Here is a 72,089-nt window from a genome sequence, read left to right as displayed (position 1 = left end):
TGTGTTTGTTTGTGTGTGTGTTTGTGTTTGTATGTGTTTGTTTGTGTGTGTTTGGTTGTGTGTGTGTGTGTTTCTGTGTGTGTGTGTTTGTGTGTGCGTGTTTGTGTGCTTGTGTGTGTGTGTGTTTGTGTGTGTGTGTGTGTGTTTGTGTGTTTGCGTTTGTGTGTGTTTGTTTGTGTTTATCTGTTTTTGTGTTTTTGTTTTTGTTTGTGTTTTTTTGTGTGTGTTTTTGTGTGTGTGTGTTTGTGTGTGTGTGTGTTTTTGAGTTTGTGTTAGTGTTTTTGTGTTTGTGTGTGTGTTTGTGTGCTTGTATGTGTGTGTGTGTTTGTTTTTGTTTTTTTGTGTTTGTGTTAGTTTGTTTGTGTGTGTGTGTGTGTATTTGTGTTTGTGTGTGTGTGGATTTGTGTGTAAGAATGTAACTGTGACAAGGTAAAGCACAACAAAACACTACTGAAATATTCCAACTCTTCCATTTCAACGAAATAAATCCAAAATGAACTTTGAAAGATCAAGAGAATGTAACTGTGACGAGGTAAAGCACAACAAAACACATTTCAACGAAAAAAATCCACAATGAACTTTGAAAAATCAAGAGAATGTAACTGTGACACGGTAAACCACGACAAAACACTACTGAAATATTCCAACTCTTGCATTTCAACAAAAGAAATTCAAGATGAACTTTGAAAAATCAAGAGAATGTCACTGTGACAAGGTAAACCACGATAAAACACTACTGAAATATTCCAACTCTTGCATTTCACGAAAAAAATTCAAAATGAACTTTTGAAAAATCAAGAGAATGTAACTGTGACAAGGTAAACCACGACAAAAACACTACTGAAATATTCCAACTCTTGCATTTCAACGTAAGAAATCCAAAATGAACTTTGAAAGATAAAAAATGTAGCTGTGACAAGGTAAACCACGATAAGGCACAACTAAAATATTCCAACTCTTGCATTTCAACGAAAGAAATTCAAAATGAACTTTGAAAAATCAAGAGAATGTAACTGTGAGAAGTTAAAGCACAACAAAACACTACTGAAATATTCCAACTCTTGCATTTAAACGAAAGAAATACCAAATGAAATTTGAAAAATTAAGAAAATGTAACTGTCACAAGATAAACTACAACAATCCACTACTGAAATATTCCAACTCTTGCATGTCAATTAAAGAAATACATAATGAACTTTGAAAAATCAAGAGAATGTAACTGTGACAAGGTAAAGTACAACAAAATACTACTGAAATATTCCAACTCTTGCATTTCAACGAAAGAAATTCAAAATGAACTTTTGAAAAATTAAGAGAATGTAACTTTGACAAGGTAAAGCACAACAAAACACTTCTCAACGAAAGAAATCCACAATGAACTTTGAAAAATCAAGAAAATGTAAAAGTGACAAGGCAAACTACAACAAAACACTACTGAAATATTCCAACTCTTGCATTTCAAGGAAAGAAATCCAAAATGAACTTTGAAAAGTCAATAGAATGTAACAGTGATATGGTAAACCACAACAAAACACTACTGAAATATCCCAACTCTTGCATTTCAAGGAAAGAAATACAAAATGAACTTTGAAAAATCAAGAAAATGTAACTTTGACAAGTTAAACCATGACAAGACACTACTGAAATATTCCAACTTTTGCCTTTCAATGAAAGAAATTCAAAATGAACTTTGAAAAAACAAGAGAATGTAACTGTGACAAGGTAAACCACGATACAAAACTACTGAAATATTCCAACTCTTGCATTTCAATGAAAGAAAACCAAAATTAACTTTGAAAAATGAAGAGAATGTAACTGTGACATGGTATATTTACCCTCCTCAAACCGAGCAAATTTTGTCGATTGGTTTTCTTTCTGAACCCGTATTCTCTGTGCAAACAGTTTGTATCAATCAAGCATTGATCTTTCTGTGTATCAAATCTTACCAACTAAAAATGAAGCTGTAATGACACTTGGATTTGTGATGATTGGGAATCTATTGGTCGACAAAACACCACTGAAATATTCCAACTTATACATTTCAATGAAAGAAATTCAAAATGAACTTTGAAAAATCAAGAGAATGTAACTGTGACAAGGTAAACCCCGGCAAAACACTACTGAAATATTCCAGCTCTTGCATTTCGAGGAAAGAAATCCAAAATGAACTTTTAAAAATCAAGAGAATGTAACTGTGCCAAGGTAAACGACGACAAAACACTACTGAAATATTCAAACTCTTGCATTTCAAGGAAAGAAATCCAAAATGAAATTTGAAAGATCAAGAGAATTTAACTGTGAAAAGGTAAACCACGATAAAACACTACTGAAATATTCCAACTCTTGCATTTCACGAAAGAAATTCAAAATGAACTTTGAAAAATTAAGAGCATGTAACAGTGACATGGTAAACCACAACAAAACACTACTGAAATATTCCAACTCTTGCATTTCAATGAAAGAAATCAAAAATGAACTTTGAAAAATCAAGAGAATGTAACTGTGACAAGGTAAACCACGACAAAACACTAGTGAAATATCCCAACTCTTGCATTTCAAGGAAAGAAATCCAAAATGAACTTTGAAAAATCAAGAGAATGTAACTGTGACAAGGTAAACCACAACAAAACACTACTGAAAAATTCCAACTCTTGCATTTCAACGTAAGAAATTCAAAAAGAACTTTGAAAAATCAAGAGAATGTAACTGTGACATGGTAAACCATGACAAAACACTACTGAAATATTCCAGCTCTTGCATTTCAAGGAAAGAAATCCAAAATGAACTTTGAAAAGTGAAGAGAATGTAACTGTGACATGGTATATTTACCCTCCTCAAACCGAGCAAATTTTGTCGATTGGTTTTCTTTCTGAACCCGTATTCTCTGTGCAAACAGTTTGTATCAATCAAGCATTGATCTTTCTGTGTATCAAATCTTACCAACTAAAAATGAAGCTGTAATGACACTTGGATTTGTGATGATTGGGAATCTATTGGTCGACAAAACACCACTGAAATATTCCAACTTATACATTTCAATGAAAGAAATTCAAAATGAACTTTGAAAAATCAAGAGAATGTAACTGTGACAAGGTAAACCCCGGCAAAACACTACTGAAATATTCCAGCTCTTGCATTTCGAGGAAAGAAATCCAAAATTAAATTTTAAAAATCAAGAGAATGTAACTGTGCCAAGGTAAACGACGACAAAACACTACTGAAATATTCAAACTCTTGCATTTCAAGGAAAGAAATCCAAAATGAACTTTGAAAGATCAAGAGAATGTAGCTGTGAAAAGGTAAACCACGATAAAACACTACTGAAATATTCCAACTCTTGCATTTCACGAAAGAAATTCAAAATGAACTTTGAAAAATTAAGAGCATGTAACAGTGACATGGTAAACCACGACAAAACACTACTGAAATATTCCAACTCTTGCATTTCACGAAAGAATTTCAAAATGAACTTTGAAAAATCAATAGAATGTAACTGTGACAAGGTAAAGCACAACAAAACACTACTGAAATATTCCAACTCTTGCATTTCAACGAAAGAAATCCAAAATGAACTTTAAAAAATCAAGAGAATGTAACTGTGACAATGTAAGTCACAAAAATATACTACTGAAATAGTCCAACTCCTGCATTTCACAGAAAGAAATGCAAAGTGAACTTTGAAAAATCAAGAGAATGTAAAAATAAAAAATGAACTTTGAGATATCCATAAAATATAAATGTGACAAGGTAAACCACGACAAAACACTACTAAAATACTCCAACTCTTGCATTTCAAGGAAAGAAATCCAAAATGAACTTTCAAAAATCAAGATAATGTAACAGTGACATGGTAAGCCACGACAAAACACTATTGAAATATTCCAACTCTTGCAATTCAAGGAAATAAATCCAAAATGAACTTTGAAAAATCAAGTGAATGTAACTGTGACAAGGTAAACCACGATAAAACACTATTGAACTATTCAAACTCTTGAATTTAACGAAAGAAATTCAAATTTAACTTTGAAAAATCAAGAGAATGTAACTGTGATATGGTAAACCACGACAAAACCCTACTGAAATATTCCAACTCTTGCATTTCACGAAAGAAATTCAAAATGAACTTTGAGAAATCAAGAGAATGTAAAAATCTAAAATGAACTTTGAAAAATCAAGAGAATGTAACTGTGACAAGGTAAACCATGACAAAACACTACTAAAATATTCCAACTCTTGCATTTCAATGAAATAAATCCACAATGAACTTTGAAAAATCAAGAGAATGTAACTGTGACACGGTAAACCACGACAAAACACTACTGAAATATTTCAACTCTTGCATTTCAACGAAAGAAATTCAAGATGAACTTTGAAAAATAAAGAGAATGTCACTGTGACAAGGTAAACCACGACAAAACACTACTGAAATATTCCAACTCTTGCATTTCACGAAAAAATTCAAAATGAACTTTGAAAAATCAAGAGAATGTAACTGTGACAAGGTAAACCACTACAAAAACACTACTGAAATATTCCAACTCTTGCATTTCAACGTAAGAAATCCAAAATGAACTTTGAAAAATCAAGAGAATGTAACTGTGACAAGGTAAACCACGACAAGACACAACTGAAATATTCCAACTCTTGCATTTAAACGAAAGAAATTCAAAATGAACTTTTGAAAAATTAAGAGAATGTATCTGTGACAAGGTAAACCACAACAAGACACTACTGAAATATTCCAACTCTTGCATTTCAACGAAAGAAATTAAAAATGAACTTTGAAAAATCAAGAGAATGTAACTGTGACAAGGTAAACCATACCAAAACACTACTGAAATATTCCAACTCTTGCATTTCAACGAAAGAAATTCAAAATGAACTTTTGAAAAATTAAAAGAATGTAACTGTGACAGGGTAAACCACAAATAAAACTACTGAAATATTCCAACTCTTGTATTTCCAGAAAAGAAACCCGAAAATGAAATTTGAAAGATCAAGAGAATGTAACTGTGACAAGGTAAACCACAACAAAACACTACTGAAATATTCCAACTCTTGAATTTCAAGTAAACAAATCCAAAATGAACTTCGAAAAATCAAGAGAATGTAACTGTGACAAGGTAAACCACGGTAAAACACTTGAAATATTCCAACTCTTGTATATCTTGAAAGAAATTCAAAATTATCTTTGAAAAATCAAGAGAATGTAATTGTGACAAGGTAAACAATAGCAAAACATTACTGAAATATTCCAACTCTTGCATTTCAACGAAAGAAATCCAAAAATGAACTTTGAAAAATCAAGAGAATGTAACTGTGACAAGGTAAACCACGGCAAAACACTACTGAAATAATCCATCTCTTGCATTTCAAGGAAAGAAATCTAAAACGAACTTTGAAAAATCAAGAGAATGTAACTGAGACAAGGTAAACCACGACAAAACACTACTGAAATATTCCAACTCTTGCATTTCACGAAAGAAATTCAAAATGAACTTTGAAAAATCAAGAGAATGTAACTGTGAAAAGGTAAAGCACAACAAAACACTACTGAAATATTCCAACTCTTGCATTTCAACGAAAGAAATTCAAAATGAACTTTTGAAAAATCAAGAGAATGTAACTGTGACAAGGTAAAGCACAACAAAACACTACTGAAATATTCCAACTCTTGCATTTCAAGGAAAAAAATCCAAAATGAACTTTGAAAAATCAAGAGAATGTAACTGTGACAAGGTAAACCACGATAAAACACTATTTAAATATTCCAACTCTTGCATTTCATGAAAGAAATTTAAAATGAACTGAAAAATCAAGAGAATGTAACTGTGACATGGTAAACCACGACAAAACACTACTGAAATATTCCAACTCTTTCATTTCACGAAAGAAATTCAAAATGAACTTTGAAAAATCAAGAGAATGTAAAAATCCAAAATGAACCTTGAAAAATCAAGATAATGTAACTGTGACAAGGTAAACCATGACAAAACATTACTGAAATATTCCAATTCTATCATTTAAACGAAAGTAATCCAAAACTTAACATTGAAAAATAATGAGAATGTAACTTTGACAAGGTAAAATACGACAAAACACAACTGATACGTTCAAACTTTTACGTTTCAAGAAAATAAATCGAAGATGAACTTTGAATAATCAAGAGAATATAACTGTGACAAGGTAAACGACTACAAAACACTACTGAAATATTCCAACTCTTGCATTTCAAGGAATTAAATCCAAAATGAACTTCGAAAAAATCAAGAGAATGTAACTGTGACATGGTAAACCACGATAAAACACTACTGAAATATTCCAACTCTTGCATTTCACGAAAGAAATTCAAAATAAACTTTGAAAAATCAAGAGAATGTAACTGTGACAAGGTAAAGCACAACAAAAGACTACTGAAATATTCCAACTCTTGCATTTCAACGAAAGAAGTCGAAACTGAACTTTGAAAAATCAAGAGAATGTAACTGTGACAAGGTAAGGCACAACAAAACGCTACTGAAATATTCCAATTCTTGCATTTCAACAAAAGAAATTCAAAATGAACTTTGAAAAATTAAGAAAATGTAATTGTGACAAGGTAAACCACGACAAAACACTACTGAAATATTCTAATTCTTGTATTTCAATGAAATGAATTCAAAATGAGCTTTGAAAAATCAAGAGACTGTAAAAATCCAAAATGAACTTTGAAAAATCAAGAGAATGTAACTGTGACAAGGTAAACCACGACAAAACACTACCGAAATCTTCCAACTCTTGCATTTCAAGGAAAGAAATCCAAAATGAACTTTGAAAATCAAAAGAATTTAACTGTGACAAGGAAAAACACAACAAAACACTACTGAAATATTCCAACTCTTGCATTTCAATGAAAGAAATTCAAAATGAACTTTGAAAAATCAAGAGAATGTAACTGTGAGAAGGTAAACCACGACAAAACACTACTGAATTTAAGTATGTTTCATCTCATTCGAAGACATGTAAAAAAAAGTTGAAAAAAATATATCATGTTAAGAAAAAAAAAAAAAAAAAAAAAAAAAAAAAAACTGTCAGAAAAAAAAGTGGTCACTACAAATATTATTTTTTCTAATAGTAAAAGTTGCGACACACATATCTATATCATTCCCATTTTGAAGTTGGAAAATATTAAATATGAATTTTATGTGTTTTAAGTGTGTTTCATGACATTCTAAGAGATTTAAAAAAAAGGAGAGGGAGGAGGGGGGTCGAGGGAGGGGGCGGGTTGGAGGTAGGGGGGGGGGGTTGGAGGGAGGGGGTGGACGATTGTGGCATAGGGGGGGGGGGAACTTTGGGCCGGAATAAAAAATAGGTATGATTTACCTCATGTGCTAAGCTCGCAAGCCATTTAAATACAGTGTTTACATACTTTTTTCATGATTTGATATTGCTCTTTAGCGACCTCTGGAGATCCAAGTTCAAAAAATATTTAACAATCTGGTAACTATAATGGGGTCTGTATAAATCACCCGATAAATTATATTAGAATTAATTTCTTTACCCACTAAGAATATAAAAGAATAACTTACTTCTTGCGTGTAGCTTTCGTCAATATTCCTTTTGTTTGAATGCATCATTATAGCTCGAATGGCAATTCTGAACTGAGAAAATAACAAATTGTCAGAGTTTTTATATCCGTGTTCAAGGTTAAACATAAATCAACCACACCTAACAAATTAAATTCCAGAAAGAATTTCACAACTTCATACAAAGGAAACGAATCACTAGCATGAAAGCACGCACGACTTTTAACAGAAACAACAGCATGAATTTTCATGGTGGTTGAATCCTGGTCATTGTACTGTCTGCTTGTATGCAGGTAGTACTGTGCGCTTGAAAGCATTATAGATATATGGTGGGACTGTGCGCTTGAAACTTTTATAGCTATATGGTGAGACACCCCGCTTGTAAATATTATAGCTATATGGTGGGACACTCTGCTCGAATATATTATAGCTACATTGGCTACCTCTCTGCTCGGAAGCATTATAACTACATTGGCTACCTGTCCTCTTCCTTATATTATACACAGTAGTTTCCTACCTGCCTCGTACCTATCGTTATAGCTATATTGGCTACCTGCCCTCTTCCTTATATTATACACAGTAGTTTCCTACCTGCCTCGTACCAATCGTTATAGCTACATTGGCCACCTGCCCTCTTCCTTATATTATACACAGTAGTTTCCTACCTGCCTCGTACCTATCGTTATATCAATACTACTGGTATAACTGAACCCCCGTGCAACTGAACCACCGTACTCAGTTTTTCAGTATTCTAGAAATATTGGGCAATATCATCTGGCAGAACACATGTTAGACTCGTTACATGTTCAATCTTGTTGGAATTGTTTGTATTTTAAAGCCATGTTATAAATCTCTGTCAAGATGATTCATAAAAATGCTCTCTTTTGTTGTCACAAAAACAAAGAAAATTGGAAGTCACAAACTATTAAGCCAGATTAATTTCTCCTTTTTTATGTCTGTTAATGGGGAATCCCTCCGCCCTGTCACTGTCTACGGGTCTAGGCATTTACTCCCTAGAAAATACCCCCCCCCCCCGTTTCTTGTTTAATTAGCTTCCTCCGAAGTTTATACGACCATGAGGCGGAGGTGGGGATGAGGCAGGGGCACTCCCCCTCCTATACGGAATAAATTCTATTCTTTTTTGGAGTTTAATGTTACACTTTACTTTCGCAATAACATCGTAGACCAGTCATATTCCCAGGAATCAAGAGGGATTAAATATCAACTTCCAATTTTCATATGTTTTTTAAAGTTTTTTTGTCTCCCCCGTCCGAAAAACACCCCCCCCCACCCCAATAAAATTCTTGAATATGGCCCCGGGGAACCCTCCCCTTGTCTCTTTCTTAGAAATAATTCTGTATTTACCTGAAGGCTCAATGAGAGTAGGGATGTTTTGATTTTAAAATGCAACCTTTGAGGAATCTCCCTCCCTCCCTAACTAGCCAAAATATTTCTAAAGTCTATACAAATTTCACTGTTTTGAGTAAATTCCCTGTTATTTTACAATCCTAAACATTTGCATATAAGGACCTTAAATCTACAATGGGGTTCTATGATTGTTTAGTAGCTAGAGATGGAGGGAGATGCCTCAAAGGGAGTATTTTAACATCAAAACATCCCAACTCTCATTGAGCCTTCAGATAAATACAGAATTAGTTCTAATGGAAAGAAAAGGGGAGGTAGAAATTGATATATAATCCCCAGACCCGTATCCAGGACTTTCGTTTTTTCGGGGGGTGGAGGGGGGGGGGCAAAAACTTTAGAAAACGCATTTTGATATTTAATCCCTCTTGATTTCTGGGAATATTTCTAGTCAACGCTGTTATTTGCGATGGGAACCCCCCGTTAACAGACACATAAAAAAGAAGAAATAAATCGGTCTTTAATGGTTTGTGACGTCCGATTTTCTTTGTTTTTGTGACAACAAAACAAAGCTTTTTTATGAATAATTTTGACATGGATTTACATCAAGACTATAAAAAACAAACAATTCCAATAAGGTTGAACATGTAGAGATTCTAACTTGTGTTTTACCCAATGATATTGCCTAATAATTGTAGAATAGTGAAAAACTGAGTACGGTGGTTCACTTGTACGAGGGTTCAGTTACACGAGGGATCAGTTATACGGGATTCAGTTCTACGAGGGTTCAGTTGCACGGAGGTTCAGTTGCACGGGGGATCAGTTATACGGGATTCAGTTGCATGGTTGTTTGGTTGCTTGGGGCTCAGTTTCACGCACACCAAAAATATGACCCTCATATTTCCATAAGGTCAACAAATTATAATATATCCCTTAGAAAACTGATGTTGCCTAAAACAGCACCTACCAGCTGATCATGACAAGGGCTACTAGCAGCCTTCAGACGATTGGACAAATGCGTCATATAGAAAGGCACCTCGTATACTAGAGAAATTTAGTGGTTATTATGGACGTATTTTGTGCGGAATTATGTAACTCCTTACAAATTTAAGGCTTAAAGGCAGTTACAAAAAATATAAACTATTACAACATTCCAAACCAGTTTTCGTCGCGCACATACTTAACAAACAGTGTTTCGTAATAGAATTACGTAAAGCTAAAGAACAAAAAAAAAGGTGTCGGCATTGCCTAAACTTTTTTTGTGGGATTTAAGACGGAAAGTGACAGTAATGTCTGACTATTACCTTTGTAAATATTGTTAAGAATCCATGTTTATTTCCGAGGACAACTCTTTTTATTCAAGGGTATGTCAACTAAAGGGGAGGAGCTTTTGAGCTCAGTGAAGCCAAAACTGATCTATCAAAGCATCTTCTCACTGTAACTTTCCTTCCCTTTTTTGCCTCCTGTCTAGCCTTGTCATTTACATTGATCCATTTGATCAAAAAGGTCTATGAAATCAAATCAAAGTTTTGCTGAAATGGAGTGAAAGGTAATCCTATATAAAATATAAGAAAATAATCATTACCCTAGGCAAAAGTTCCTGGGGCCTACCTTATATCCTTTTCCATATTAAGATGCAAAGAGAGTACAAAAGGACAGTCGTCTCTCAAGTTCTCTTGCCGTAGCTCCATAATCAGCTGTACCCTCCGTAGGGGTGGGTGCTGCGGTGAGTTATTAGTAGTAGTGGTAGTAGCAGTAGTACAGTGAAGGGCTTTCCCGCCTATTGTTTGGCCATGGAACAGATTATTTTGTGGAATACGCTGCCGAGATTGGATATATTGCAGCCAGTAATCATTTCCAGAATCATGGCAAGAGGGACGGAGTCAATCCTTCCAGACCTACGAAGCGCCAACTGTGACTCAAGAAAATATTCCACGAGGAGCAACATGAGGCACAAAAAAACAAAAATAATAATATCGGGTAGTGTACAGCTGTATGTACCTATAAGTGTATTGGATTAACAACGCTTCTTGACTATTAAGGTCCTTGCGTTGGCCCAGCAGTCTGTTGCAGTGTACAGCTGTTTTTGTGGAACTTCTGGTTTTAAACTCAAATGGTTTATACAAATCTGTTCTTTTGTCCCTGGATTACTATTCAAGTGCCAATTAATTTATCAGGCTAAGGTATAAAAACATTTCTTGCTCTTAACCTTATCAGCACTAAGGCTTTAAAATATCAAAAGTCGTCCGTAGGGTTTTAAACCCAGTCCTACCTGAAATATACGAGATATTACATATTAGCCCATTTGCTATATTGGAGTTAATATTATAAGCTGGTTTGGAGCTAATACTTTCTGGCCATTTATGTGCATTTCAAAAAGGGTGCATTTTAATACCAAAACGTCCCAACTCTCATTGAGCCTTCAGATAAATACAGAATTATTTCTAAGAAAGAGACAAGGGGAGGGTTCCCGAGGGCCGTATTCATGAATTTTGTTTGGGGGGGGGGGTTATTTTTTGGAGGGGGAGACGAAAATAAACTTTAAAGAACACATGAAAAATGTGAAGTTGATATTTAATCCCTCTTGATTTCTTAGAATATGTCTGGTCTACGCTGTTATTATTAAAGTTAAGGGTAACAATAAACCCCAAAAAGAACAGAATTTATTCCGTATAGGAGGGGGGGGTACCCTTGCCTCATCCCCACCTCCGCCTCATTGTCGTAGAAACTTCGGAGGAAGCTCATTAGATAAGAAACGGGGGGGGGGGTATTTTCTAGGGAGTAAATGCCTTGACCCGTAGACAGTGACAGGACGAAGGTATCCCCCATTAACAGACATAAAAAAGGAGAAATAAATCTGGCTTTAATAGTTTGTGACTTCCGATTTTCTTTGTTTTTGTGACAACAAAAGAGAGCTTTTTTATGAATCATCTTGAGAGACATTTATAACATGGCTTTAAAAGACAAACAATTCCAACAAGATTGAACATGTAAAGAGTCTAACATGTGTTCTACCTGATGATATTGCCTAATATTTCCAGAATACCGAAAAACTGAGTACGGTGGTTCAATTGCACGAGGGTTCAGTTATACGAGGGTTCAGTTGCACGGGTTTCAGTTTCAAGGGGGTTCGGCTTCACGGGGGTTCAGTTACACGAGGGTTCAGTTGCTTGAGGTTCAGTTACGTGGTGGCTCGGTTGCAATGGAAACCCTTACACTAGCCAGAAGCCACTAGTCTTCGTCGCTGGTGGTCTGTAAGGAGTCTTTGACTGCACCTATTAATACCTGTTTTGTTTTTAGGAAATTAAGCGGTAGCATTGTCATGATGGAAAAATCCATTTTCCTTCGTTTTTGGCATGTTTTCCTTCTGCTCTGAAATATTTTTTTTAACACCTTTTCTCAGAACTACTCTGTTTTGGCAATAACGAATACTATATTTGGGTAGTAGGCAAATTGCATAACTTAGTGCTTACAAACGTTTCTCTGGAGACTATGGAGGGTCCTCAAAGGCATAGTTATTGAACCTTTCAACTATTCTGAAACAGATAGCTATCTCAAAATTTTGATCAGATAACTTTGGGGGAAAGGGGGCCGATCTTTTTGGTCACAGAGCGCTAGAACTTTTGATTTTAGATCAAACGAGCCCTCTCCCGATCTTCTAGGATAACTAGTTCGGCACGACCACCCCTGGGGAAAAACAAACAAACTAACGCGCTTCCGTGATCTTTCTTCTGGCCAAAAACACAAAATTCCACAAAGTTATTAAATAAGAGCTTTAAACCTCTTCAGCAGGGTTCTCTTATATGCTGAATCTGACAGTGTGATTTTCAACAAGATCACTTGAAATTCTGGTGGTATTTTCTCCCTTTTTTGAAAATTGAGTATCTCTTGTTTGATGTATCTCTTGTTACCAAAACTGTGTTTTTTAGAAGTTCGGTTACTATTGAGCCGCGTCGCTCCTTACTTATAGTTCGTTTCCGCAAGTTGTTTAAAACACGTTAATTTTTGTGCATGAGATGTCGGTAGGCCCAGCGTTCCTTCAGTGGTGTTAATTCACCGAAAAATCTGGGAGGGGGTAAAATGTATTTTTCCAAATCTCGGGGGGTGAAGATTAGTCCATTCTTTTAATTTTTCCAATAAAGTTAACGGAAAAAGAACATTTTTCAATGGAAACATCTTAGAAAAAGAGGAATCGAGTGAAAAATCAGCAAAAAATAAACTAAAAACACACGGTATCAAACAGCCCAAGGACTGCCAGTAAGCCATTACGCCATTAAGATTGCAAACTACATTAATGGCAACAGTCATTAAGATTGTTTGATGCTTTGAGAGTCTTTCCAAACTTCTTTGAAAATCAGGCAAGTTCCTCAGGATCAACCCGTTCGTGGTAAGGAGCGACGTGGTAAGGTAAGAAGTGACCGAGCTCTAAAAATTAACCAAATCTCTAAAAACTAAATTTTATATCAATTGAAACATCAAATGAATTGGCTTATTATGCTGATTCCAGATATATAAGATTCATTAAGTTTAATGTTACCCATCAAAAGCTACAAACCTAAGAAAATCTACCTAATTTTCAAAGAAAAAGGAGGTGGGGCTAAAAGTCAGGGAATCTTAATCGAAATCACACCATAAGATTCAGTGTATCAGAGAGCCCTATCATAGGCACCGGCAGGGGGGCAGGGGGCCATGCCCCCCGGGAAATTTGGGACTATAAAGTAATTATAAGGAAACCAAAGGAAAGAGAGCAGAATAGGGAAAAACCATGGAAAAAATGTGTGTTGCCCCATTGTTGGCTGCCTGCCAATAGATTTTGACCATTAATAAGTAAAATATAAACATTTTTCTATATGATTGGGTTGGAGTAGCAAAAAAAAAAAAATCAAATTCTTCATACTAATGAATGGTAAGCTAAATAACGATCCTTGTCAATAACGAAAGTATAAAAGCCTAACTATTAGGTTTCGGTTTTAGGTTTTATTTCATCAAATAAATAAAAAATCAAGCGAATAAAACAATCGCGCCCATTGACATTACACAGAGTTATTTTGCATTTCGAACACATCGTGCGAATCTTCATAATACATGGTGAGTTATTGCAATGATTCTGCTTGTTGGTCTTTCCTGGCCAATGAGCCCTCTGGTCAAAATGAGGCTCCGTTCGGGGCGCACACAATTCGTGTTCCTTTTCTTAGACGGCTCACTAAGACCTTCTTCTGTTTCGTCAGAATCCAAGTCACATGAAGTCCTTCGCCTGCCTCGCTTCTTGCCTGGAACAGCAGCGTAGGTGAGAGCCTGTGCAACATCAAGACGAAAGGAAAGTTGGTCAAGACGGCTTTTGTTGCTGATTTTCATTTGATCACAGTCACTCGTGTTTTCTAGCCATGAGTTATAAACAGCAAGATCCACCATGTGGAAAATCATTCTGAGGGTCCACTTTTTTGATCGGATGAATGTTCTGTAACAAGACAAAAGCTGGCCTATTTTGTCAACTCCACCCATACTTCTGTTGTACTCCTTAACAATCTCTGGTCGTGCGCTTTCTATCTCTTTCTTTGCAGCCTTGACCATCTGTTTACTTTGCTGACCTCACCTCCACCCACATATGTTGAAGCTAGCTGCACGCTGCTGTTATCCAACCAGCGTACCAAGACAAATTCATCTTGACCCCCAAGTACTTCAGAAAAGCTGCCCCTTCCTGTTCTCTTCAGGTCTTTCTCAGTTTTGAGTGGCACACTTCGGATCCTAACCACCCGGATAGTACCCATGCAAAATACTCCTTTTTCTTTCAAATCTAGAAGAAGGTTGATTGAAGTAAAGAAATTGTCACAATACACTTTTGTGTATGGCAGGGATTGATCGCATTCAATAGCTGGAGGACTATACCAGCTCCCAGACCATATTTTCAGAAGTTACTGTTCTCTTCAGGCATTTCCTGTTCTCTTCAGCTGCCCCTTCCTGTTCTCTTCAGACCTTTCTCGGTTTCGAGTGGCACACTTTAGATCCTATCTGTCCAGATAGTATCCGTGCAAAGTACTCCTTTTTCTTTCAACTCTTAAAGAAGTTCGATTGAAGCAAGGAAATTGTCATAGTACACTTTTGTGTATGGCTAAGGATTGATCGCACTCGTCAGCTGTAGGACTATACCAGCTCCGAGACCATATTTTCAGAAGTCTTCCAAGATTTGTGTATTCTTCCCTTGGTAAACTTCAAAATTTAGCACGGTACCGCCCAAAGTACATAAGAGAAAGACCTTGATGCCTTATGGACAAACTTTACCTCTTATATATTATTTTATTTCAAGATTGCCTGTATACGGTACCATCTGCTTGTCCACTGACAGGTTTTCTGTTTGTGGTAGTTGACGCACTCGTGTCAAAACCATATCAATTGCTGGTCGAACTTTCCAAAACGGTCGTTCGGATTCCTATCATTCAAGTTGTCAACAAAATGGAGTGAGGTCTTGAAACGCTGGAACCCACTTACATTCGTGACGTCAACAATTAAGGGTACCCTAATGACTGGGTACCAAAGCCTCATGTATTTTAGAAACTTGATCAAATCCATTGCAACATGCATTCCAACGAGTCTCTTGGTCTCTTCTCGAGTGGTACCAATGCTCACTCCATTTTTCTGTATGGAGTACAAGTTTGTGTAGTTGGCATACCTCTCATAAAATTCTTCGGGAAAATATTTATCAAAGTAAACAATCGGGTCAAGGTCTTCGTCATCATCAGAGGCTGTTGTAGGAGGGTTCCACTTGCCACTATTGGTGGGAAAGGGCTTCTTATGTTAACAGAAGTTCCTTTTTCCGTTTTTTCCCCGTCTCTGCAGCAGGCTGTCGTGTCTCAACATCTAAGATATCAAAATCTTGGGTGTCTTCTTCTTCAGGAGTTTCGTCACCGTCAGTAGGCACGTATGCTTCCTCCTCCTCACTATTAGATAGGTCCTCCATTTCAGACTGCTCACTATCAATCTCGTCAAAGATATTCCGGATTTGACCCTCATTTTGGATGCACCGACTTCTTCTAGAGGGTCCTAAAAAAAGGAACAATTAGACAAGGACGAGAAAGAGCAATAAGCACCAGCTGGTATCACACTAATCACAGTTAGTATTATATCTTCTGTTACACATTGTCCTCAGCTGAGGACACGAAAAATAAGACTGCAGAGTCCTTCGAAACTTGTTTGATATCTACATTCTTCATTTTTTTTAACGACATGAAGATATATTCTTGAGCCGTCTAGATGTCCCACAGATCGTTCCTTGTTGCTTTGTCTCTTTCCAGTGAAAAACATCAGCTTATGCACACTGTCCTCAAATGAGAACACTCAACTTTTATAACAGCACTCCCTAACCAAAAAAAGTCGCCGTCATTCGAAAAAGTTTTTTCTATTACTGTAAAACATTCAATTATTCATGCTAAAAAATCCAAATGCCCCAAATTCATCCTTACTGAGCTATAGAATTCCAACTCTTACCTGGTTCAGGACTTTTCTTCCATCTGACATGATAAATCCAAAAAAAATCTCCAAAATTCTGTCTATGCCTAGATTAAAGTGAAAAAAATATGGTATGCAGGACTGACTTGTGCAAAACTACAGATATCACCCTGAAAGCGTTACGAGCTACCTTCCGATACAAGTTAAATGGAGAGTTTGACATACTCCGATGAGGACGCTATGCGTGAAGGAGATTGAGCCGAGTCACTCCGTGCTTACAGTTCATTACCACAATCTGTTTGATTTGCTTTAAATTTACACGGTGATGTTCCTGCGGCTCTTAAAACTAGACTGTCTCTTGTCTCTAACCATTCTTCATATTACCTTTGTAATTATGAAAATATTCGAATTTCATTCTGTACATCAATCAGATCAGATTCAAACCTCCTGACTGCTTGTTGGTCTGCCAGGAACACTTTACCTGAGTTGTCTAGAAAGTGTTATTCGTTTGGTACCATCAAAAGAATTTTTGATCTGGTTAATTTATCTAATTTTTTTCGTTTCTTTTTTCTTTAACATCCATAGACGGTTGATGTCTCTGGTCCAAACTTGAATTATGTTCCATTTTGTTTATTCGACATAGCAATTTGCACCTTCCGTTTGATTTTCATTGACTAGTCCATGGGAGGTGGCTGATTGACATTTTCATTTTAATGTGTGTATGTGCTTTTTTCACTTTTGTTCTTTCACTCTGCATTCCCAGCCAGAGCTTTTGGTATTTGATGCTTGATGCAGAATGTTTTGTTGTATTAATAAATCTTATCTTATAACATTTGCAGTAACAGCAGTAGTAATAGTTTACACATAAGACCTTTTGGTCAGATCAACATTCCCCGCAACTTCCGGAAAGTTACAACTTGATACTCTAATCTGTTCCTAAGATATTGCTGACTCATCCTTTTGGCAACTTGCATTCACGTAGTGTATTTTGTTTAGTTTCAAATTCCCTGAAGGTCTCAACTTAATAGCCTAAACTGTTCCTGAGATACTGCTGATGTGCCTTTTTGACAACCTACATGCAAATGGGGTTTTGATTTAATTCAACATCACCCTCATCATTCCCCTATAGTTTCATCCTCATAACCTTATCCTTCGTAGTTGCAGCAGCAATAATAGTAAGCACAGTGCATTTTGATTAGTCCAACCCCCCCCCTCCACGTTTTCGGAAACTTCCTGAAATATTGCTGATTCGCTCTTTTGACAACATGCATGACCGTAGTAACATTCTTCTCAACCCTTCCTGAAAGTTTCACTTTAATACCCTTAGGCTTTGAAATAGTAGTAGCAATACTACAAGTGGTATGAGTATAGCGCTTTTGGTTAGTACAACATCCCACCCAAAATGCCTTGAAAGTTTCACCTTTATAACCTTAGTAGTAGCAGTAGTATACATATAGTACCTTTAGATTAGTTCAATATCCCCTCAACATACGCTGGAATTGTCAACTTTATACTCTAAGCTGTTCCTGAGATATAGCGGACACGATCTTTTGACAATCTACATGCAGTATTTTGATTAAGCTCAACATTCAATGAACGTTTCACCTAAAAACCCTTAGCCTCAGTTGGAGGCTAATTTTATTTTAATTATAGCCTCATATATGTCCGCTATATCTCAGGAACAGCTTAGAGTATAAAGTTGACAATTCCAGCGTATGTTGAGGGGATATTGAACTAATCTAAAGGTACTATATGTATACTACTGCTACTACTAAGGTTAATTATAGCCTCACTTTTTAATTTTACTAATTTTAATTATAGCCTCAGTTGGAGGGGATATTTTTTCAATATCCCCTCAACATACGCTGGAATTGTCAACTTTATACTCTAAGCTGTTCCTGAGATATAGCGGACACGATCTTTTGACAATCTACATGCAGTATTTTGATTAAGCTCAACATTCAATGAACGTTTCACCTAAAAACCCTTAGCCTCAGTTGGAACAGTAGCAGTAGTATGCGCGTAGCGCCTTTTGGTTTGTTCAACATCCCCCTCAACATGGCCTGAAAGCTTCAACTTAATACCCTTAGTTTTTGGAGAATCAGGATACCTCCCCTTCAATGTAAAAAATCCTATTTGTATGCAATTGGCAGCTTGCATAACTTACAGGAGGAAGAGTTCGATAATCTTTCACATGTTTCTGTATTGCTTAGCTTGTTAAATTGCAGTTCACCATATCGGCTGATGTATTCTATAGTTTCTTCTTCATGGTATTCTGATCTTAAAATCTGCATTGCTTCTAGAACTTTTTAGTAATGAAACAGTCAAAAAAAGGTTTAAGACAAGGAGGAATATTATCACCTACAATTTTTAATTTATGTTTGTGAGACTTGTTTTCGCTCCTTTATAAACTTATTTATTTAGCTGTTGAAATTAGCTATTTGGCACATGCGGATGACATTATTTAACTCAGCCAGTCTAGAGCTTTGTCAGTCTGTTATTTGAAAATTATTTATATACAACTATTGGTAACATTCTACTTTAGCTACTTTTGTCTATCTTGGAAAGGGGTTTAGGTTAGGAAAATGAAACTTTAAGGGATGGGTCTACAGGCTAAAGTATATCCCGGGAATGTATTTTGAAGTACCTACCTCCACTCCTCTCTCTAGAGGGTCCTGAAATTTGCCTATATGACAGGTCTATACCTATTGAAATTTTGACAAAACAATATTTTACCTTGATTTTCAGTTATCAGTTTCTTTTTGTCTGGTTTTAATTCTGAAAATGCAATTCCTGTTATTTGAAAAGAATTTTAAGCCATAGCCTATCAATGTTTTTTTTTTCATAATTTAGGAAATGTATTTACATATCTTTAAAACCTTATAAATTGGGATTGAGCAAAGTTGTAAAGCTGAAAACAATTTCGTTGTACTTCATTTAAGCAGAAGATCTATTTTGCAAGGTATCACTTTTATAACATATAGATTTTTAAAGGTCATCTAAGGTCAGGACCCTCTAGAGGGAGGAGTGGAAGTAGGTACTTCAAAATACCTGCCCATGACATACTTTAGCCTGTAGACCCATCCCTGAATGTTTCATTTTCCTAACCTAACCCCTATCCAAGGTAGCCAAAAGTAGCTAAAGTAGAATTTTACCCAACTATTTTACTCCTTAATTTTGCATTTATGAGGGAAATAAAAGTATAATAATAATTTTCTGTTATTTGGGTGTCTTTTCATACCAAACATAAACATAGGGATTTCTGTAACTTTATTTTTATTTAAGCCGACCCACGCAGTTTGCAATAACAGAATGTTGACCAAAATTCGAATTGGTAGCTCTACTTCAGTTTTTCAAGTTAGAAAACGAATCTTTTGAGAGGAAAAAAAAAGATTTAACTAAAAAGTTTTAATTCGATAAAAAAGGCAATAGAAAGCACCGAATAAAAATAACATTTGAACAAATATTAAACATTTACGCCCTTCGTCTCGAGCTTGTCAAAAACTTATCCACCGGTAATGATGTTAATCCATCGTTCAAAACTTTTTGCACGAAATCGTTGAGAATCTTTGAGATTTCAGGTCGCACTTCATCCAACACATCTTCCGAGTTGTCATTCAAAAAGTTGTTCACAGTATCACCTACAATATACAAAGTGAGTAAATGTGAAGTAATGGTGACACCAACAAGGACTAAACAGAAAAGAAGAAAGAAACCCATATCCTACCCAGCCTATCTCTGGGCGTCACTTACCTTTCTCCAGGGATGTGTTCCTGAGAAGTAAACAAAAATTGAATAAAGAGGATTTTAAAATATACGGGGTGCTAAATACCACGCAAAAGCGATAAAATGATGTCCATACTGTGCGAAGGCGCGATCAAAAGTAACATTAAAATCTGGAATGTCTAAACAGGGTCTCATTTACACCTTATAATAATTTTTCATATGTAGCAAAACCAATAAGAGAAAATTGATTTCATGTAAGTTAAAGGAAACGCAATTGAAATATCTACAAAATTCACAAGTTCTAAAACTGAAGGGCACTCCTCCCACCTTTTGCTTTTCTTTTCTAAGTTTCCTCAATCAAATTAAACAATCAACTAACTTAATTTTGTCAATAGCACGGGTTTAGGAAAAAGCCAAAATTCAAGCTATAAAAACTTTCTTGTTTTATTGCAACATTTATACATGCCAGCCTGAAGCTATGTAAAAGAAAACAATGGATGATTCAAATCTATTTCTTTGTGGTTGGGATGGACGAACACTTTATGACATTACAACAAATACCAATTCATGAGTGAAATCTTGGGAAAATACACCTTATATATTTATCGAACCTGATTAAAGGTAAACAAAAAGGCGTATTGTTAAAAAGCAGGGCTTATTACTTATGTTATCAAGGGGGTGTAAAAACAAAACTTTAGTTTCCATTTCTGTTAAGAAAAAAAAAAGAGAAAAATATTGGTATTTGATTCGTGTGAAAAGCACTTGGCAACTACATTTTATTTATAAGGAGATTTTTCCATCTAACCCTGGATTCATTTGAGCAGGTATTTTATATTTTTGTGAAAAAGATAAATTTTATTGCTAGAAATTGTAATTTAAACATTTAGTTAAGCCATACAAAATGTGCAGAACAACATCTTTGTTACAGAAATTCCTGGCTTAAATATATAACAAGCAAAGATTACCTTCCTCAGTATATACGAAAAAGATATTTCGCGGAACTTGGAGGACAAAGACAGTCGAGCCACTACTATAGAACCATTTACTGACAAAAAATTTCAAGACATGGACGTTTTTTAGTGTTTAAAGAACTAATACAAAATTGAATATCTATCCGCCCCCCCCCCACTACCAAAGATTAATGAATCTATTAGCCAATAAATCGTGGTTGCTGAGATTAAGCGGGGGGAAATCGTCAAGGAATTTCAACAAAATGCTTACCGAGAATTTGGTCGCCATTGAAAAGGTTGTTCAAACGAATTCTTGTTTTGTCGATTTTGAAATTAATTTGGGTGTTCTTGGCTCGGAGAAATTCATTTGGTCTTCTTCCAACAACCTCAAGATCTGAACCACCTGTGGCTGTTACCCCATCTGTCGAGTAGGGGAAAAGTTAGTTGGTTACCGTTAACTTTTCCGTCAAAAACTCAGAAACTCTTACTTAGTAATATATATATATATATATATATATATATATATATATATATATATATATATATATATATATATATATATATATATATATATATATATATATATATATATATATATATATATATATAATATATATAATATATATATATATATATATATATATATATATATATATATATATATATATATATATATATATATATATATATATAATATATATAACATATATATAATATATAAAACATATAAATATATATATAAAACATATATATAATATATATAACATATAAATATATATATAACATATAAATATATATATAACATATAAATATATATATAACATATAAATATATATATAACATATAAATATATATATAACATATAAATATATATATATAACATATAAATATATATATAACATATAAATATATATATAACATATAAATATATATATAACATATAAATATATATATAACATATAAATATATATATATATAACATATAAATATATATATATATAACATATAAATATAAATATATATATATATATATATATATATATATATATATATATATATATATATATATATATCACTTCTAAACAGTACCTAATTGAGAAATACAAACAACAAAATTACGATAAAATAAATAGGTTATTTTTTGCAGTTTTCACACTTCCCTATACATCGAAATTTTTAGGTCTGTAATCCAAAATGACAATCATTTTGGATTATAACCCCATTTTATGAGTTATGAAATGGAAAACGAAAAAAGAATTGCTAGTAGCAAATCTGGCATATACTCAATTGCCTTAATGGCGTTAACAGTCAAAGAAGCATTATTGAGTTATATTCATGAGTTAAAAATAAAGATTTAGTAAAGGACAGCTATAAGAGCCAAGAATCCTTGACACAGAAAAAAAGCCGTTTAATCTGGTACAGGGACGAACCCGCTGTCAATTCCTGGTCTACAATTTATGATAACGTGTATCACCGTGATCCAGCAAGTATCTAAAACAAGTAATCCAACCAAAGAGATGGTATAAGGAAATGAATCTCTTTTCTTCATCGAATAAACTTAAAAAAAAAGAATAAAATGCTAAGTGACACACGTTCAAAATAGATGTTTCAATGTAGTTAACAGACGTTATTTCAGCCCCACAGATTCAAATTGATCGAACCTGATTAAAAATAAACAGAGCTTCATTTTTTTTTGCCTTAACTCTTTAAGCCAATAGAAGGCTCAGTCACTAAAATCAAAACTAGCAATGCGTTTTTTATTTTATTTTCTCTGCTGCTTGCTTTTGAGACTCAACTCATCCTCGGAGCGAATGAAACATACCTAAGTAAGATGAAAAAAAAAAATACTTTTTTTTTTCAAAAGACAAAATTATGGAAACTACGGAGAATTATGGAAATCAGGCCCCCCCAGAACGCATTATGTTAAATGGTTTCTAACCTAATCTAATCAATCCAAAATACCAACTAAAATATTTAATCAAAATATAACTACATTGTAGTTTATCACTCATACTAAGCTGATTATTGCCGAGTACATACTGAAATATAGAAAGAAACCGGTTGTACATAGACCAAGAACTTGAGTGTGGTGGCTATAAGAGATAAATACCAATGATTCTTTCACCAAGTAGCTAGGAAGCTCTCTGTTTGAATTCTTAACTTAAATTGCAACCTGTCTCAAATAAATGTATGCTTTAAGCAAAAGGGAAATGTAAAGCGTTTGAAAGTGTAAGACTTATTTCTCCTTTTTCAATTTTTTCAAAAGAAAATATTGGTCATTTTGTTAAAATAAAACGTTTATTTCTTTCTGTTCCTTCTTTTAGCTTGGTAGTTTGATGAAAGCTAAAAATGAGCTGCGTCTGGGCTCCTTGAAGCCTCAATTTTACCCCACTGTTTTGGAAGCCTCTTTACTAGCATTAAAACGTGTTCACGTTAGACCGGTTTTCATTCATTCGGGTCTCTAGCTAAGCACTGAAGCTTCAGCCTTCACAGCCACCCCGTTTCAAACTTTATCCCAACCTCCTGATGTATCTTATTATCGTAGTCCTTGGGTCTTAAAAAAGATTTTGTACATTCAAGGATTCCGCTCAGTTTTTTAATGGGGACACAAAAAAGGGGTATTGTTCCAAAACCTAGGGGGAGGGTTTTTTTCGGATTTTCTTTTGTTTTCAAAGATGATACCAAAAAAACGTATTTTCCAAAATCTTGGGGAGCGAAATCATGACTCAATTGATTTTGAATTGAAATCAATTCGACGGACTGTGATGAAAAACTTGAGAGCCATAGCTGGCATAAACTTTTGTCGTAATTACTCAAAAATGATGTCATTTCACTTGATGAATAGTCTTATCATTCATCTTAGGGCAGAACTAAGGTAGATAAGCATGGAGTGAGGGTTATTTAAATAGTCTTATCAGTTCTGTGAGCCATGATTGCTACCCCCAACCAATCAACCCCCCCTTTGCACATAAATATTATTTTCCGTAATATATAAAAGGGTTTTCTGTGTTTAAGATGTGTGTTGATAAATCTTGGTATTATCCTAATAGATATTATGAATCGAGTCGATAAAAGGTCGGAGCTGTTTCAGTAGTAACAACATATCTTTGTCCAACATTATTTGAGCTGGTAAAGGGTCCAATGGATTTGACCAATAAATATTGCAGTTTGTGAAAATAAATAAAGCTTACTAGGCTAACTGACATTAAATGTGTTTTTTAGTGCCTTCCATAGATATTCTCAAGTTTATGCAATTTTATTAGCAAGGCTAAGAAACTGAGCGTTGATCAGTTTTTGACGTGTCAAAAAAAAGCTCTTTCTGGGACTCAAAAACAAGTTTTAAAAGGTGTCGACGCCAAAAAATAAGATTAATGCGAAAGAGTCAACGCCTTGAAAAGGTTGGTTAACCCTGACTTAAAAATAAATACTAGTCATTGTTAGAACAATCACTTTTTCGTTGGATGCAATGACTTTACTTAGCTAAGCTTCAGTGACTAGAAATTCGAATTAACTATTCCAAGAAGTCATACCCGTTGCGTAGCATACCAGTATTATTATATTCACATAACAATATTGCCTGCCCTGTTTAGAAATATTTTGGGCGGACTGCCCAACCATGAGGTCAGTCTTTTTATAGATTTCCTGAAAATGAAATAACTTCTTTGACTTGCCAAAAAGGCTCAACTTAAACAAAAACATAGCTGACTCTTCCCTCACCTCATACTATAATCTGTGCTAAACTTTGGGCCCAAACCTTTGGAGCACCACCTTTGGGGAAAGAGTGTGTAAAGTGAAGTCTCCTCTCTCTTCAGCCTTAAACTAGATCCAGTCCATAAAACCTTATAAATAGTAAATTTTGCAACTAGCTCAGTAATATGCAATCCAAGCCAGATCGAAAAAAATAGTGTTGATACTGCCGGATTAGGTAAATGTCCTGCACAGACAGCGCTCGGAGGAAAATAATTAATAGTTGCATGACAAGGACAATAAAGCAACTAATGGGAATTTTACAACAGCTTAATTTTCCATACGCTTAACTTCGGCTGCTATGATTGCTACTTTTTGATTTTTCAAAAAAAAGGCCCCAAGTGCTGATAGTGTGGTAAACGAGTTTCTTAAATATGGTGTCTATGAGGTTAGAAACAAGTTACTGAAGATTATGAATATTATTTTTGAAATAGGGGAAGTACCTAGCAATTTTAGGAAAACCCTAATTAAACCCTTGTATAAAGAAGGTGATAAGAGTGAGTTTGGTGGTTATAGATGCATTAGCCTGGTTTCTGTAGGGAGAAAATTACTTAGCATGATGATACTTTTTAGATCTAGAGATGCTGTAGAAAGTTTTAAGAGAAGAACGTACGGTTTTAGGAAGGGATGTGTCGACCAAATCAAATCTTCACTCTTAGGTTAATAATTGCCTGAGTCGTCAAACACCTTTAGTCCTCAGTTTTATAGATGAACAAGCGTTCGATTCAGCTGATATAAGTGCTTTGGCGATGGTCTTATCCTTGTATTGTATACCAGACAAATACATCAAAGTGATTAGTGCTATGTACGAGAATAAAGCTATATACGAGAATAAAAGGTAGTGGTCAAATATGGTTCTGTAGCATGGGCGCTCCGAAAAACAGAGGAGCATTTGGTAGATATTTTCCAGAGAAATTGCTTACGGATTGTTTTGGGTACCCGACTGAATGACTGCATTTCAAACAGTAGGCTGTATGAAAAGTGTGGTTCAAGCCCACTTTCTTGGGCTATAATGAGAGAAAGGTTGAGAGGACTAGGGCACGTTCTACGGATGAAGGATGACACACTACCGAAGGTTATCCTTTTTGGCCAACCGTCTAGGGCTAAACGGAAAGCAGGCCGTCCGTGGTTGGGGTGGGAGGATGTTGTAAACAAAGGTTTAAGGGAAACGGAAACTTACTGGTAGGATGCAAAAAGGGAGGCTTTGAAAGAATTGGGATGGAGGAGTGTGCGTAGCTGTGTTTGCCCCGGGCAGCTTGGTTATGCGATGAGTTGTTAGTAGTAGTAGTAGGATTACCATCCTATGTTTATTATTTCTTTTACATTAGCAATATTCTTTCGTATATGTCCAAATGCGGTGCTAAGCCTTGTTGCATTCAACACTACTCCGTTGACAGTAATGCTATGTATTAATTGTATATTAATTGTAAGTGATAGTATATTATATATTTTATGTTAGTCTATTTTAGTTTTTTATATATTTTTTAGTTTCAGCCTCTAGTTTTTTTTTGTTCGTTTTCTTCCTACGTTGAAGACGCCTTGTTCTATATGGTTGAAATATTCGTCGGATTTTTTCTGTTCTTTTCATGTACTGGCCATAGACCCGTTTGTCGTCTTTATATTCATTTCTTTGCTTTTATATTGGTCTCAGAAATGGCTACGGGTATTAAAGTCGATGCTTTCAGGGAATACTAAGGGGGATGTTAAACAAAACCAAGACACTATTAGCATCCAGGTTGTCAAAACGGCATATCTTCAATATTTCAAAAGCAGTTAGGGAAGGGAATTAATTTGAAACATTCAGAGAATATTGAGGAGTGCTGAACTAAAAAACACTATGTGCATCCCAGTTGTCCATTGGCGTAGCTGCATTATCTCAGGAACGACTAGAAATTACTATCAAAGAATAGATGAAACCCAAAACGAACAACAAATTAAATTTTTTTTTTTATCAAATTAAGCAAAGGTAGCAAATGCTGATGTAGATGAATAAATAAAACCTAAAACGAGCAAAAATTAAATTTAATACTCAAGTCAAACTTAAAACAAACAGAAATTACCACAAACAGGAAATTGGCTATTGTCTCCCTCTCTCATCCCAAACCGTAAGTCCTAAGGCCCAGTGCGTCAATTGCGCTTTACTGAAAATATATATTATAAAAAATTTATAATTATAACATTGAAAAATAAAAAAAAACTGTTAACTAAAAAACTCGAATTGCTGACTTTTGCAAGAAGCAGTATCAATTAATATTAAATAGTCAGTTTAATTTAACTAATTCATTTCAGTCATCTTGATCATTATAGTATTATTTGTTTTTTGTTGGAAGATTAAAGCAAATTGTTCAAACACATTAGTTTTCAATAGAACAAAAACGACGGAGTAGGCTTTAGAACTTTTACGGCTACGGGAGGGGGAGGGGAACAGTAGCCAATACCCTTTTTGCAGTAGTTTTTGTTCTTTTTACGTTTTACTTGGGTATTTAATTTAACTTTTACTAGTTTTAGCATGTATTTATACATCTATACCAAAATGTTATCTTTATGTTTGATATGATTATTTATTTTAATTTCTGTTCGTTTTGGGTTTCATTTATCCTTTGATAGTACTTTCTGATCTTTTAAGGTCCTTAATTTCTGGTCTCTATACTTTTCTTTGAAAAAAAAAAAAAAAAAAAACTTTACAGTAAGAGGTTATTCTTGCAAACTAGTTGCTTCAACGATTCAAATAGAAAATTTAATAAAAATAATAATGAAAGGAATGTCAAATTTATCAAACAATGTTAGTGATCACGGATGCATGCAATCTGATCGTAAATGGCCGGATCCAAAATACGAAAAAATCATCAGCCTCGGTATTACTTTCTATTAGGGTTTGAGGTCCTTTGGGTTAATCTCAGAGGAGCCCCTTCCTCCTGTAAGCAATTATGGCAATAATAGCTTGTTGTGTCTAGTAGCCCCCGAGAGAAAAGCAACTTCATGTCGCCTAACGCAAAACATCTAATATGTACTAGGTTTACAGATCCCTTGGGCCACAGACCCGAACTATAGGAGGAGGCACTTTTTTACATGCTTTTCAAATTTTCTGTTGGAAAACGGATCAAGTTGATAAATAGTCAACTTGTCCATAGGGATAAGTCTTCAATATCAAATGATGCGAGACCTAAGGAAAAAGAACAGGGTACAAATCACTAATGTTTGTTGAGTAGCCAAAAGTATTTTGTATGCCTTCATAAATCAATAAAGAAAACAATCATACTTAGTATAGACCACGAAGAACCAGTTCCAGAAACAGGCAGGACAAAGACGTTTCCATTGATTTCATAGTTGCCTGTGGATCTGAGTTCTGGGATTCTCAAAAATACATCCATCCTCATTCTGTCGGGATCCACGCTATGGGAAAGACAAAGGTGGTTTAAAACTCTGAAAGTGTCAATTAATATCCCCTAATTTACAGATTTGAACTTTAATATACATTACGCTATAATCAGTATATTTTTACATGTGGATTTCAGTTTATGAATTTCAGTATTTGTGAAGGCTTAAATTGACAGAACATTAAAAATTGCTTCACTACTAGATGATTTTCCTCCCCCCCCCCGTCGGGTGAAGGAAGACTCCTCAAGCCCGCGGGACCCCTCCCCCAGATGAAAATTATAGGAACTTCAAATTTATTCCAGTCTCGTATAAAATATCATGGTTTACAAAAGACCTTGCAAAGTCTTGTAAGTCTCTAAGAGAAAATTTAATGATCAGGCTTTCATAGAATGGCATCACTATTTAGGGCCGGTTTTATCATTAGGCAGAACAAACCACTGACACAGGATGAGGGTTACGTGGCAGACTACATTACAAGTACTTTTTTACTACTAATATTGTATTGGGAACAAACAAATATGGACAAATGTGTCTATAAGTGCTAAAAATTTCTTGTTTGTTCCTGTTTCGCTTCTTAAAAGTTCTTCAAGTGAAAGTAGTGACGTTACAACTTAAAATGAACGGAATCATCTTATGTACAAGGGGAATACCACCTACTCAACTCTTAATCGTATGTTTTTATTCTTTTCGAAGTATTATAAACCAACTAAAACTTTTTAGCATATGATAGTTAGAGCATTTATTCTAGAATCATGAGGAAAAAAGGTAAAACTTTAGCATAAATATACAATAGTTTATGCTCGTTTTAAGTTTTGACGTTACTCTTTACTTTGATTTGAAGATTTTTTTTTTCAATTTCCTTCCGTTGCTAGATTTCATAAAAAGAGAAAGATTCTCCCCAAGTAATACCCGGTCTTTACTAATAAGTTTTCTTATTTGAAACCCTACTTCGACGCTAAAAGCTTATTTAGCTGTATTTGCTTTAATCAATAAAGAACAATGCCATTGATACAACAACTAATTTTTGAAGATCCATAACTTTTAACCTAACAAAACGTGTTTTTGATCTGTAGAAACCACCAGATTGGGAATTGGAATGACAATTAAACTGGATTTTACACACTACCAACCTTGAGATGAAATCCAAGAACTGAACAAACTACTATTGGCTAATACTTGAGCAAAAGCCGGCTGATGTACGTGCAACCATTGAAATAAACTATAACAGCATTTATAAAATGTTTTTGGGTATCTAACTGTTCTTGTTAACTAAGTGTAAGTAATAAGCGACTCAGCTCAATAGTAACCGAAACTCTAAAAAAAATTGGTACCAACAGATTTATCAAAAGAATTGACGGTACTAGTCAATTATATCGACCACTTCCAAGAAGCGAAGTTAGGTTAATCCCAATGAAATCATGGGCAGTGCAATAGTACTGCCTAAGTAAAGAACGATGTTGGCCCAATGTATTATTTTTTTTCTTGGTCTTAGACCAGGGCACTTCGTATCGAAGGAGTTGTCGTAAAAACTTCAAAAAGCGCTCATTCGATTGGAAATTGGAGTGGCTTGTGCCCTTTTTAATAGTCGAAAGTGATTGGAAGGCAACTAACACCCCTTCCACGCCCACTATTTCGCCAAACACATCCAATCAAAATTTTGAGATAGCCATCTTGTTCAGCGTAGTTGATTTCCAGATAGAAATGTTTTTGAGGAGGACCTCAGGGCAAGGGCTGTAAGTTATGCCCTGGGGACAAATAAGGTTTTTTATAGAAAGTATTGTCATAGAAACTTCAAAAAAGGCCTATTCAATTGGAAATTCAAAGGGCTAGTGCCCTTTTTAATAGTCAAAAGTGATTGGAGGGCAACTAACCCCCCTCACACGCCCAACTTTTCCCCAAACACATCCAATCAAAATTTTTGAGATAGCCATTTTGTTCAACGTAGTTGAAAGTTCTGGTAATTAGGGGTTTGAGGATGCTAACCCTCCCCCCCACAGCCCTCAGAGCACGGGTTTTGAAATTATGCCTTGGGGGCATATAAGGTTTTTTTATATAGAAAGTTTTATATTAGAAGATTGAAAAAGGGCATATTCTATCGGATAATCAAAGGGCCTCTACTCTATTTAGTAGCTACAGGGGAATTGAAGGAGACAAGCCCCCCTCTTACGTACACCTTGTCGCCCCACACATACAAACCTCATGTGGCGATCGCCATTTTATCAACTGCAGTTAAAAGCTCCGGAATTTAGGTCTTTAAGGATGATACCCCCCCCCCAGAGCCCTCAGGGCAAGGGTGGTAAGTTATTCCCTGGGGGCATATAAGATTTTTTTTTATAGAAAGCGAGGTCGTAGAAATTTCAAAACGGACTCATTCCATTGGAAATTCAAAGGGCTAGTAACCTTTTTAATAGTCGGAAGCGAATAAAGGGCAACTAACCCCCCTTTCACGCCCACCATTTCCCCAAACACATACAATCAAAATTTTGAGACATCCATTTTGTTTAACTTAGTTGAACGTTCTGAAAAATTAGGTCCTTTAGGATGATAACCCCCTCAGGGCAAGGGTTTTAAGTTCTTCCCTGACGGAATATATGGTTTTTATAGAAAGTTTTGTAACAAAAACTTCAAAAAGGGCTCATTTGATTGGAAATTGAAATGGCTAGTGCCCTTTTTAGTAGTCGAAAGTGAATGGAGAGTAACTAACCCCCCTATCACCGAGCAGAAACTCAAAACGAGCAGAAATTAATACGAGTAGGGTTTAAAACCCCTATGATTTCTGTAAGTCAGAGTATAATTTGTGCTTTACTGAAAAAATTCTTTTAAATGTTTTCCCTTTTATAACTTTAAGAAATCAAAAATTAATTAAGATTTTAAGGAATAAATATCAGCATATGTATATTGTACTGACAATGCACATTTTTTTCAGTAAATTCGTCTGAATTTTATTTTCAGTAGAGCACAAATTATATTCTGGCTTTTAGAAATCTTAGGGGTTTTGAACCCTACTCGTATTAATTTCTGCTCGTTTTGAGTTTGACTTGTTATCTATTTTGATTTCTGTTCGTTTTGGGTTTCATTTTTTATTGATACTGATTTGTGGTAGTTGTATGCTTGGTAGATTGTTTGATTCTATTTTCGTTCATTTGATTCCAGTGATTCCAACCGTATACTTTCAATTTCAATTATGTAGTCAATTGATTTTATTTTTTAATTTTGTAGTCTAGTTTGTTCCAATAGTGTTTTTACTAATTCTGTTTTATATACTTTTAGTTCCAATTGTGTTTGGTTCTCTTCACTGTTTTCTCCTTTCCCTTATGAACATGGCCCAGTTTCCTATTTGAAGGCTTAAATTCACAGAATAGTGCTTTAGAAGCTTACCGAACTTGAGCATCAGTGAACTTGGCCATTCCCTTAACTTGCACTTGGTTAAACTTGGCATTTATGCTAACAGGTCCTGTTGGCTGTCTGAAGTTAATAACAGGGATAACCATTGGGTCAAGAACTGGTACATTAAGCTCAGGGATACCTGTAAACAAAAATTAATCATAAGTTTTCTACACTTTGAATTTTGTGTAATAAAACAGGTTTTGAAGTACCAAGGACCAGGGTTGCCAACTGCTGACTTCTAACTAAAAAGTGTACAAGTTGGCAACCCTGCCAAGGACATCAAAATATTTTTTACCCTGGACACATCTTCCGTCTATTTCATACCAAGACTTTCTAACTTGTAAGCTTATTCTTTCAGTTGTTTCAAAATTATGAAGTTTTTAGGGCAGTTTCGTCATTGCTGTCACGGTGATGCTAGGAAATACATAAGCTAAACCAATTGATAAAATGTGAGTAGGCTATTCACCGTAAAAATTCCACCATTAACAATCTGTCGATTCCCAAACATAACTAAATCTTCTAAAGTTGTGCTAATACTAAAAAGTGTATACGAAGGTCATTTTTGTCGAAAATTGGATTCCAGATTTTCCCTTTTTATTGAGGATAAATATGGTTGTGTGAAATTCAACTTAACCAAATAATACTATCAGGTTTCGTTTTCATTATCCTAGGCATATTAAACTGCATAGAACATGATGCTGACATTACTGAAATGGGTACACATGGGACATGCACTAGTGACTAAAACCAAGTTATGAATAAGCTCTTCGCTTTTTAAATAATTGTTCACAAATGTTTTAACTTTGTGGGGCTGGATCTCCCCTTGGTTTAAGTAAATGAAGACATAAATAATTGAAAACCTATTATTCTGCATCCTGTTTTAGCTGGTGTTTCTGTACAATGTTAGGTTCTTAAAAGGCCAGGTAATTTTTTTAATTATGTAATTTTTAACTTCAGAATATGTTTACCAGACACGGTAGACACTGAACATGAACGAATGTTGAAATTCAAAAACTTTCGTCACATCCTTCTTTCTTATATCCTTTTCCTTCAGTATATTAATTAAAATATTACTTTGTAAATTGGTCGTAGTAATTAAAAAGTATTATTTGACAAATAGTACAATTTTTTAGAAGCAAAAACACTTCAAGTTCACTTTTTCTATTTGTTAGTGACAAGACGACTGAACAGGAAATGCCTTCTTAGATCATCAAGAGATGGCAAGAAAGATTTAGAATGCCTAATGAATTACAAGCCGTCAAAATTCGGATGCAACAGCCTTTTCTGAACCAATTAGCTTTCAAAGTTACGATCAAACGGGATAAAGATAAATACTATTGAATATTGCTATTAAATATACTATTGAATATTTATATATATGTTATTGTTGTCAAGGCTTTCTTCTGAAACGTTAAAGTTTTTGCTGTCAGAAATTCGTTCAGTCCATTTGTTTTTCTCCATGAGAATGTCTAATTAAACCTATGATAAAGCTTCCTATTTGATGTCTAGGTCAACGGGTAGAACTTTGAGCTTATTACCAGACTGGCGAATATAGTAATTTATGCAAGCCTGTATGCAGCAGTTTTTTGAGGAGACTTGGGAATTGCATATCCATGAAAAACAATGGCAACACATACGACATATGTGACAGTTTTTTTACATTTTACGACTTACCAATTTAAATTCTTCTAGATTTTTACAGCTTTTGAAGACCTACGCAAGGGCTTCCTCTGGTGTTTAGATATATTTAGGCCTATTTCGTGGAAGGGATTTGGTGGATAATAAATGCTGAAGTTCGGGTATAAATTTGTATCAACATGGAAGCAGAAGTGTATAGACAGAACGTTTGCAAGTAACGGAGAAAAAAAAAATCCAGAATTATGCTGAAACAAGTTAGAGGAACAAAGATGTATTTGATTTGTATTTTGACGGGAAAATAAACTACATGATCTAAGATAATTTGCCCTTTGGAAGTTGGAAACTTTTTTTGTGATGGGAAGACTCGAGAGGGTTTTTCTAGGGGGAAAGGACAATGGATTACTATGAAGGACATTGACCCTCTATTCAGATCAAAAATCGTGAACACCACATTTAATCCAAAAAGAACCTTCGAATTTTACTATTTCTTGAGAGGGGGGGGGGTGGAATTGGATTCACAGAAACTTGCTAGGAAAGAAGTCTTTAAGGTCACTATAGTTACAAATATATACATTTAAAGCTGCATTAAAGGCGATTGTCTAAATATTTTCCCTGTCAAAAACTTTAAAATAGACAAATAAAAAATACTAGATTTTCTTTGTGATATTTAGGATACGTTTCGCAACATGAGACCTCTGCGGGGGGGGGGGGATTTACCCATAGTGAAGAGTTATGAAAACAATACATAGGCCTACTTTAAAAGAATTGACGGTACTTGGGCATTTCTAAAAAGTCAAGTTTGGTTAATGCTAATGAAATAAAATAAAATAGGATGAATATATAATAGTTTAGAAACAAATTTGGGCTATATATTTGTACATTAGGGGGGGGGGGAGCATAGCATATATTAAATACTTAACCTAACTTAACCTAGGTACCCTCCCCCCCCTAAACCCCAAAAAACAACAGTTTCGTATACACAATGAAAACCACGCTATGCATTACTTTATAGCGGTGTCTTGAACTAACCCGTCTAAAATGGGTTTTTCTTTACTGGTTTCCTTGTAACTGCCCATATGTAAGTACCGAATTCACTTTATGGTGATTCTAAATACGGAAAACCTCATTACGATAAATAAAAGTTCAAATAGGGATAAAATCATTTTAATAGTGATTTTCACAAATAGTGATAAAATTTCACGAAAAATATCAGATATTTCGGTCACATATGCAGTGACCGTCATCAGTAGAAAAAACTAAACTAAAACAATAGTTTATGCGCGAAATAAAACAAAACTATATACTGTTTAATAATCTAATTCTTTTCAAAGCATTAATTTAAAAAAAAACTTTCCACAAAATAAGTTTTTCAAGGAAAAGTAAAGAAGTACATTAAACGAAAATGAGCAAAAATAAAATCAAATAATCTACCAAGCGTGAAACTACCACAAATCTGCATCAATAAATAAATGAAACCCCAAACGAACATAAATTAAAATAAATAACCGAGTCAAACTGAAAACGAGCAGAAATTAACATATGTTGGGCTCAAAACCCCTATGCCTTCCCAAGGCCAGAACATAATTTGCACTTTACTGAAAAAATATAAATGTTTTTACTTTTATACCTTTAAAAAATTAAATAATATTAATATTTTGATTACTAAATATCAGTAAATGTATATTAAACTGACAATGCACATTCATTTGTATTTTTTTCAGTGAAGTGCAAATTACGTTCTGGCCTTGGGAAGGCATAGGGGTTTTGAGCTTAACTTATGTTAATTTCTGCTCGTTTTGAGTTTGACTCGGTTATTTATTGTAATTTCCGCTCGTTTTGGGTTTCATTTATTTATCGATGATGGATTTGTGATATTTTCACGCTTGGTAGATTATTTGATTTTACTTTTGCTCATTTTCGTTTAATGGAGTTCTTTACTTTTCTTTGAAAAACTTATTTTGTGAAAAAGGTTTTTTTTAAATTCATTTCTGTTCGTTTTATATTGACATAGTCTTTTCAGAGAAAAAGAAAATAATACTTTAAATTTTTTGGTTTTTTTAAAGAATTTAAAGTTTGGCCTGCTATTTGTATGCTGGAGAAAAAATTTCAATAATTTTTAACAGCATACACCCTCTTAAAAATCTAGACACAAATAGTAATGCTTAATTTAGTTTCATACCTCCTGTAGTTGACCTGAAATGGAAAACATGATAATATTCGCAAAAAAATCTGTTTACTTTCTTTGATAGCTTGGATACAGTTACGCTATTTAAATTTGATTAAATTTTAAGAGCAGAAGTAGCCCCGAAAGTTTGAACATAATACCCTCAGTCGTTCTTGGGATACGGCTGAGATGCCTTATTGGGAATTAGCATTAACACAGTGCGTTTTGATTTAATCTTATGGCAATGTTTAGTTTTTAAACAAAGAGTCAAATGGGAGGGTGGGCGTGGGAGGGGGATTAGTTTCCCTCAAATCACTTTCGACTATTAAAAAGGGCATACGCGCTTTCTATTTTCAATCGAATGAGCACTTTTAGAAGTTCCTACGACAACTCCTTTGATAAAAAGTGCCCTGGTCTAAACAACAACAAAAAACTAATACGTTATACCCACATCGATCTTTACTATAAAAATGTCAAGCCTTCCAATCACTTTCGACTATTAAAAAGGGCAGTAGACCTTTCGATTTCCAATCAAATGAGCCCTTTGAGTTTCTACGACAACACTTCCTATAAACACCTTATATGCCCCCAGTGCATAAATTACAACCCTTACCGTAAGGGCTGTGATGGTGGTTGTCATCCTCTATGACCTAATTTCCAGAACTTTCAACTACTTTGAACAAAATGGCTATCTCATAACTTTTATTGGATGTGTCTGGGAAAATGGTTGGCGTGAGAGGGCCTTAGTCTTTCTCTAGTAATTTTCAACTATTCAAAAAGGCACTAGCCCTTTCAATTTCCAATCAAATGAGCCTTTTTGAAGTTTCTACGACAACGCTTTCAATAAAAACCTTATATGCCCCCAGGGGATAGCTTACAACCCTCGTCCTGAGGGCTGTCATCCTCAAAGACCTAATTTCCAGAACTTTGTACTACGTTGAACAAAATGGCTATATGAAAATTTTGACTGGATGTGTTGGGGGGAATGGTGGGCATGAGAGGGGGGTTAGTTACCCTCTAATCACTTTCAACTATTAAAAAGGGCACTAGCCCTCTCAATTTCCAATTGAATGAGCCCTTTTTGAATTTTTTACGACAACTCTATCATTAAAAACCTTGTATGCCCCCAGGGCATAACTTACAGCCTTTGCCCTGGGGAGTTTGTCATTCTTAAATACATAATTTCCAGAACTTTCAACTAGGTTGAACAAAATGGCTATCTCTAAACTTTGATTGAACATGTTTGGGAAAATGGTGGGCGCGAGAGGGGGGTTAGTTACTCTCCAGTCATTTTCGACCATTAAAAAGGGCAATTTCAATTTCCAATCAAATGAGCCCCTGTTGAAATTTCTGCAACAACTTTCTATATAAACCTTATATGCCCCCAGGGCATAACTTACAACCCTTGCACTGAGGGCTCTGAGGGGGTTATCATCCTAAAAGACCTAATTTCCAAAACTTTCGACTACGTTGAACAAAATGGATATCTCAAAATTTTAATTGGATGTGTTTAGGGAAATGGTGAGCGTGAGAGGGGGTTAGTTGCCCTTCAATCATTTTCGACTATTAAAAGGGCACTAGCCCTTTCAATTTTCAATTGAATGAGCCCTTTTTGATGTTTTTACAACATTCAATAAAAACCTTACATGCTCCTAGGGCATAACTTACAAACCTTACCCTGAGGGTTGTAGGGGGGGGGATGGGTCGTCATCCTTAAAGACCTAATTTCCAAAACTTTCAACTGCGTTGAATAAAATGGCTATCTAAAAATTTTGAGTGGATGTGTTTGGGGAAAAGGTGGGCGTGAGAGGGGGGTTAGTTACCCTCAAATCACTTTCGACTATTAAAAAGGGCACTAGCCCTAAAAAGGGCACTAGACCTTTGAATTTCAAATCGAATGAGCCTTTTTTCAAGTTTCTACGATAAACATTTTAATAAAAAATTATATGCCCCCAGGGCATAACTTATAACCTTTGCCCAGAAGACTGTGGGGGGAGTGTCCTGCTCAAAGGTATACTTTCCTGAACTTTAACTGCGTGGAACAAAATAGCTATCTCAAAATTTTGATTGGATGTTTTGCATAAAGAAAGAAAAACGAGCAAAAATGGGGTTTTTATAGGCCAAATGACGATACTGAAAAAACAAAGCGAATATTTCGAGAGGACAAACGCCTCTCTTCTTCAGCGCGAAACGAAACGATGTATCAATAAAAGCCAAAAATTAAAAGAATTAAAACCAACTACCTAAAAACCATAAAAGCGAGTTATTCGCCAATATCCGCGATTTGCACAAAATCCAAAAAAACATGAACTGCCATCGACGGAAACTAGCGAGCAACTGATAAATGAAAGGAATCAATTCATTCACTCGAAAAAACAAAACGAACCAGCAATTAAATAAGTTGGAAAACTATGTCATTTGATTTCGGATTTTAATTAAGGCATTTCTTGCAGACACCCTTTGAGACTAACAGATAGATTAACCCAGCATTCTAGTTCAATTAATAATACACTTAAAAAGCGGAAAAAACCAGAAAATTTTGACTCTGCCCTTGCAGAGCACATTTTTGAAAAACCAGACCATACTATTTTGTTTAGTCAAGCTAGTCTTATTTCGCATGATAAAGGTATTCTCCAGCACTACAGAGAAGCTGTTGAAATTTATAAATACCAACATTTAGGTCTAGCTTTAAACAGAGATTCCGGTGATTTAAGAATAAATGAGTCATATTTCGGTTTTCTCCAAAGAGAAGCTGATACGTTAGTAATCCCTGAAATAAACCTTGAACCACTTTCCCAGTCATCTAATCAAACACATGAACAACCCCTTAGGTCTCAAAGGGTGTCTGCAAGAAATGCCTTAATTAAAATCCGAAATCAAATGACATAGTTTTCCAACTTATTTAAGTGCTGGTTCGTTTTGTTTTTTCGAGTGAATGAATTGATTCCTTTCATTTATCAGTTGCTCGCTAGTATCCGTCGATGGCAGTTCATGTTTTTTTGGATTTTGTGCAAATCGCGGATATTGGCGAATAACTCGCTTTTATGGTTGTTAGGTAGTTGGTTTTAATTCTTTGAATTTTTGGCTTTTATTGATACATCGTTTCGTTTCGCGCTGAAGAAGAGAGGCGTTTGTCCTCTCGAAATATTCGCTTTGTTTTTTCAGTATCGTCATTTGGCCTATAAAAACCCCATTTTTGCTCGTTTTTCTTTCTTTATGTGATGTCAGGCCAATGTGGTTTAAGAAATTATCTTGGATGTTTTGGGAAATGGTGGATGTGAAAGGGGTGTTAGTTGCCTTCCAATTGCTTTCGACTATTAAAAAGGGCACTAGCCATTTCAATTTCTAATAAAATGACCCCTTTTTGAAGTTTCTAAGACAACGTGTTCTATAAAAACTTTATATGCCCCCAGGGCATAACTTGCAGCCATAAAAACTTTATGGCTGTAAGGGCATAAAAACTTTATATGCCCCCAGGGCATAACTTACAGCTCTTGTCCTGAGGACTTTGAGGGCGTTGTCATCCTCGAAGACCTAATTTACAGAGCTTAAAACTACGTTGAATATTGTGGCTATCTCAAAATCTTGATTGGATGTGTTTAGGGGAAAGATGGGCGTGAGAGGGGGGTTAGTTGCCCTCCAACCGCTTTCGACTATTAAAAAGGACACTAGCCCTTTGAATTTCCAATCGAATGAGCCTTTTTTGAAGTTTCTACGACAACGCCTTCTATAAAAACCTTATATGCCCCCAGGGCATAGCTAACAACCCTTGCCCCGACGGTTGTGGGGGAGTGTCCTCCTCAAAAACATATTGTCTATCTGGAAATCAGCTATGCAGAACAAAATGGCTATCTCAAAATTTTGATTGGATGTGTTTGGGGGAATGATGGGCGTGGGGGGGGGGAGCTATTTTCCCTCCAATCACTTTAGACTATTAAAAAGGGCATTAGCGCTTTTAATTTCCAATCGAATGAGCCCGTTTTGAAGTTTCTACGACAACTCCTTCTATACAAACCTTAAATGCCCCAAGGGAATATAAGGTTTATATAAGGGGGGGGGGGGGGCTAGTTGCCCTCCAATCACTTTCGACTATTAAAAAGGAACTAGCCACTCCAATTTCCAATCGAATGAGCCCTTTTCGAAGTTTTTACGACAACTCCTTCGATACGAAGTGCCCGGGTATGGAGAAGAAAAAATATAATACATTGTGCCCCAGGGCATAACTTAAAACCCTTGCCCTGAGGGTTGTGGGGAGTGTCCTCCTCAAAAACATATCTTCTATCAGGAAATAAACTACGCTGAACAAATTGGCTATCTCAAAATTTTGGTTGGATGTGTTTGGGGGAATGATGGGCGTGGCGGGGGGGGATAGCTGCCCTCTAATCACTTGACTATTAAAAAGGGTACTAGCCCTTTGAATGTCCAATCGAATGAGCCTGTTTTGAAGTTTCTACGACAACGCCATCTATAAAAACCTTATATGCCCCCGGGGCATAACTGAAAACCCTTGCCCAGAGGTAGCTGGGGGAGTGTCCTTCTCAAAAACATATTTTCTATCTGGAAATCAACTACGCTGAACAAAATGGCTATCTCGAAATTTTGATTGAATGTGTTTGGGGGAATGATGGGCGTGGGGGGGTTAGTTGCCCTCCAATCACTTTTGACTATTAAAAAGGGCCCTAGAACTCTCGATTTCCAATCGAATAAGCCCCTTTTGAAGTCTCTACGGTGACCCCTTCTAAATGAAGTGCCCTGCTCTAGCGTAAAAAAACAATATATGATACATTGTGCCAACATTGTTCTTATAAGCCCTCAGGGCATAACTTAAAACCCTTGCCCCGAGGGTTGTGGGGGAGTGTCCTCCTCAAAAACATATTTTCTATCTGGAAATCAACTACGCTGAACAAAATGGCTATCTCAAAATTTTGATTGGATGTGTTTCAGGGAATGATGGGCGGGGGGGGGGGCTAGTTGCCCTCCAATAAATTTTGACTATTAAAAAGGGCACTAAATACCCCAATTTCCAGTCAAATGAGCCCTTTTCGAAGTTTCTACGACAACTCCTTCGATACGAAGTGCCTGTTGAAGAAAAAAAAACACATTGTGGCCACATCGTTCTTTACTGGGGGGGGAAGGGCTAGTTGCCCTCCAATCACTTTCGACTATAAAAAAAGTTTCTAGCCTTTCGAGTTTGCAATGAAATGAGGCTGTTTTGAAGTTTCTACGACAACGCCTTCTATAAAAACCTCATGCCCCCAGGTCATAACTTAAAACCCTTGCCCCGAGGGTTGGAGGAGTGCCATCCTCAAAACCAAATTTTCTAACTGGAAATCAACTACGCTGAACAAAATTGCTATCTCAAAATTTTGTTTGGATGTGTTTGGGGGAATGATGGTTGTGGGGGGGGGGGGAGGGGGGCCAGTTGCCGTCCAATCACTTTGACTATTAAAAAGAGCACTAGCTACTCCAATTTTCAATCGAATGAGCCCTTTTTGAAGTTTCTACGACAACTCCTTCGATACGAAGTGCCCGGGTATGGAGAAAAAACCAAAAAAAAAAACATTGTGCCCACATCGTTCTTTACTTAGGCAGCGCTAGCGCGCTGCCTATGATAAGCGGAAGCTAGTCTCTGACGTCTTGGATCCGGTTCATTAGCTTTGAATGAACTAACACTTGGGCAGAGTTTAGCTTCATTGGGCGAATTGAACTTTATCATATTTTAATAAATTATAGTAGATAGAGTTCAAACCAAATTCAGCTGTGCCCTGATTTAAAGCTATATTTCTTGAATAATATTTTTTTTTCAATTTCAAGAGTTTCACGAAAATTTTGGCTTTAAACCCGGTCCCTAGAAATCAAAGTGACATTATCAAACAAAATAAAATATTCTGGAACATCAAAAATATGTTCCGAAAGGGTTGAAGTGAAATCTTCAGACTTAGAATCTTGCTTTAGAGCCGATGCTGTATGCTGTAATAATCTCATTTCCAAATTCTGGTTAGTGCGTTCCACATATGAGCTTCCAAAAGTACATGGGATCTGATAGACCTCACTTTGGTGCCTCAATCAAGTTAGATCCTTCCCAGAATTTAGAAAACTAGTATTTGTGAAATTTTATCATTGTTTGTGAAAATTTCTGTCTAATAAAAGGAATTTATCCCTATGTGAACTTTTATTTATCGTCATCAAAAGGCAGTGTGGTCTCCGAAATTAAAAACTCATTACGTTTAAAGTTACCCACATGAGGTTGCGAGCCCTAAAAATTTGCCTGATTCTAGAAAAGGGCAAAAACACCTCTAAAAGGTTCACCTAGATGAAAATTAAATTAACTCCTACATACAAAAATGTAAAATTTTGAAATCTTCCTGAGATGGGTGATCACTGATGCGTGTTTTGTACGCGGGGCTCAAGATTCATTTGATAGTGAACAACTTTCATAATTTTGGCCTAGGCCGCAACTAAATTATGCTATTTTGTACAACATCAATAAATACAAGATGAATAAATTAGAACAATTAAATGCACTGACAAAAAATGACAAAAGCACTGACAAAAAAAAGAAAAAAAAATGCATCGAGAAAAGAGCTCATAAAATCGAAAGTGCTCCCAAAATATCGGTGCACAGGCTTATCTTGGTTTGAAGACTTATCTTGCTATTCTTTAAAAAAAATTTCAACTGTGCAATAAAAACCTGGGCCATGGCTATTCTTTTTTTAACTTCTTCACTGCACCCACCGTCTTTACTAATAATACTACCTAGGTCGGTGAAGCTGCCCACTTGATCAATCTCCTCATTTCCCAATATCACCTCTTCAGATCCAAAAGACCGTATCCGATGGGGAGGGGTTCAAACCCCCTCCCCCTAAATGTTTGTCCGATTCGTAAAAATAAAACCAAAACGAATATAAACAAATTTTTAACGAATTTTTCAAAGTTCTTTCTTGTACCCCCCCCCCCCCAAAAAAAAAAATTTGTAACCCCCCCCCCCTAAAAACTTAGGACAAAGGGGGTTTGATGAATTAAGTACTTCTCAATTATTGTTCTAAGAGTGAAAATTTGGTCTACACATCATATCCCCTTTCTAAACCACAAAACTATCTTCTCTTAAAACTTTATCTACAACATCTCTAAGCCTGAAAAGTACCAACACGCTAAGTAATTTGCTTCCTACAGAAACCATGATAATGCTTGTAATCACCACACTCCCTCTTATCACCTTTCTTATTGAGGGGTTTAACTAGTTTTCCTAAAATCATAGTCATACTATCTTTGGTTAAAGATTTGCCAAGGACTTGCCTGTTGTCATAAAAGGTCTCAAATCTTCCATTTGCCTTGTAAAGCATGCATTGAGAGATGCTCTGTTGTCCAAGTTGCATTTTCTGACTTGATCAGCTGAAATAGAAATAGAATAACAATGAATTTAACAATTTGGTTTCAAAGACTTATGTCTAGAGGGTAAATATTGTATGTCAAACAAATACTTGTATTTTTAAAAGGTGAAGTATGCTAATACTTAAATTGGTATTTTTAAACAGAATAGAATACAATCGTATTTCTGCTGGGTAGATGATTGATGACAGCGACAACGCCCTTTGGCAATAGCTATACTGATATGGCAACGTATTAATATTTAAAAATTTAAAATTGCTTATTGATTTCTTGAAATTTTTATTTTTCGACTTTTGCCCCAATCATTTAAGAACAATTCCTGGAAGACAAGGGCCGTTTATTTAGAGCAAAAACTTTTTTTGAACTACAAAAAATTTTGGCGTGAATAGCGAAGTATTGAGGAGGGGCTGCCCCGTCATATACGGAAGTTTCTATTCCTTAACCTTTAATGTTGCTCCTTGCTTTCACTTTAAAAAAAAAATGTTTTTTTTTAATCGCTGAAAGGCAAAACCAAATCTGGGTTTTTGTGATATTGATTGATGTAATAGCAGTTTTTTTTGTATTTCATTATAGTTCGAAAAAAATTGTGCGAAACACTCTTTTTGAAATTACAATTTTTGCTACTGAACATGGCAAAACCAAAGAGTTAATCTGAGCTGATTTGAAATATCGAAATCGATTAGCGAATATTGAAAGTAAAAATATCGACATATCAATATATTGTTTAATCAAATTATCGCCCAACACTACAAAATAGTGCGCTTTGATTCCCTGTTCAATGCTATGATCACAAATATGATGGCCACTATCATGGCAATGACACTCCAGCGCCGTAGTAAGACCAAATCACGGACGTATTCGGGGAGGGGGCTCGAGACTGGGGCCCCCAAAAATCCTATAATTTTCTTGAATTTATTCTTCAAATCAAATAAATCTTTCATAAATTGGTAACTGTGCATTATAACTTAACCAGCGCTACACACGAGAGAAGTCAAGTTTGGTTAATGCTAATGAAATGAAATAGGATGGAAATATAATAGTTTAGAAACAAATTTGGGCTATACATTTACACATTAGAGGGGGAGGTGCTAAAGCATAGCATATATTAATACGTAACCTAACCTACCCTAGGCACTTTTCCCCCCTAAACCCCAAAAACAATCGTTTAAATATTGTAAGCTCAATGAGAAACCACGCTTTCCAATCCATTTATCTCTTGCAAATAGCCGTTTGACGGGTTTCGTGTCTGGTTTCCTTGTAGTCTATAGCGCTGGTTTAGTTATAATGCACAAGTACCCATAAATTAATGGGCCCGCCCCATAACAATATCATTGACCCTCCCCAGCAAGAAGGAATCTAAAATACTTATTATATCATTCCTGAAAGCGTTTTCCCTAATGTGAAAATATATAGCCCAAATTACATATTTTTCATAATTTTTTCCGTTTCTTCATTTCGTTGACGCTGCTTCTTTGCTGTTAAATCTAATTGGACAAAACAGTGACGCATGGCAAAATACATGGGAAACATAATTTGGGTTACATATTTGTACATTTGGGGATGGGGATAAGGAAAAGTGGGTAGGTCTACTGTTCTAAAATCTGGGAAACACGCGAGAATGCAACTCGAGAAAAGCAAAGATCAGATAGCCATTACCCTGTAATTTCCTATCTGACGCTGTCTATACCTATTGAAATTTTGACAAAACAACATTTTGCCTTAATTTTTCAGTCATCAGTTTATTTTTCTCTGGCTTTAGTTCTGAAAAGGCGATTCCTGTTATTTGAGGAGAATTTTAAGTCATATCAAAAATTTGGGTAAAATTCTACTTTAGTTACTTTTGGCTATCTTGGAAAGGGGTTGGGTTAGGAAGGGATGGATGTACATGCCAAGGTTTGTCCAGGGAAGGTACTTTGAAGTACCTACCTCCACTCATCCCCCCCTCTATATAATGGTAAATTACTGCACATTACTAGTTGTTTTTAACTCCTATTTTATCCTATATTACTATCATAAATATAAATCACTGCTTACCATACACAACTTCTGCTTTTAACCTTGTTCACTAAAATATATTCCAAAATCCTATTTAAATCCTAAGCCATTTAATTTTCCACCAATGCTGACTTTCTTTATGGTATATGAAACCAGGCTTGTTGTGATGTCACACTTGCCTTATCAGAAACCCTTACCCTTGAGGGTAGCAGGCACATGCCAAACACCTCTGTGTTGATAAGACCATTTAAACTGTATTAATTAGGGAAAGGATTTGACAAGACCAGTAAAAATAACCTAATCGTTTTTAGAGGAAAAATTATGTCACGGGAAGAGTTTTTTAAAATCCCCCTTCCCCCCAAACTCAAAATTTTCCAAAATTCTACTTTAGTAGCTTTTAAAATATTTCTAAAGCACTAATAGATAGAGTGCTAAAAAAATCAGAATTGACTTCAGAGGACACGTTATATCATGGGAAGAGGTTATTGAAATCCCCCTTCCCCCAAACTCAAAATTGTCCAAAATTCTACTTTAGAAGCTTTTTAAATATTTCTAAAGCACTAATAGATAGTGCTACAAAAACCAGAATTGACTTCAGAGGACATATTATGTTATGGGAATATGTTTTTGAAATCCCCCTTCCCCCCAAACTCAAAATTTTCCAAAATTCTACTTCAGAAGCTTTTTTAAATATTTCTAAAGAACTAAGACATTGAACGCTACAAACAGCAGAATCGACTTTAGAGGACAATTTGTGTCATGGGAAGATGTTTTTGAAATCCCCCTTCCCGACAAACTCAAAATTTTCCAAAATTCTACTGTAGAAACTTTTTAAATATTTCAAAAGCACTAATAGATAGAGCGCTACAAATATCAGAATCGACTTCAGAGGACAAATTATGTTACGGGAAGATGTTTTTGGAATCCCCCTTCCCCCCAAACTCAATTTTATAAAATTCTACTTTAGAAGATTTTTAAATATTTATAAAGCATAAATAGATAGAGTGCTAAAAACATCAGAATCGACTTCAGATGACACGTTATATCACGGGAAGATGTTTTTAAAATCCCCCGACCCCCCCCACACAAAAAATTACAAAAATTGAATTTATAATCAATTTTAAATATTTCTAAAGCACTAATAGAAAGAGAGCTAAAACGTTCAGAATCGACTTCAGAGGACACGTTATATCACGGGAAGAGGGTTTTAAAATCCCCCTTCCCCCTAACTCAAAATTTTCCAAAATTTTATTTTAAAAGCTTTTTAAATATTTCTAAAGCACTAATAGATAGAGTGCTAAAAACATCAGAATCGACTTCAGAGGACATGTTATATCACGGAAAGAGGTTTTTAAAATCTCCCTTCCCCCCAAACTCAAAATTTTTCAAAATTCTACTTAAGAAGCTTTTTAAATGTTTCTAAAGCATTAATAGATAGAGTGCTAAAAACATCAGAATCTACTTCAGAGGACAGGTTATATCACGGGAAGAGGTTTTTAAAATCCCCCGTCCCCCGAAACTCAAAAATTTCCAAAATTCTACTTTTGAAACTTTTTAAATATTTCAAAAGCACTAATAGAGGGTGCTACAAATCTTAGAATCGACTTCAGAGGACTCTTTATTTGTTAGGAAGATGTTTTTGGAATCTCAGGTCTCTCCACACTATAAAATGTCCAACATTCTACTTCAGAGGCCTTTTAAAATATTAATATATTAATATGAAATAGTACGATGAAAACAACAGAATCGACTTAATAGAACACTTTGTGTCATGGGCCGATGTTTTTGAGATCCCCCTTCCCCCAAACTCAAAATTTTCCAAAATTCTACTATAGAAGCTTTTTAAATATTTCTAAAGTACTAAAAGATAGAGTGCTAAAAACATCAGAATCAACCTCAGAGGAGACGTTATATCACGGGAAGAGGTTTTTAAAATCCCTCTTCCCCCCAAACTCAAAAATTTCCAAAATTCTACTTTAGAAGCTTTTAAAATATTTCTAAAGCACTAATAGATAGAGTGCTACAAAAACCAGAATCAACTTCAGAGGACAAATTATGTTATGGGAAGATGTTTTTAAAATCCCCCTTCCCCCCAAACTCAAAATTTTCCAAAATTCTACTTTAGAAGCTTTTTAAATATTTGTAAAGCACTAAGACACAGAGCGCTACAAACATAAGAATCGACTTTAGAGGAAAATTTATGTCACGGGAAGATGTTTTTGAAATCCCCCTTCCCCCCAAACTCAAAATTTTCCAAAATTGTTACTTAAGAAACTTGTTTAAATATTTCTAAAGCGCTAAGACATAGAGCGTTACAAACATCAGAATCAACTTTAGAGGACAATTTATGTCATGGGAAGATGTAGAGGACAAATTATGTTATGGGAAGATGTTTTTGAAATCCCCCTTCCCCCCAACTCAAAATTTTCCAAAATTCTACTGTATAAGCTTTTTAAATATTTCTAAAGCACTAATAGATAGAGCGCTACAAATATCAGAATCGACTTCAGAGGACAAATTATGTTATGGGAAGAGGATTTTGAAATCCCCCTTACCTTTCATCCCATTCCCCCGTCATACGCTAAAATCTGGTTGATAATTTAAAATTTGAAAAGCCTTATTTTCCACGGGGGTATTTTGACTTGGGGGGCGGGCGATTTTAAAAACCTCTTCCCGTGATATAACGCGTCCTCTGAAGTCGATTCTGATGTTTTTAGCACTCTATGTCTTAGCGCTTTAGAAATATTTTAAAAGCTTCTAAACTAGAATTTTGGAAAATTTTGAGTTTGGGGCGAAGGGGTTCTCAAAAACATCTTACCATAACATAATTTGTCCTCTATAGTCGATTCTGATGTTTGTAGCGCTCTATGTCTGAGAGCTTTAGAAATATTTAAAAAAACTTCGAAAGTAAAATTTTGGAAAATTTTGAGTTTGGGGGAAGGAGGATTTCAAAAACATCTTCCCATAACATAATTTGTCCTCTTAAGTCGATTCCGATATTTGTACCGCTCTATCTATTAGTGCTTTGGAAATATTTAAAAAGCTTCTAAAGTAGAATTTTGGAAAATTTTGAGTTTGGGGGGAAGGGGGATTTCAAAAACATCTTCCCGTAACAATATTTGTCCTCTTAAGTTGATTCTGATGTTTTTAGCACTCTATCTATTAGTGCTTTAAAAATATTTAAAAAGCTACTAAAGTATAATTTTTTAAAATTTCGAGTTTGGGGGGAAGGGGGATTTAAAAAACATCTTCCCTTAATAGAAGTTGTCCTCGAAAGTTGATTCTCATGTGTTTAGCTCTCGCGCTAGTCGCGCTTATTAAATATTTTAAAAGATACTACCTCATAAATTTATACCATTTCATGTTTGGGGTAAGGGGGATTTTAAAATCAACTTCACTTGATATAACGTGTCCTCAGAATTTGATTCTGATGTTTTTAACGCTCTGTCTATTAGTTCCTTAGAAATATTTTTAAATCTTCTACAGTATAATTTTGGAAAATTTTGAGTTTGGGGGAAGGGGGATTTTAAAAGCCTCTTCCTATGATATAACATGTCCAGAAGTTAAGTCTGATGTTTGTAGTACTGTATCTTTTATTACTTTAGACATATTTTAAAAGTTGCTTGAGTATAATTTGAGAAAATTTTAATTTTGGGTGGAAGGGGAATTTCAAAAACATCTTCCCATGACATAATTTGTCCTCTAAAAAGGATTGGGTTATTTTTACTGGTCTCTCTTGTCAGATCCTTTCCCTAATTAATACAGTTTAAATGGTCTTATCAACAGAGTTGTTTGGCATGTGCCTGCTACCCTTAAGTGTAAGGGTTTTTGATAAGACAAGTGAGACATCACAACAAACCTGGTTTCATATACCATAAAGAAAGTTGGCATGGGTTGAAAATTAAATGGCTTAGGATATAAATAGGATTTTGGAATATATTTTAATGAACAAGGTTAAAAGCAGAAGTTGTGTAAGGTAAGCAGTGATTTATATTTATGATAGTAATATAGGATGAAATATGAGTTAAAAACAACTAGTAATGTGCAGTAATTTACCATTATATAGAGGGGGGATGAGTGGAGGTAGGTACTTCAAAGTACCTTCCCGGGACAAACCTTAGCATGTACATCCATCCCTGAAAGTTTCATTTTCCTAACCCAACCCCTTTCCAAGATAGCCAAAAGTAACTAAAGTAGAATTTTACAAAAATTTGTTTCAAACTTTAAGAATTGTATTTGAATATCTTTAAAACCTTATAAACTGGGATTGAGCATAGTTGTGAAGCTGAAACCAATTTTGCTGTACTTCATTTAAGCAGAAGATCTGTTTTGCAAGGTTTCACTTTTATTACACATGGATTTTTAAAGGTCATCAAAGGTTAGGACCCTCTAGAGGGAGAAGGAGTGGAGGTAAGTACTTCAAAATACCTTCCCGAGACACACTTTAGCTAATGAAATGAAATAAATAGCCTAGGATGAATATATAATAGTTTAGAAACAAATTTGGGCTATATATTTGCACTTTAGGGTTGGGGTGGGGGTGGTGGGTAAAGCATAGCAGATTAAATAAATAACCTAACCTAACCTACTTACCTTTCCCTCCCCCCTAAATTCCAAAAAGAAATTGTTTAAATATTGCAAATCATTGAGAAACCACGGCTTTGCAATCACTTATCTATAGTGGTCTCTTGCAAATAGCCCGTTTGACAGGTTTTCGTGACTGGTTCCCCTGATACAGTATATAGCAATGCCCACAAAATGCACCAGTACCAAATAAAAACGACGAAGTTTTGCGTATAGCCTAAGGCTATATCTTACCCCAATAGGGTTTGGGGGATGCTGGGACGTGATTGTCACGGTAGTTACCATTATATTTGGAAACAGCCGAGAAAGGGGAATCATATGCTCAAGGCTGTATTCAAGGGGGAACTACCCGAATTGAACACCGCATCCCCCCCCCCAAAATTTTTGTTTGACTCGTACAAAAGTAACTAAAAAATATAAACGATTTTTACCAACAGAGACCTTGATAATTACTCATCTTTTTGTTATACCCTTCCCCCGAATTTTCTTTTGTCCCCCCTGAATAAAAATCTTGTATACGGCCCTGTAAACGATACTAACCTTATGCTATTCTAGTGCTTAATTCAGAATGAGAATCTTGGTGGAAGATTACCCTAGATGTGTTACAGGTCTTCTAGAATAGGTAAAGGGTGGGTATAGAAACTTGCAAACACCTTTTCAGACCATTTGTTAGCAAGATTTCAAGATAGGCCTAGTGAAAATACATTGCATTAGAGCTCTGTCACGGTTTCAATACCTTTGGCTCGAAAACTATTTGAGATAATTTTATGGCATAGGCCTGCTCACCAACACGAAGGCACCCTTAAATTCAGGTAGGTTAAACAAGTTTGAAACATTTCTTTATGAATGTCAATGCTTGAAAACTATTCACGGTATAGAAAAGGGTGCAATTATAACTTACCAAATCTGGCAGCAAAAGAAAAGCCAACTGTTCCTAAGAAAAGTAAACACCATCTTACAGAAAACATTGTTTGAGTACTACTTGTGTTTAGTTTGAAAACAGAGGACGAACTAAAAATTTGTTACTGAAATCTTGTTATACTATACATGTGCCACGGATCTAAATTAGCGCACTTCTACCCGGTCAATACCCTAGTGGTTTGGGTATTTACTAACACATACTACTTATCTTTGCTAATTTTACATCCCCTATTTAGTTATCAGGTTTTTAGGCTGAGGTGGCCTAATTCGTGGAAAAGTTAGTAGGCTTATGCTGTTTTCTTTCTTAAACAATTGATTGGTTTTTAAATGAAAACAAAAGTAAACAATTTCAGAAAGAGCATGATCTTTACGACACGTGTTGAAATATTTCGAATGAAAAGGGTTGTAATTTTAAATAAAAACACACAAAGTAAAAAGGGAATAAGATCGCATTTCGGGAGTTGTACGAACCATTGTGGGGATAGTCCAACTACCCAAAATGTCTAACGGTCAACAAATTTCGAGTTTTTAATTTCAAATTTTGAAGGAAGTCCTGAAAAACCTTCCTCTAGCAAGGACGTCGGCAGAAAACTTTCTAAGGGGGGGGGGGCAGACACCAAATAGCGGGGGTCGTTGGGTGACAGTTTAGGGGGTTTAGGGCACCAAACTACGACTTTACCTCAAAGAGGATGAATTTACAATCAATTAAAGTCCTGAGAAGCTAATTGATTTAAAAATATTAATAACTATATTTTAGGCATCCCAGTTTTAAAAGAAGTAATGCCACACGGTAGCGGTAATTCAACCAATTTGGTTCGCATTATTTGTAATGAAATTAGGCTATGTTTGGTGATCTGTAATTGCGTATCAGTTATAATGAGGGGGTGAGTAATTGCTTAGGTGGGGGTAGGGTAGATTCCTACAAAAGCACATTTTGATGGACAAACTGCTTACTCTTCACGAGGCTTCAGATAAATGTTGAAAGAGGTAGGGGGGGGAGAAGGGACTAATTAAAATGTTTCTCTGTACAGCTAATATGTTACATTCCCATATCTACCAGCACAGAGGCGAAAAAGGGAAGGCAGGTCATCATCATTCCGCCAGGAAATTTATTTGGGGTGGCAAATACTGCTAGGAACTTAGTTTTCAACAATTTTAAATGGTAAAATTTATCTTTTTCTATTTATATGAAGTACTTCAATGTATTTAAAAAAAATGTATGTAATGTAATTATCGGTAATAAATCCTATTGTAGACGTTGTGATGTCTTCAGTTATGTAGAAGATCAAAAGTCTCACAGAATGTCCATCCATACAAACAGTAATACTCCTTTACATCCAACCAAAATACTTTAGTAGAAATATCAACAAGGACTTTTCACGAAAATTACTATTCATTGCCAATTTTTAAGTATATTAAAATTTTATCCAAAATTGAAATTGCAAATTTAAACATAGCCTCGTGAGGCTATGTTTAAACCTGGTGTCCACGTCTGTGGACATCCCCTAAAATATTTTTTTGTGCAGGGGCCTTGCCATCTAGCTAAGGGTTCGTTGTTTCAACGTGCTTTTTGGACCTGAAATGCCATCTGTGACTTTTTTCAGAAATTATCTGCGACTTTTACTGGTGTTTTAACAAACTGGAAAAGGCTAAAAAAAAAAGGAGATGAAAATATACAAAGATAAGAAAAAAAAGAAAGTGGTGAGAACGAGCTGTGAAAAAAATCAGGTGTACTCTGTTGATTGTTGACAGTGCTTAGATAGTTTTAAAAGCAGTTAGTTTGATAAGTACCATCTTTTGGAACTTGGAAAACCTACATGTCCACGTCTGTGGACATGCGGTTCCAATCGAGTAAAAAGCTAGGGTTGATTTTTTGTAGTTCAAATCTCGATTCTAGTGGGGATAGCAGAGGCCAGTGATTGTTTTATTTACTAAATTGACAGCAAACTATTAGTTTTAAGCTTACTGAACCTGTTCCTTCTTTGCAGTTTCCCTTGATGACGCCCTCGGAATGCTCGATGAGAATGACCTGGGCCTCTCTGATTTAGATGATGATGAGGAATGGATTGAAAACCACTCTTTGTCGTCTTCGACTCTGATGGGGAACCAGCTGTTGCAGCCATTCTGTCATCAAGCAGCTATCCTGTTCTTTCAGATGTTGAAAGTGAAGAATCTGATGATGACGTACCCTTAACAACCCGTACCAAACGCTTGGAGGCTGACAAAATAGCAGTAATCTTGTCCTGGAGGAAGCCTCGATGGTTCGATCATCATCGTGACTCGGACGTGGGCCCAGCTTACTTCCAGGACCACGACGACTGGAGGCCAGAACAATTCTTTTTGCAATATTACTCAGAGAGCTTCTTCAAACATACAGCTTTTTGCATGAACTACAACTATCAGTCGGCCCACCAAAAAAGCTTGAATGTAACTCCAGACGAGGTGAAAATTTTTTGCTGGTATTGTCATCCTGATGAAGAACCTCAAGTTTCCTCGGACCCGCATGTACTGGTCTGGGAAGTTCAGGGTGGAAGTCATATCGCAAAAGATGAGTCAAGACAGATTTTTCATAATCCGTTCGAATCTGAAGTTCGTTGCTGATTCAGAAATTTCAGACGAAGAAAAAAGCACAAAATAAACTTTGGAAGGTGCAGGCGCTCCTCGACAACTTCAGGAATATCTGTCTCCAGTTGCCGCGTGACAGGAACTGTTCAATTGACGAACAGATGATACCTTTCCAGGGTATGTCGACTTTTAAGCAATATGTCCCCAACAAGCCCAATCCGGTTTGAATAAAAAAATTTGTCTTCGTCAGCTCCTTGGGGCTGATACTTGACTTCCAAATCTACCTGGGAGCCACCATCTTGGGAGAAGAGCTGAGAGCACATGGCTTGTCAGCTGGGATCGTACTGCGCTTGTCTGAGACTCTACCAGAATATACATACCTCTGTTTTGACCGATTCTTCTCGTCTGTTAAGCTCCTCGACATGCTAGCTGAAAAAAAAAATAAATGCGGCCGGAACTATCATGAAGAACCGTTTGGGTGCCAATGACCCAACGCTTTTTACCGAAACAGAAAAGAAAAGAAAGGGCAGAGGAACCTCTATCATGTCTGTGTGCTCAGACAAAAAGTAGCAGTGACCCAGTGGTGAGATAACAAAGTGCTTCTCCTGTCTTCAAACTGCAAAGGCTTAGAAGAGGAGACAGAGGTCAAACGGTATGACAAGCGGCAGAGGTCTTATCTGCAGGTCAAATGTCCACGAATAGTCTCCGACTACAACACCTACATGGGTAGGGCCGACCTTGTGGACCGTATGGTTAGCTATTACCGGTTGGAGACGCGTACTAAAAAAAGGACTGTGCGTCTGTTTCATCAGTTTGTGGATATTGCACTAGCCAATGCCTTTCATGAGCTGAAGGACCTTCGCCCAGAAGTTTCTGGTGACCTCAAACAGCTCATTAACCTTTGTTTCAACGTGGCCGAGTGTTTACTCAGTTCTGGAAGCTCGGAGTCACGAGGTCAAGAAATTAGCGACGAAGAACTCTTGGGTGAAACTCAGCACCCTGTTTTGAGTGTGAAAAAGACGCCAATCCCTCCACCATATACCAGAGCTGCACTGACTCTACGAGAATTTTGTGACTTGGCGAACGCAGCCCGATGCAGAAGGCCTGGATGCTGCAAAAGTTCAAGATGGATGTGTTCGCAGTTTAAAATCATTCTCTGCTTGACACGAGACAACAACTGCTACAAGAAATTTTATGAAGAGTAATGTTTTGTTTTCGACGTTTTGATAAATCCTTTTTAATAGACGAAACAGTTTTTTACTATAGTTTTAGCTCTACAGAGACCCAATGTCCATACCTACAGACCTCCTCTAGAGGGAGAGATGGGGGGTCAACTTTTTTTTTTAGTTGATCAATGGTCAAAATGATTTTTTTTTAGTCAACTACAAAGAAATGAACATAATCAGAACAGTATTTCTATGGTCAGGCCTCAGGAGGATAGGACGGTACTTATCAACGTACAATTATTGATTTACACATTCTAAAAGCGGTTAACCAGGGATTTAAGGGACTAGTACCTCAAATTATATCTTGGTTAGGCCTGAGTATGATTTGGAAAACAATCAGAAATTAAATAAAAAAAAGAGCTTTTCAAATGGAAGTAAGGCACAGATTTGAGACCTATTTGAACAGATTATTCTTTGCATGAAGGGGATGTCTCCTCCTTAGCTCCTTACTCTTTACTGTGAAGTTTAGCTTTTTTCCAAATTTTTTAAGAAAATGTGCAATTGCAAAAAAAAAGATTTTTCAAAGCACTAAAAAACTTTTGTTTAATGAGCAAGGTGTTGAGAAGGGGGCAGTCCCCCTTACATACAGAGTAATTTATATTTGTTTCAAGTGTTAAACTTGCTCTTTACTTTAGTTGAAAAACTTTTTCTATTTGCTTAGTCGAATTTCATGGAACTCTAAAGTTTTATGAATACAATACTTTTGGTAACACAGAAAAAACTATCAATATTTCAGTGATCTCTGTTTGGATTTTGATGGGTAATCAAACAGTTCATGGTACTGAATTGTAAGTAACGAGCGACCCGGCTCAATAGTAACCAACACTCTAAAAAACGGAATTTTAATACCAATAGTTATACCAAAGGAATTGGCTTATTATGCTGATTCCAAATATATGAGTTCCATTAAGTTTAGTCTTACCTATAAAAAGCTACCAGCCTGAGAAGATTTTCAAGAAAAGAGGGAACGACTCTCTCGAAGTCATAGAAATTTAATGAAAATCACAACATCAGATTTAGCGTATCAAAGAACCCTATTAGAGAGGTTTCAAGCTCATATTTGCAAAAATGTGGAATTTTGTAGTTTTTGCCAGAAGAAAAATCACGGATGCGTGTTTATTTATTTTTTTTCTTTCCAGGGGTGATCGTTTCGACCCAGTGGGTCTAGAACGTCGGGAGAGGCCTCATGCTATCGGAAATAAAAATTTCTAGTGCCCTTTGTCAGTGACCAAAAAAATTGGAGGACAACTAGACCCCTCCCACGCCACTTCTTTCCCAAAATTGTCCGATTGAAGTTTTTAGATAGCTGTTTTGTTCAGCATAGTTGAAACGCCCAAGAACTATATCTTTAGAGGTAAATTGACCCCATACAGCCAGGGGCGTCCTGGTGGGGGGGGGGGGCGCCGCTCCAACGGTTTTGGCATTCGTTAAATTTAGCAAAATTCTTGATCTCTGCAGAAAATTGGGCATAAATCAGGTAGCGATTTGGTAAAATTTACGAAGATCGCCCCCCATTGAAATGAGTCTTGGGACGCCCCTGCCTACAGTTCCTAGGGAAAGATTTTTAAGTTATAAATTTGTCCATTGTTTCATTTGTTATTGGGAAGTATGCATACATTTTTTAGAGTGGGGAGGGGAGGACGAATTTTCTGCTAGGAGAATTTTCCATGGAGAGGGCAGTTACCAGGGGGTGAAATTTTCAGGGGAAAATTTACACTGGTTGAATTTGCCAGAATTCAGATACAAAATTTCTTTATATCTCTTGCTTTCTCTTTACCAATTCAATTTTACGCGTGGAGACGTTAAGTGTAATTGTCCAGGATAAATTTTCACCAGGGTTGAATTCTCCAGAGGATATTTATATGGGGAGGGGGATTTTTCCGTGGGCGTGGAGCCAGGTATCCTGGCGCTATTTAAAAAAAACTATCAGAAAGTAAAAAAAAACAAGGTTTTTCAACTGAAAGTAAGGAGAAAAATTAAAACTTAAAACGAACAGAAAATATTACGTATATGAGGGGGGTTGTCCCCTTCTCAACACCATGCTATTTACGGTAAAGTTTAAATTTTGTCCCGATTCTTTAAAAACGACTCCTGAAACACAAGGGTCATTTAATTAGAACAATAAGTAACTTTTTTTTAAGTCTCGAAAAACTGGAGCGTGAAGACCGAGGTGTTTAGGAGGGGGCAACACCCCTCATATACGTAATGATTTCTGTTTTAAGTTTTAATGTTGCTCCTTACCTTTAGTTGAAAAAATTTTTCTTTATTTATTGAAGGTTAGAGACAATCATTTTTCTAAGGGCAAAGGAAAAAGTATATCAATTAAAGTAAAAGTGTATAAAAATGAGAAAAGGAATTAATTACAAAAAATACACAAAAAATAGCCTACTTACAAAAACTAAGATATAAACTCCCAGTATTCAGTTCTGTTGAGCATTGCGGAAGTGTTGGACGGATAATTTTTAACAATATCGACAGTTTTGAACTTAATTATCAAACACCAAAATATTTAATGCATTTAGACTCAGTGTTTATAAAAAGTAACGCATTATCGAAGTAGTTTGTTCAAAGTAAACATTAAAACAAAGATTTAGAAAATGAAATAAAAATTTTAATTCAATATTTTTTATTTAATTTTGAATACCAAAAGCCAACATATTTGACACCTTTATACTTCATAACTGTAAATAATTAATTTTTTTTCCAAGTGACAACTAGATAAATACAATCACTCCTGGAACAAAAAATGATAACACAGAAATGAGAACACAGAAAACGTATCCGTTCAGGGGGGAAAATACAGAAATTCCCAGCATTCCGTTCAGGGGAAACATTTCTGACTATAGTGGCTTCATATACCAGCTCATGGGTACTCTTGCAATGCAAGCAAAAGTTGACGGCATATTCTTACCGAAATTGCCCCTTATCAAGTCATTTTCCGTGTGTTTTCTATAATTATACGTATTTTTTTGTGTTCTAATAACTGCACTAATTACAAATAAACAAATACATATTTAGAATCACCATAAAAAGCTGATTCTTTGATTGAATGTTATCAAACAGTTCGTGGTAACAAACTGTAAGTAGGGACCTATCATGAGTTCCGACGAGTACATAATTTATGCATGTTTTCATGGTTTTTCTCACTGAGGATTTTTTTCATGGTTTTTCTCACTGTGGATGTTTTTCCATGGTTTTTATCACTGAGGATGTTTTTTCATGGTATTTCTCACTGTTGATGGATGTAGACATCTGTTTGTTGATGTTTCTTGGATGGTTGATTGCTGGTCAATTTATTTGTTGTTTTCTTGGATGCCAACAGAAGTTCACATCAACAATTGCTTGATTATCGAGTCTAACGGGACAGGGTCAATGACACCTCTTTCTAGGTCAATTCATTTGTTATTTTCTTGGACGTAAACATAAGTTCACGACAACAATTGCTGAATTATTGATCGAATCTAACGGGACAGGATCACGTGTCTCTTTCTAAGCGAATCAGGGAGTCGGAAATATTAACGGGACATAATTTTCTAGATATATAAAACCAGGTGCTTTATTGAAATATTGGATTTATATATAAATATACATATTCTATCGTTTTTATGATTATGACATCATCATCAACATCAACTGATGATGATCTCTCTATAGTGATGTCATATTCTTTCCGTCTGTTAGGGGGCGGGGGGAGAAACTCCAGAGTATCACCTTCGACAGGCATATCCTCAATCCTTTTCCTTTGAGTTGGTGGGGGGTGAACCTCCAGGGTATTTTCATCCTCCGCCAGGTATACTGTTTTTGGAGATGAGTTTTTCTCCCCCGGTCTACTGAATTTTCTACATTGGATAATGTAATCTCCTCCTCTTCAGCTAATACCATATCCCTCCACTGACTATTATCAAAGATCGATTCCTCTTCAGTTCATACCATATCCCTCCACTGACTACCATCAAAGATCGATTGTGCCTTCTGAAACTTAAAAATAAAATATGAGGATCGTGTTAGTAAAGATCATGTTAGTGTCGATTTTTTTTTTAGATAATGTTTTTGTAGATTTGTAAATCGACAAAAAAATTTTATAATTAAAAAAAGAGCAGACCAGAATACGGGTCACAACTTTTTTACACCACTCACTGCAATAAAAAGAAACAACTTTTTTTAAGTGAAAGTAAGGAGCAACATTAACTTAAAAGATCATTGTGTTTCAGAAGTCAGTTAAAAACATGTTTTTTTTAATTCGAAAAACACGGACTGCGATAACTTTCTTACAAAAAACTAGAGTTTACAGTCAAAAACCTTTGTTAGTTCAGATTTTACGGAAATAGTTTATTTTCGAACCAAAACTGGACTTTTTTTTCTAACCAAAGTTTCACATTTGAGTCAAAGAAATGTATTTTCCATAATTTTCTTGCAAAAAAAAACGAGTTTACGGTCAAAAACCTTTATTAGTTCAGATTTTACGGAAATAGTTTATTTTCGTACCAAAACTGGACTTTTTTTCTAACCGAAGTTTCACATTTGAGCCAGAGAAATGTATTTTCCATAATTTTTTGACAAAAAAAAACAAACTAGAGTTTACGGCCAAAAACCTTTATTAGTTCAGATTTTACGGAAATAGTTTATTTTCGAACGAAAATTGGACTTTTTTTTAACCAAAGTTTGACATTTGAGTTAAAGAAATGTATTTTCCATAATTCTCCTACAAAAATTTCCATAATTTTCATACAAAAACTAGAGTTTACGGTCAAAAACCTTTATTAGTTCAGATTTTACGGAAACAGTTTATTTTCGAACCAAAACTGGATTTTTTTTCTAACCACAGTTTCACATTTGAACCAGAGAAATGTAATTTCCATAATTTTCTTACAAGAAACTAGAGTTTATGGTCAAAAACCATTATTAGTTCAGATTTTACGGAAATAGTTTATTTTCGAACCAAAACTGGACTTTTTTTCTAACCAAAGTTTCACATTTGAATCAAAGAAATGTATTTTCCATAATTTTCTTACAAGAAAGCTAGAGTTTACGGTCAAAAACCTTTATTAGTTCAGATTTTACGGAAACAGTTTATTTTCGAACCAAAACTGGACTTTTTTTCTAACCAAAGTTTCACATTTGAATCAAAGAAATGAGTTTACGTCGAAATAGAGTTTACGAAATAGAGTTTACGGTCAAAAACCTTTATTAGTTCAGATTTTACGGAAATGGTTTATTTTAGAACGACAACTGGACTTTTTTCTAACCAAAGTTTCACATTTGAACCAGAAAAATGTATTTTTCATAATTTTCTTACAAAAAACTAGAGTTTACGGTCAAAAACCTTTATTAGTTCAAATTCTACGGAAACAGTTTATTTTCGAACCAAAACTAGATTTTTTTCTAACCAAAGTTTCACATTTGAGCCAGAGAAATGTATTTTTCATAATTTTCTTACAAAAAACTAGAGTTTACAGTCAAAAACCTTTATTAGTTCAGATTTTACCGAAATAGTTTATTTTTCAAATCAAAAACACACAAAAACTCACACAAACAAAAGCACACACACACACAAAAATACACACACACGCACACACACAAACAAAATCAGGCACACAAAAACACACAAAAACAAACACACACAAAACACACACACACACACACACAAACCAAAACACAGAAATACACACACACAAAAACACACAAAAATTCAAACAAAAAAAAACAACACACACGAACACACATCACATGCACAAAAAATCACAAACAAAAACACACACACACACAAAACACAAACAATAAAAAACACACACAAAGAAACAAAAAGACAAAAACACACACACAAAAAAATACAAACACACACACACAACAAAAAAAAAAACCACAAAAACACACACACAAAAGAAAAGCACGCACACAAAAACAGACACACATAAAAACAGACACAAAAAAACACGCACACTAAAACGCACACAAAAACACACACGCACAAAAACACACAAGCAAAACACACACACACACAAAAACACACACACCCACACACACAGACACACACAAAAAAACACACACACACATAAAAACACCCACAAAAACAAACTAAAACACGCACAGACACACACAAACACAAACAAAAACACACACACACACACACACACACAAACACACGCACACATAAAAACACGCACACACACACACAAAAACACACACACAAAAAACAAAAAAAAAAAACACAAACAAAAACAAAAAAACAAACAAAAACACACAAAAAAACACAAAACACACACACGCAAAAACACACACACATGCAAAAACACACACACACACAAACAAAAGCTCGCACACAAAAACAGACACACACAAAAACAGACAAACACAAACACACACAAAACACACACGCACAAAAACACACAAAGAAAACAAACACACACACACAAAAACACACGCACACATAAAAACACGCACAAACACAAAAAAGACACAAACACCCACACACACTTTCAAGAAATAAACCCGAAAAGCATAGAAATCCTATTTTTACCATTTAGAGAAAAAAAATTAAATACACAACTTATGAGAAAAAAAACCGGAAAGCATAGAAATCCTATTTTTACCATTTAGAAAAAGAACTATCATTATTCTTTAGGGCCAACAGATGCATCAAATCCAATACAATGATTTAAAATATAGATCTCAAAATAGCCAGCCATAAATACGGTATAATTAAAAGCTAACCAAACACTAAACTTCAGGGCTATATATATATAGGAAAGGCTACATTAGTTTTCTTGTCAAAAGGTGTACATGTCTGCACAATGAATCCATCCCCTTACAGTTCACGGGGGGGCGGTTTGTTTTCATCATACAACAAAGCTGTTAGAAGCGAGGCACTACCCCGTCCCCCCGCCCCACAGATAAACACTGAGTACTCAAAATGTAAGACAAATTTTCCATATTAAAATATTTATCATAACTGTCACCAACCCCCCTAGCAATTTATAAGATTTACTGTAGAAAAATACGCCGATAGATTGATTGAAAAAAAAACGTCTTTTTCGTGAAAACTTCTCAAATGCTGCTTAGCTTAGTGTTTTAATTATTTCCTATTTCCTTACCGATGATAAAGCCTTTCAGTTGTGGAATTGAAATATGATGCAATTCGAATACCCCTAAAATCATAAGGTCTTCAAACTATGTTAGCAAGAAATCTAAAGAGGTAAAAGGAAAATATAAGCTAGAACAACGTTTTCTATGCAATTACATCCCCACTAGCAGGGGAATCTTCCACCAAAAATTTAATTTTATGCTAATAATCCTTTTGAAAATCGAATTCGCGTTTGAGCTTGGTATTGAGTTATTGTTTGAAATTAATCCATATAAACTATATCAATAGCTTAGAGCAGATCTTCACAAAAGGAAATTAAATGTTCTAGTACCTTTTTTAAATACTCGAAAGATTGGAGGTTACCCCTTACTTAAACCTCGTGCTCTATACACTAATTTTTGACTTTTTGTCACAATTCTTCAAAAAGCTACTTCCAAAGGCCGTCGAATTTGAACGAGAAGCGTTTTTTAAAGAGTTTTTAATACTATAGCGTAAAGAGCGAGGGTTGATAAAGGGGCATTTCCCCTAAAATACAGAATAATTACTGTTTGTTTTTAATTTCTATGTTGATCATTACTTACAGTTGAAAAAAATGCTGTTGTTTTTAAAACTTAGATGATCAGAAATAGAGTTCTACAATGATTTAAACTTAAAACGGTGTCTGATTAACGTTTAGGCTTCTGATCTTTCTTTATTGACAAACCAGGCAAAGAAGAGAGCAAACGCAGCACCTAATCTTTGTGTTTTATTAAATTAAAAAACAGATTTTTGTAAGTGAAAGTAAGTAACAACATTAAAAAAAAATGATAGTATCAAACAAAAAAGTCTTACAATGTTTGAGTTACTCATAGCTATTCTTTGTTTAACGAATCTCTAGTTCAATACAGACTGCTCTAATAAACAATAAACATGAACTTATATTGCAAAACAAAGTAACGGTCCAACAACTAGATTAGTCTATGTTATTAAATACTTTGAAAAACATGCAAATGCCTGTCACTATCATATAGAACTCTTCAGGATGAAACCATTATAATAATCAGATAAAATATTATCTTTAATTCCCAGCGCAACTTATTTTTCGATCCAAAAACTACGAGCCTGAGAAAATTTGTCTGATTTTCGAAAAAAAAGGGGGAAAGACATCATTAAGATAATAGAATTATAATGAAAATCATAGCATTGGATTCAACACATCAAAGAACCCTACTGTGGAGGTTTCAGACTCTTATCAGCAAAAATATTGGATTTTGCATTTTTGACAGGATGGGGGGATTTTGGTACGGGGAATTGATTTTACATGAGGAGGGGGGTTTCCAAGGGTGAAATTTTCAGGGGAAATCTTCAGGGGGGAATTTTAAAAATTTTTCCCAAGGAGACGGAACGGACAGAATTCGAACTTTAACGTAAAATTCCATATTATTACACAGAAATACCAAAACCATAGGTTAGATTAGGTTAGGTTAGGCTAGATAAGGTTACGTGTGCGCACGTAACATTTTTAGGTTAACTTACACTAGGTTAACTGGCAGGTTAACTCTTATCAGCAAAAATATTGGATTTTGCATTTTTGACAGAATGGGGGGATTTTGGTACGGGGAATTGATTTTACATGAGGCGGGGGGTTTCCAAGGGTGAAATTTTCAGGGGAAATTTTCAGGGGGGACTTTTAACAATTTTTCCCAAGGAGACGGAACGGACAGAATTCGAACTTTAACGTAAAAGTCCATATTATTACACAGAAATACCAAAACCATAGGTTAGATTAGGTTAGGTTAGGCTAGATAAGGTTACGTGTGCGCACGTAACATTTTTAGGTTAACTTACACTAGGTTAACTGGCAGGCCACTTAATCTAGTGTAAATTAACCTAAAAATGTTACGTACGCACAGGTTAGGCTATGTTAGGTTAGGTTAGGCTAGATTAGGTTACGTGCGCACACGTAAGCTAATCTAGCCTAACCTAACCGAATCTAACCTATGGTTTTGGTATTTCTATGTAATAATATGGAATTTTACGTTAAAGTTGGAATTCTGTCCGTTCTGTATCCTTGGGAAATTTTTTTTAAAATTCCCCCCTGAAAATTTCACCTTTGGAAACCCCCCTCCTCGTGTAAAACTAATTCCCCGTACCAAAATCCCCCCATTCTGTCAAAAATGCAAAATTCCATATTTTTGGTGATAAGAGTTTGAAACCTCTACAGTAGGGTTCTTTGATATGTTGAATCCAATGCTATGATTTTCATTATAATTCTATTATCTTAATGATGTCTTTCCCACTTTTTTTCGAAAATCAGACAAATTTTCTCAGGCTCGTAGTTTTTGGATCGAAAAATAAGTTGCACTGGGAATTAAAGATAATATTTTATCTGATTATTATAATGGTTTCATCCTGAAGAGTTCTATATGATAGTGAGAGGGGACATTTGAATGTTTTTCAAATTGTTTAAATACATAGACTAATCTAGTTGCTGGACCGTTACTTTCTTTTGCAATATAAGTTCATGTTTATTGTTTATTAGAGCAGTCTGTATTGAACTAGAGATTTGTTAAACAAAGAATAGCTATGAGCAACTCAAACATTGTGAGACTTTTTTGTTTGATACTATCATTTCTTTAAATGTTACTCCTTACTTTCACTTACAAAAATCTGTTTTTTAATTTAAGAAAACACAAAGATTAGTTGCTTCGTTTGCTCTCTTCTTTGCCTGGTTTGTCAATAAAGAAAGATCAGAAGCCTAAACGTTAATCAGACACCGTTTTAAGTTTAAATCATTGTAGAACTCTATTTCTGATCATCTAAGTTTTCAAAACAACAGCATTTTTTTTCAACTGTAAGTAATGATCAACATAGAAATTAAAAACAAACAGTAATTATTCTGTATTTTAGGGGAACTGCCCCTTTGTCAACCCTCGCTCTTTACGCTATAGTATTCAAACCTCTTTAAAAAAAGCTTTTCGTTCAAATTCGACGGCCTTTGGAAGTAGCTTTTTGAAGAATTGTGACAAAAAGTAAAAAATTAGTGTATAAAGCACGAGGTTTAAGTAAGGGGTAACCTCCAATCTTTCGAGTTCTTAAAAAAAGTACTAGAACATTTAATTTCCTTTTGTGAAGATCTGCTCTAAGCTATTGATATAGTTTATATGGATTAATTTCAAACAATAACTCAATACCAAGCTCAAACGCGAATTCGATTTTCAAAAGGGTTATTAGCATAAAATTAAATTTTTGGTGGAAGATTCCCCTGCTAGTGGGGATGTAATTGCATAGAAAACGTTGTTCTAGCTTATATTTTCCTTTTACCTCTTTAAATTTCTTGCTAAAATAGTTTGAAGACCTTATGATTTTAGGGGTATTCGAATTGCATCATATTTCAATTCCACAACTGAAAGGCTTTATCATCGGTAAGGAAAAATGAAATAATTAAAACACTAAGTTAAGCAGCATTTAAGAAGTTTTCACGAAAAAGACGCTTTTTTTCAATCAATCTATCGGCATATCTTTCTACAGTAAATCTTATAAATTGCTAGGGGAGGGGCTGATGACACTTATGATAAATATTTTAATATGGAAAATTTGTCTTCCATTTTGAGTACTCAGTGTTTATATGTGGGGACGGGGGGAAGGGGCAGTGCCTCGCTTCTAACAGCTTTGTTGTATGATAGAAAAAAAACTATTCCCCCCCCCCCGTGAACTGTAAGGGGATGGATTCATTGTGCAGACATGTACACCCTTTGACAAGAAAACTAATGTAGCCATTCCTATATATATAGCCCTGAAGTTTAGTGTTTGGTTATCTTTTATTTATAGCATATTTATGGCTGGCTATTTTGGGATCTTGATTTTAAATCATTGTATTGGATTTGATGCAGCTGTTGGCCGTAAAGAATAATAATAGTTTTTTTTTAATTTTTTTCTAAATGGTAAAAATAGGATTTCTATGCTTTTCGGGTTTATTTCTCACAAGTTGTGTATTTAATTTTTTCTCTAAATGGTAAAAATAAGATTTCTATGTTTTTCGGGTTTATTTCTCGCAAGTGTGTGGGTGTTTTTGTGTTTTTTGTGTTTGTGCGTGTTTTTATGTGTGTGTGTGTGTTTGTGTGTGTGTGTGTCTTTTTGGGTGTGTGTTTTTGTCCGTACAGATTTACTGTAGAAAGCCCTTGCTGATTCCAGGTGGGAATCAAAGGTCAAGCTAAGCTTGTATACCTCCATGGCAGAGATGGTAGTTACAGGCAATGAGGCTCAATCTTCCGTCCCTGGGCAGCAGAGGAAATCCGTCAGCGCACCTCAAAGTGGTGGAAGGGTGTAAACACCACTGAGCTCCACGCCGAGCAATTCGGTGGCCAACGTGTTCCGGGTGAACCGCAAGACTGGGGACCTTGCGGTCAACTCTATTCCCAAGAAACATCGATGGATCTGATACCTAGAAGAAAAGTTGTAACGGCTACGGCGTCCCCGGCTAGCGATGCGGCCCCCATATTGGCGTGGGTGTCGAGAAGTAAACAAGCCAACCATACTACGGCGTTCCCGGCAGGCGACGCGACTTCGAATATGGCGGGGAAGTCGAAAAATCCTTTTCACGCCATAAATCTAGGAAAACCTACTACAGTCATTAAACAGGCAAAATCTAGAATGAATGTGGGATGCTGGAATGTAAGACCCGTCAAACAAGAAGCCACGCAAGCTTTTCTTGTCCATGAGATGGAGAAGTACAACATAGACGTACTTTGCATATCCGAGACCAGAATTTCCGGTTCTGGCTCCATAGTTATTACGGCTCCTGAAACGCTACATCAGTTCCATTTTTTATACTCCGGAGTAGAGGATAATTCGGGACTCCACGGAGTTGGTTTCATCATGAACCAAAGAACCAGAAATGCTCTCCTAGAATGGGAACCAGTCTCTTGTAGACTTGCCAGAATCAGACTAAACAGAAACCCTGCAAATGTGTCGATAATTTCTACCTATGCCCCCACCCCTGACGCTGCTGATACGGCCAAGGATGATTTCTACAGCGAGCTGCAACAGCTGTCTTCTTCTCTTGCCGCACGTGATTACTTGATTGTTGCTGGAGACTTCAACGCAAGAGTTTGTTCGTCTGACCAAACCACAAGACAAGTCCTGGGAAAATTTGGACAAGGTCACAGATGCGAGAATGGGCAAAGGTTGGTAAACTACGCCTTGATGAACCACCTTGTTGTCAACAACACCATATTTCAGCACAAACCTAGCCACCTTTTAACTTGGCATTCAAATGACGGTGTCACTAAGGCTCAAATAGACTTCATTCTCGGACGCCAGCGCTGTAGAAGCTCCGTACAGGACTCTCGGTCTTACAACGGCGCGGACACAGTCTCACAGTCTGGGTCTGACCACAGGCTTGTTGCTGCAAAAATTTTGCTACGTCTTGCAACTCGGAGAAAAAACAAGCCCAAAGCCAGATTCGAAATTGGTAAGCTCCAAGACAAAGAAGTTCGGCAGGCCCTCAATTTGGAACTTACTAACCGATTTGACGCCCTCAGTTCTGATGAAAACCCAACCCCCCAGAAGAGATGGGAGACCTTTAAAACAGTGATGACAGAGACTGCCGATGAGATCCTAGGCCGAGCAAAAATCAAATGACAGCACTGGATTACCGCTAGGACCCTGTAAATAGTCGGTGAGCGAAGACAAAAGATAGGCGGCCCTAAAGAAGAAACAAAAGAGCTGCGCAGACAGGTAAAACGCTCTGTTCGTCTGGACCGCCGCCAAATGTGGGAAGATGCTGCCTTGTCGTTAGAGAAAGCAGCACGCTCACATGATACCCGCAAGCTTTACCAGATCCTGGAAGAATCCGTTGGTAAGAAAGCTGCTGTCTCAGAAATAGTCAAAGACAGATCAGGAAAAATCATCAGTTGTCAGAAGGAGCGATCTGCAAGATGGAAGGATCACTTTCAGATCCTCCTAAACCCATCCCCATCATCTGCTCCTGATGCTTTCCCACCTGCCGTCCCTAAAGAACCCTACGATGTCGAGCTGAATACACCGACCAGAGCCGAAATACTAAAAGTGCTCAAGACCCTGAAGAACCACAAAGCCCCAGGTGAAGACGGCCTCCCCCCGAAAGTGTACAAACAATGCTCTGAGGTCACTGCTGAACAGCTTCATGGCATTCTCGAAGAAGTGTGGAGGACCAATTCTTTCCCAAAAGATTGGAAGACATCAGTCATTCTCCCTTTCTATAAGAAAGGAGATAAAATCGAATGCAAAACTTACCGCGGAATAAGTCTTATAGACATTGCGGTCAAAATATTTGGGATCCTACTCTTGAACCGCTTCAAAGAGACAAGGGAGGAAAGAACCCGAGGAAATCAAGCCGGTTTTCGGCCAGGTAGAGGCTGTAATGATAATATCTTCGTTTTTCGCCTCATTATCCAGCAGTTTGAAAGGTACAATCTACCCCTGATCTTGATGTTCCTGGACTTCATTGCCGCCTTCGACTCTCTCACTCACCAGAAACTTTGGAAGATCCTAGAGAATGACGGAATGCCGCTGAAGTTTGTTGAACTGATGAAGGCATACTATGACGCGTCAGTGAGCCGAGTTTGAGTCTATGGCGAAGAAACTGAAGAATTCCTGGTTGAATTCGGAGTAAAACAACGCTGCTTCCTCTCTCCGACTCTGTTTTTTTGCGTCGATTGGGATTACTGCGTCGATTGGGTGCTTGAAAATGCACTGTCGTCCTATCCAGGAGTTCAGATCGGACAAAATCTTTCACTGACTGACCTCGATTATGCGGATGATGTTGGGTTCCTGTCAGACCCCATAGAAGCTCAAAGCATGCTTGACAACGTGGTGGCCTGGGCAGACCTGATCGGATTGAAAGTCAGCACAGAGAAAACAAAATTCATGGCTATTAACCACGACACAGGACCATTCACACTAACTGTCAACCAAGTTCAGCTGGAAAAAGTCAACCGTTTCACATACCTAGGCTCCCAGATATGTACTGACGGATCTTCCGACGATGATATCCAACAGAGAATACAGAAAGCGCAGACAGTCTTTGCCTCCCTTCGGAAACCCTTATGGAATCGCCGCGAAGTCAGTGTCCGAACGAAAGTTGGAATCTACATGGTACTAGTCCGCACCGTCCTCCTTTACAGATGCGAAACATGGTCGGTAAAATTACAGCATGAGAACACACTGAAGGTGTTTGAGCATACCTGTCTGCCAAGAATTCTCAGAATACAGCTACATGACCGTATCTCCAACGCGGATCTACGTCGAATGTGCAATATTCAGAAAGATGTTGCGATCACTATTAAAGAACGCCGTTTGAAATGGTTGGGCCATGTATTACGGAAACCGCCAGAGTACCTGCCTCGCCAAATACTTCTAGTCGAGCCTATTAGCTCTTGGAAGAGACGCCAAGGAGGACAGAGGAAGAACTGGTGGAACCTGGCCAAGTCAGACCTTGAACCTATCGGGGGTTTCAGAAAGTTCGGACACAGATGGTCAACTCAGTGGCTCGCTTTTGCAGAGCAGCTGGCAGAAGATCGCTCAACATGGTCCAAGAAGGTCTCCAAGATCATCGATGCCGGGCGAGGTGGAAACGCCTGATTCCCGCCACAAGTACAAGTAGTTTTTGTGCGTGTGTGTTTTTGCGTGTGTGTGTTTTTGCGTGTGTTTTTGCGTGTGTGTGTTTTTTTGTGTGTTTGTTTGTGTGTAAGTGCTTTTTGTGTGTGTGTGTGTGTGTTTGCATGTGTGTGTTTGTTTTTGCGTGTGTGTTTGTTTTTGTGTGTGTGTGTTTTGTTTGTGTGTGTGTGTGTTTTTTTGTTTGTGTTTTTGTCTGTGTTTGTATGTTTTTTTTTTGTTTTTTGTGTGTGTGTGTGTGTGTTTTTGTTTAAGTTTGTGCGTGTTGATATGTGTTCGTGTGTTTTTGTGTGTGTGTCTGTGATTTTGGGTGTGTGTTTTGTGTGTGTGTGTGTGTGTGTGTGTTTTGTTTGTGTGTTTTTGTGAGTGTGTGTTTTTGTGTGTGTGTGTGTGTGTGTGTTTTTTTGTGTCTGTTATTGTGTGCGTGCTTTTGTTTGTGTGTGTGTGTTTTTGTGTGTGTGTGTGTTTGTGTGTGTTTGTGGTTGTGTTTGTTTGTGTTTGTTTATTTGTGTGTTTGGGTTTTGTGTTTGTGTGGTTTTTCTTTGTGTTTTGTGTGTGTGTGTTTTTTTGTTTGTGTTTTTTGTGTGCATGTGTTGTGTGTGCGTGTGTGTTGTTTTTTTGCGTGAATTTTTGTGTGTGTTTGTGTGTTTTTGTGTGTGTGTATTTTTGTTTTTTTGTTTTTGTGTGTGTGTTTTTGTGTGTGTGTGTTTTTGTGTTTTTGTGTGTGTGCTTTTGTTTTTGTGTGTGCGTGTGTGTGTGTGTTTGTTTGTGTCTTTTTGTGTGTGTGTTTGTCATTTTGTTTGTGTGTGTTTTTGTGTGTTTTTGATTCGAAAAATAAACTATTTCCGTAAAATCTGAACTAATAAAGGTTTTTGACTGTAAACTCTAGCTTTTTGTAACAAAACTATGGAAAATACATTTCTTTGACTCAAATATGAAACTTTGGCTAGAAGATAAGTCCAGTTTTGGTTCGAAAATAAACTATTTCCATAAAATCTGAACTAATAATGGTTTTGGACCGTAAACTCTTGTTTTTTGTAAGAAAATTATGGAAAATACATTTCTCTGGTTCAAATTTGAAACTTAGGTTAGAAAAAAAGTCCAGTTTTGGATCGAAAATAAACTATTTCCGTAGAATCTGAACTAATAAAGGTTTTTGACCGTAAACTCTAGTTTTTTGTAAGAAAATTATGGAAAATACATTTCTCTGGCTCAAATGTGAAACTTTGGTCAGAAAAAAAGTCCAGTTATTATCGAAAAATAAACTATTTCCGTAAAATCTGAACTAATAAAGGTTTTTGACCGTAAACTCTAGTTTTTTGTAAGAGAATTATGGAAAATACATTTCTTTGATTCAAATGTGAAACTTTGGTTAGAAAAAAAGTCCAGTTTTGGTTCGAAAATAAACTATTTCCGTAAAATGTGAACTAATAAAGGTTTTTGACCGTAGACTCTAGTTTTTTGTCAAAAAATTATGGAAAATACATTTCTCTGTTTCAAATTTGAAACTTTGGTTAGAAAAAAAGTCCAATTTTGGTTCGAAAAATAAACTATTTCCGTAAAATCTGAACTAATAAAGATTTTTGACCGTAAACTCTAGTTCTTTGTAAAAAAAATTATAAAAAATACATTTTCCTGGCTCAAATTCGAAACTTTGGTTAGAAAAAAAAGTCCAGTTTTGGCTCGAAAATGGAAAAAAAAATTCCCAAAGAAAATTTGGGAAAATACATTTCTTTGACTCAAATATGAAACTTTGGTTAGAAAAAAAGTCCAGTTTTGGTTCGAAAATAAACTATTTCCGTCAAGTGTGAACTAATAAAAGTTTTTGACCGTAAACTCTAGTTTCTTGTAAGAAAATTATGGAAAATACATTTCTTTGATTCAAATTTGAAACTTTGGTTAGAAAAAAAGTCCAGTTTTGGTTCGAAAATAAACTATTTCCGTAAAATGTGAACTAATAAAAGTTTTTGACCGTAAACTCTAGTTTTCTTATAAGAAAATTATGGAAAATACATTTCTCTGGTTCGAATGTGAAATTTTGGTTAGAAAAAAGTCCAGTTTTGGTTCGAAAATAAACTAATTCCGTAAAATCTGAACTAATAATGGTTTTTGACCGTAAACTCTAATTTTTTGTGCGAAAATTATGGAAAATACATTTCTCTGGTTCAAATGTGAAACTTTGGTGAGAAAAAAAGCCCAGTTTTGGTTCGAAAATAAACTATTTCCGTAAAATCTGAACTAATAAAGGTTTTTGACCGTAAACTCTAGTTTTTTTTATAAGAAAATTATGGAAAATACATTTCTTTGACTCAAATGTGAAACTTTGGTTAGAAAAAAAAGTCCAGTTTTGATTCGAAAATAAACTATTTCCGTAAAATGTAAACTAATAAAGGTTTTTGACCGTAAACTCTAGTTTTTTGTAAGAAAATTATGGAATATATATTTCTTTGATTCAAATGTGAAACTTTGGTTAGAAAAAAAGTCCAGTTTTGGTTCGAAAATAAACTAATTCCGTAAAATCTGAACTAATAATGGTTTTTGACCGTAAAATCTAGTTTTTTGTAAGAAAATTATGGAAAATACATTTCTCTGGTTCAAATTTGAAATTTTGGTTAGAAAAAAAGTCCAGTTTTGGTTCGAAAATAAACTATTTCCGTAAAATCTGAACTAATAAAGGTTTTTGACCATAAACTATAGTTTTTTGTAAGAAAATTTGGGAAAATACATTTCTCTGACTCAAATGTGAAACTTTGGTTAGAAAAAAAGTCCAGTTTTGGTTCGAAAATAAACTGTTTCCGTAAAATCTGAACTAATAAAGATTTTTGACCGTAAACTCTAGTTTTTTGTAAAAAAATTATGGAAAATACATTTCTTTGATTCAAATGTGAAACTTTGGTTAGAAAAAAGTCCAGTTTTGGTTCGAAAATAAACTATTTCCGTAAAATGTGAACTAATAAAGGTTTTTGACCGTAAACTCTAGTTTTTTGTCAGAAAATTATGGAAAATACATTTCTCTGGTTCGAATGTGAAATTTTAGTTAGAAAAAAGTCCAGTTTTGGTTCGAAAATAAACTAATTATGTAAAATCTGAACTAATAATGGGTTTTGACCGTAAACTCTAATTTTTTGTGGGAAAATTATGGAAAATACATTTCTCTGTTTCAAATGTGAAACTTTGGTTAGAAAAAAAGCCCAGTTTTGGTTCGAAAATAAACTGTTTCCGTAAAATCTGAACTAATAAAGGTTTTTGACCGTAAACTCTAGTTTTTTTTATAAGAAAATTATGGAAAATATATTTCTTTGATTCAAATGTGAAACTTTGGTTAGAAAAAAA

The 72,089-nt window shown here is 35.6% G+C and overlaps 1 protein-coding gene across 1 annotated transcript; it reads right to left on the bottom strand.

Annotated features, from left to right (window-relative positions):
• Nucleotides 1-19,763: 19,763 nt before the first annotated feature.
• LOC148948637 (protein takeout-like) lies at nt 19,764-50,388 on the bottom strand. Its single transcript, XM_089094545.1, has 6 exons — nt 50,230-50,388; nt 42,657-42,752; nt 31,550-31,697; nt 28,053-28,186; nt 21,318-21,467; nt 19,764-20,011 (listed from the first exon to the last, which is right to left on the bottom strand). The coding sequence occupies exons 1-6, from the start codon at nt 50,294-50,296 to the stop codon at nt 19,845-19,847; spliced, it is 762 nt and encodes a 253-aa protein (XP_088950671.1). The 5' UTR covers nt 50,297-50,388; the 3' UTR covers nt 19,764-19,844.
• Nucleotides 50,389-72,089: the final 21,701 nt, after the last annotated feature.

This window comes from Artemia sp. Qi Xiang Cuo, chromosome 9, assembly GCF_049724085.1.
Source record: "Artemia sp. Qi Xiang Cuo chromosome 9, ASM4972408v1, whole genome shotgun sequence".
Lineage (NCBI taxonomy): Eukaryota > Metazoa > Arthropoda > Branchiopoda > Anostraca > Artemiidae > Artemia > Artemia sp. Qi Xiang Cuo.
This window is presented reverse-complemented; position numbering and strand designations above follow the sequence as displayed.

Bases quoted from the DNA above. Each gene is read 5' to 3' on its own strand.
- LOC148948637 (XM_089094545.1), bottom strand. From the start codon at position 50,296: ATGTTTTCTGTAAGATGGTGTTTACTTTTCTTAGGAACAGTTGGCTTT. The intron at 31,698-42,656 runs GCAAGTCCTTGG...TTTTGTTTACAG, and splicing joins GAGACCTTTTATGACAACAG to GTATCCCTGAGCTTAATGTA. The intron at 21,468-28,052 runs GTATGATTGTTT...CCTACTCGACAG, and splicing joins TTCTTCGTGGTCTATACTAA to ATGGGGTAACAGCCACAGGT.